The sequence below is a fragment of the Ipomoea nil genome, unplaced genomic scaffold (assembly GCF_001879475.1).
Source record: "Ipomoea nil cultivar Tokyo-kokei standard unplaced genomic scaffold, Asagao_1.1 scaffold3150, whole genome shotgun sequence".
In the NCBI taxonomy this organism is placed as follows: Eukaryota; Viridiplantae; Streptophyta; class Magnoliopsida; order Solanales; family Convolvulaceae; genus Ipomoea; species Ipomoea nil.
In genome coordinates, this window is record NW_017619578.1 from 482,222 (window position 1) to 554,310 (window position 72,089).

At 36.9% G+C, this 72,089-nt stretch overlaps 1 protein-coding gene, 1 long non-coding RNA gene and 1 pseudogene across 3 annotated transcripts; 1 reads left to right on the plus strand and 2 right to left on the minus strand.

Annotated features, from left to right (window-relative positions):
* LOC109167346 overlaps positions 1-6,633 on the minus strand; it is a 10,308-nt pseudogene extending 3,675 nt beyond the window's left edge.
* Positions 6,634-23,076: 16,443 nt separating this feature from the next.
* Positions 23,077-25,863, minus strand: LOC109167383. Of its 2 annotated transcripts, XR_002051835.1 has the most exons (5): positions 25,620-25,863; positions 25,363-25,485; positions 23,940-24,046; positions 23,551-23,706; positions 23,077-23,406 (listed from the first exon to the last, which is right to left on the minus strand). It is a non-coding gene; the product is annotated as an uncharacterized LOC109167383 (long non-coding RNA). The 2 variants fall into 2 exon arrangements; XR_002051834.1 differs by lacking the exon at positions 23,077-23,406 and having other exon boundaries at positions 23,461-23,706.
* A 541-nt stretch (positions 25,864-26,404) lies between these two features.
* Positions 26,405-28,693, plus strand: LOC109167366 (reticulocalbin-2-like). The gene is made up of 6 exons (XM_019316386.1): positions 26,405-26,892; positions 26,981-27,083; positions 27,635-27,700; positions 27,792-27,947; positions 28,043-28,139; positions 28,227-28,693. Exons 1-6 carry the CDS (start codon positions 26,430-26,432, stop codon positions 28,347-28,349), a joined length of 1,008 nt encoding a protein of 335 aa, XP_019171931.1. The 5' UTR covers positions 26,405-26,429; the 3' UTR covers positions 28,350-28,693.
* Positions 28,694-72,089: the final 43,396 nt, after the last annotated feature.

The following is a 72,089-nucleotide window of genomic DNA, read 5'->3' on the forward strand; positions in this document are numbered from 1 at the left end:
AGTGTGGCTAATATTTTACTGATAACTTAGTCTTGGTCCACGATTCACCTTAGGGTGGTAAATACCAAGATTTGTTAGACAGTATATGGTCCTAATTATTTGGCCTTTTACTATTTAAGGTGGGGTATTGTTGAGTTAGAACACATAGACAAACATTGTCTTATTAACTCTTTTGTCCTCTTTTCACTCTGAGAATGTTGTGGATGTTCCTGCTCTGGGTGCATGGAGACGGGGATTGTTGTGTTAACCTTCGGGGGAAACATTATTGTTGTGAGCCTTCACCGGTAGTAGCAAATTCGCTTCTATGGCAGCATGAATATCTAAAGTGAACTATTTGCGAGTAAATGAAATACTCATCACAGTACAGATGTGCCATTATCTGTAAACCTTGATCTAGCAAGCCAAGAAGCAGAATTGTTGAAAAATCTATTGGAAAGATGTGCCATTATATATGGGGGTGTCCAACACCTTCCATGCCTATACATTGTGATTCACAAACTACCGTTTGTGTTTATAAGAATGGTGTCTAATTAGTAAGAGAAGAGACATAAAAGTCAGACATGAGTCTGTATGACAGTTGGTTACTAACGAAGTAATCACAATGGAGATGTGTTTAAACCTAGTGAGGTAAAGAATTCATGATGGGTACCACTCTTGTGGTCAAACGAAATCATGAAAAGGTTTTCACTACTCAATAGCCTTTTAAGGGAGGTCTATATTGGGATAGACTTGAAAGAGTTAAAGGTCTATATTGTGATAGACTTGACAGAGTTAAAGGTCTATATTTGAGATAGACTTGACAAAATTAAAAGTCTATATTGAGATAGACTTGACAAGTCTATATTCAGAGTTGAAAACCTATGATGAGATAGGTGTAACATACCTAAATCACTAAGGGATTTATAAAAAGTCAAGAGTTTGACTTCTATAGAACCTACAAATTAGACTTGATGTATGCGTTGAGTTCAAAATTTGTCTAACCGTTGAGTTCAAGATTCATATCACTCTCGGAAAGAAAATTACTCAGTGTCACTACGTGTCAGTTCAAGTTTAAACACTGACAGTAAGATCAACTCGTTTTTATTGCTCAGACGTTGCCTTTCTAGCATTCTATTTTAAATGTGTGGGGGATTCTAGCATTCTATTTTAAATGTGTGGGGGATTGTTGGAAATACATTCAAAATAGTCATTCTTTCATGCGCCTACTAATTTGGATCAGTTTGTTCACCTTGCCCATGTATGAGGGAGGCCATGGGCACGTGTAACACTCTCAACATCACATCCCTACTCCTACGCTAATCCATGGATGAAAATGGAGCTTGCTTTTATTTTATACACTATATAAGCAGCGTCCAACATAGTGAAAGAAAACCACAATCTCTACATAGCCTTTCTCTCTACTTTTGTCTTCGTCTGAGCAAAGCTAGGTTCACCTACGCAATAGTTGGTGTAAGCTAAGTGTAGCAGGTCTATGTTTCCAGTCGAAAGCGTGCCGGAAAGTCTGACTACACCGTCACCGGAAAATCGCTTTTAAGGAAGTGTTTTATAAACATGCCACAAACATTTTCAAGTTTCTTCTTTCTAATTTTTCAAGCTTGTATTTTTCTGGTCGACATTGTTTTGATTTCCAACATTATCTGGCGTGATTGTTGAGCTATTGTAACTTATATCAACTCTCTGTTCTTGAAAAAAATGAGAAAAGAGTGTAAAACTTGTGGTTTTTTGTCGGGTAGAGTCGATTATCCAAAAAAAAAAAAAAAAAAAAAAAAAAACAGAGAAGAAAAGAGCAAACACTTAACTGAGTTAGAGGCAATGTTGAAGGATGCTTCAATCCTCAACTGTCCACTCAAGAAGTTAAGTCCTCTGGCACTGAACTCTATCACATTAACTGCTTTCCCCTCCATTTGCCATCACAAAATTGTGTAATTCAGTAACTATGAAAATAGTTAACTCAAGCTGCATTTTACCCTATACTTCTAGCTTTGAATCATCTTTAGGTCAAGACTGATTTTAAGCAGATATTAGGGTTTGCATATGTTTCTTCAACTTTGAATTTGTTGAGGGAAATACCAATCCCAGTGTAGGTGAGTGTGAAGGATTGTTGAGGCATACATACCTCAGCAACATTAATATTCTGGAAGAAATCTCCTAGACTGATCAAATCTCTCAATCCCAACTTTGTTTTTCTTGGCCCCAGTATAGTGATGGTACTGTAAACCAGTTTTCAGCTTCCTGCTACCTGCCAAATTTCAAGCAAGATAAGAAACCTTCACAAATGGATCAATCTAACCCGAAAGCTTAGGAACGTTAGTAAGCAGACTATTAATTAATGCAATCGTAAAGCGTCCTAGGCTAGCCCTTCCCCAATCAATGGTCAAACTGAATTCGGATGAGTCTCGTAGGGACACTAAATACCAGATACTAGAAAGAAACAAATCCAATTGGCCAGACAGTTAGCTCGATAAACACAAAGTTTCACATTCGACTCCCCTTGAGAGTCATCTATGGACATTCTTACTTTGCCTTGCTAAGGACCTAGACTTACAAGGCTAGCGGACTTCACCCAGAGTGCATCTTCGAGCAGGCTTTACGACCTAGACTTACGAGGGGGTGAGCTTCACCCAAAGGGCATTTTCGAGTAGCGATAAAGGTGCGGACTTTATCGTAAATCAAAGAAAGAAACAATTACAGCACCTTGTCCAGACAAAGAGTTGGTTCAGGAGTTGGGTTCTGCGATTCCAGCAGCATAACCAGTTGTTCAATTCTGTTCTTCTTCTCATTGGGCACTCCAAATATGCCTCTATTCATCCCTACAAACCAACACATCTTATCTATATATCTCACATTAGAAATGCAGAAAGTGAAGGCCTGAAACAACGTAGCCAATTCAAACCTCGAAACACATCAAAAAGGTCGTCTTTAATCTGGGAAACTGTCGCGAAATCCCCAACACTCTGCTGGGAAGACTTGATTGAACAAATGGCAACTCTCTGCCCAAATCTTGAGCTCTTCTTCTTGGTTCTGCAATGAGTGGGGGAGAATAACTTCTCAAAAAATGTTAAGTGGCGCCAACAATACAGCTGTCGAATTTACTCGGTTTCAAGGTCGGCCTGGGTGCGCCAACATATCATGTTATGTGTCTTCAATTTCTCTCTCTCCCCTCTCTTTCCTCCACCCCACCCGTGACACCCGTAATCCAAAATCGATTAAGGGATTAATTAAGTAATTAATCCTAATTCAATTGGTATCTTAATTCCTAAAAATCCTAAAAATTCAATAGTCAGGGACTAATAATTGACTAGTCAACCCCAAAGTCAAGGTTGTACCTTAAGCTTTGTGAGGAGTTCCCTTGTCCCCTTACACCTCTTCATTTTAGTAAGGGTATTCATGACTTTTCACCTTGTGTTAGTAATGCAAGCTAACCTAGTAGACAATCCTCATTTCTCTCCTTACACTTTCCAAACTTTAGCTCTACCTTCTCTCTAAAAAGGTAGATAGCTTTTCTTCCAAGCCAAGTTGAAGCTTTGTCAAATCTTCAAGAGTTGTCTCTAAGATTCTACCTTTCATACATTTGGGCATCTAGGAGGGTAAGATCTATGTTCATCTTGTGTTTTTAGTGTTTTCTAAGGTGTCTTTTCTTAAAGATAGAATCTTTATGATCTTTTGGTGTGTTCTTGAAGTGGGTTTGGAAGGTGAGCCTTATTAGGAGCTTGGTGAAGTGTTAAGTGAAGGTTTTTGTCTACAAGAGGTAACTCATGCTCTACAAAATCTATTTTGCTTACCTATATGATGATTTATTGGATTCTACATGTATTTTGCTATGAAATGTGAGTGTTTATGCATTGTCTTGTGAAAATGCATATCTAGAGCTTGTGTTTAGGGTTCTTGTATGCCATTGCTTGGCTATTCCTTTGATTCAAGTCATTTTGTTGTATTTGGTGAGATTTGGCATGTTTTGGACTTGAATTTGAGCTTGGAGTTGAAAATCCCCGAAGGGATTATTTTGGTGTACAGGTACGTACCCGCGGGCGGAACGGCGGGTAGGCGGCATCCACCCGCCACCCTACCCGCGGGGTACAAGGGCGGTGGGTAGTGTACCCGCGGGCAGAACCACGGGTAGGGCCTACCCGTGGGTCCACCCGCGGGGAACATGATGTGGTTGGTTGGGGATTCGTTCCCCGTGATTCTTTTGACTCGGTATTTGGTCTTTTGACTTCCCGATGGTCTTTTGTGGAACTATTTGAGCGTCTTCTTGATGTTTCGTATGTCTAGAACTATATGGTAGGAATCCATGTAGGTTTTGGTGTCTTGAATCGTGCTAAGTGTTCAACATTGTGATTCGTTGAACCGTGATGAGTCTTGTGTGTTCTTCGGAACTATGTTTGGTTTACCCGCTTGATAAGCATGCTAGTTCGGTGTTTAAATGCTAGCATGTGTGTTGTTTGTACCTTCCTATTGTTGATGATGACTTGTGTTATTCATCGTTGTTGTTGGACTGTGATCCATTCCTTGATTGAGTGTGGTTTCATATCTTCGTTGTGATCCGTTGATTGATTCCTGTTGAGGTGTGGTGTGTGTGGCTGTACTTGGATTGCACAATTAGTGGTATGGGACACTAGTCACCAAGGTACGGCAGTGGTCCTCGTGGTGGCCATGACGTGATTATGGAGTTTGTGACCTTTGTGTAAGGTTCACATATTTCTTGGGTGGCATGTGTTGCCGTGTGTGTGATCGGTACCCTCGTGTACTATGAAATCGGTGGTTCTGTTGGAGATCTGTCGGAGAGGGAACGACGGTCCTCGGAGGGAAAAGGTTGGACTTGGTGTACAGGGTTCCTGGAGGTAAAGGTTGGAACTAGACATAAGGTTGGGGGTAGCCATAAGGTTGGAACCGGGCATAAGGAAGGCGTATCAATTCGTGATGGGTGATGTCACGAAGGCTTGTGTAGCCGTTGTTGTGAGTTCTCTTCTTGTGACGTGTGTTGTCACAAAGGCATGTGTTGCTATGGGTCGTGTCCTTATTCGTTTGAGTTGTGCATGTCGTGTGTTAATCTATTGTGTGATGATAGATTATACCTTGAGCCGTCCTTGTGAGTCGCCGTTGTATCTCGTGTAGTCTTGGGATGTGTTCCCTTATCTTGTTGTGAGTGCTTTGAGTCTTGTGTTGACCTTTGCTCTTGGTTTTGAACTTTTATATATATATATATATATATATATATATATATATATATATATATATATATATATGTATTCGCAAATGACTTTACAAATGTATATCTTATCTATGTATGATATTTCACATGTATTGGTCGGCTACCAGCATTATTCGCTGACCGGGCGTCGTCCCATCTTTTATTTGTTTCTTTCAGGTGATGTTTAGACGAGTGCGCGGTTTAGTGTCAGCTAGTGTAGCTCCTTTATTGTGTTTTGTGGCCTGTGAGCCAAGTATAGACTTAGTACTTTGAACATGTATGGTTTTAGATGTTGAATTATGCAGATGTTAGCCTGTGCGTTCACCGCTGGGTGAGCGTGGCATAGCACCCCTTTTACTTCCAGTTTATATATTCCTCTTTCAGTCTTCCGCTGTGTTTGATGTTTTGTTTAGATATCTGCATATTTAAGGCTTTAAATAGCTTGGAAATTAGGGGGTGTTACACCACCCATAATTTCTCAAAATTTGGTCCAAAACCCCCTTTTGGGATGCTCTTATACTCGTTAAACAATAAAACTCTGTAGTGTGTTCTTTCGTAAGTAAGGACAGAACATAGCTGAAATTTTGGTCTCACATGTATAGAAAGAGTTTCCTGGGACAAATGTTAAAATGTGTAACATGATTTGCTTAGTAAAATTGGATAGGTTAATCATACACCAATTACATATTAGAACTCATCTTTCTATTTTCCTAATGTGTGTATGCGGGTAGTTGTAACACAATTTGTGATAAGCTACTCATCCATTAGAATTAATGTGATAGACTGACTGGACTTGCAAAATGTAAATGAGATGAGATTAGATTTTTTTTTCTTCTTTAGATTAATCTTCGATTTTTTAGTCGGTTTTCGATTTTCTCTTGAAAAATCAATAATCAATCGAAAAATCGAAATAACCGAATTATTTTAATTGATGTTATATTTCTTACGAAACAAATAAATGTTATATTGTAGCTCTATCTTAAATAACAAGGTTTAATTTAATTTGAATTAAAAATTAGGAAGGGCGGAGGGGGAGGGGTTATTAATTCGTTGCTTGTTCGATAGGTAATAGGTTGGTCGCCTTATTTAAAAATCTGTTTGGAAAAATGGTATGGTTTGAGTAGTGATAGTAAGATTTGAACAGTTTTATCGTTTCGATTCTTATTTTTACCAGTATATATTTAAGTTGTTGGAAAGTCTACTCTTGTAACTACATTTCATCTCAATAACTCTTTGGAAACTTTTGAATATTATTAAAAAAAGAAAAAGAAAAAAGAGTCAAATAAGTCCCTAAACTTTACTTGAAAAGTCATCTAGGTCCTTAAATTTTTAAAAAGTGCAATTACACAATTTAAAATGTCAAATTGAGATCAATGAAATCCAAAAATCGGTAAATGACATGTCATTTTAGTTCATACATCAGTCCGGCGACGGCTCGCCATCTACCAGAGAAGGCGACCTTTCTAGTTGCCTTCTCCGGGGGAAGACAACCAGTTCTGGTCGCCCTCGTTAGAAAAAGGCAACCTTTTAGTTGATGGCAATGTTTTCTGATCAGATTTTTTCGGTTAACGGCAAAAAATATAGTCAACATTGTAATTTTATCGATAACATGTTGGTTACTGATAAATTTGACTTATTTGACCAAAAATAACATGTTTAAGGGTTTACTTATAATTTTTAAAATTTCAGGTGCTTAATTGACTTTTGGTATAAAATTTAGGAGCCTATTTAACCATTTTTCCTAAAGAAAAAAAAAAAGAAAAAAAGAGAAAATGTCTTTACCTGACCAATTCTAGAACAGGCTATACAGCAGCAACATGTTGTGAGCAATAGTGCAGCCTTAGGGTGTGTTTGGTTGGTGGGTTTTGCCCATAGGAATGGGTATGAAATTGATTGTTATTGTTTGGTTGATAGATTTTTAGAACACTACTATAGGTTTCGAATACCCCATCAATTGAAAAACTCATACCCAAATAAAATAAGGGTTTCATTCCCTTATTCATTCTCAAGCACTACTATTAGTAATCATTCTCATTCCACCCTACTACCAAACATGTTAAATACTTTCACAAAAACCCATTATCATTACCAAGTATTTGATACCCATTCCGATTCCGATTCCTATGTGCGAACCAAACACACCCTTAGGGGGCGTTTGGTTCAGGTTATGTTACAAAACCAAGGGAATGTGACATTCCCGAGCTTACATTCCTATGTTTGGTTCATATTCTCTGAGGGAATATAACATTCCCAGGGAATGCAACATTCCCTCCACATAGAATTTTGAAGGGAATGTGGTTCCCTTCATTTTGTTAAGTAATGTAAGATAACCTTCGATATTTATAAATTTTGTCATTTTAATTCTAATTATTTAAAGATATATATTTTATGTTAGCTTATTATTATTATTATTATTATTATTATTATTATTATTATTATTATTATTATTATTATTATTATTATTATTATTATTATTATTATTATATAATTATTTTTGTAATTATATTATATTTTTTTGTTACATTATGTTAGCATATAAAATAATTTTGTTTCTCAAATTCAAGATTTTAGTTAATATTTTAAAATCATGTAATTATATATGATACCGTTATCTTATTTATTTGATTTGATTTTTAAATTTATTAAAACATATGAAAATATGTTAAGAATATATATATATATATATATATATATATATATATATATATATATATATATGTAACCCTAAACCAAACATGATTATATTACATAACTCAATTTTAACCAAACACAGGAATCTAACATTCCCAGCAATCTAACATTTTATAAAGTAATCTAACATTTCCTAAGGTAATCTAACATTCCGTGAACCAAACGCCCCTTAATGTAATCATTTCAATCCGCTACACAAATTCATGCCTTGGTGTCGCAATCTTTCCTTTTTGCATTTCCAAATGTTTGTTGTGTTCCGTTGTTGATCTCCGCAAATCTCTCCTTTCTCTGTCTTCTTGCATTTCAAGAACTTTAATTACATCCTACAAGAAACTGGTGTTGGGTAAGCTGTGTAAATATTATTAACTACAAAAATAAGAGTACAACCTAGTTGTCTACTATTTGTATAAAGAAATATTCCCTTTTGAGAAGATGAGCTGGCCAAGTTTGGTGAGCACTTCCTTACAACAGAGGTAAAGTTTTAAGATCAAATCAGCATGGCATAGTTGGGAAGTTGGGAACCACAATGGCCGTTGGTTTCCACTTCTCATTCCTTCAACCGAGCTATAATATAATGTATCTTTACTGCCCAAAATTTGATTTCCCAAAAAAGACTTGGAAAGAAAAGGTTCCAACTGAAGTAAAAACTTACTAAAGGATGAATCACTTACAAAACAGGAATTCATTACCGACGTGCATAATTGGTTTAGTTAAAATCAACTAAGCATGAAATTCCTTTCTCTCAATTGAATATGGATTTGCATGATATGAGATCAGCATGTGTTTTTGAGAGAAATTTGAGTGACTAAATTATTCCATTATTGAGCGAAAGTAGAGTCCAAGAAACACCGCTGGAGCAGGAGCTGCTGTCACCGGGTTCTGCCCAGTGGAAAATTCCAGATGCGACTCCGAATCAGGCTTGGGGCCGGAAGGAGGTTAACGTCCCCACTAATAGGGATGTCGAGTCGGATGATGAATTGATGGAAGAGGACGATTCGGATCCATGCAACCCGGTGATTCCAATCACGGAGGAGGAAAAGGAAAGAATCAGAAGACCGTGGCGTAGATCTCTGATTTGCAAGGTTCTTGGTCGGAAAGTGAGCTACTCTTATCTACTCCAGAGGCTACAGAAGATGTGGACACCGGAGGCAGTCTTCGAGCTTATTGTGCTAGATCAGGATTACTTTATAGCCAAATTCGAATCGCTTAGGGATTACGAATTCGCCAAATATGAAGGACCGTGGGTGATTCTTGACCACTATTTGGTCGTCCAAGAATGGGAACTAAATTTCGACCCATCGAGCAACAAAACGAAGAAGTTACTGGTGTGGGCAAGGTTCCCTACTCTGCCCATTGAATATTTCGAAGGGAAGTTTGTGAGGAAGATAGCAAGAAGAGTGGGTCGTCCAGTCAGGATAGATTTTTCCACTAGTCTGATCTCCAAGGGCAAATTTGCTCGTGTGTGTGTGGAAATTGACATCTCCAAGCCTCTGCTTTCGAAATTCACGCTTGAAGAGAAGGTCTGGCCAGTTGAGTATGAGGGCATTCACCTCGTGTGTTTCAGTTGCGGACTTTATGGACATTTGAAAGCTCAATGCGGCGACAATGGAGTAGCAGACAATGCTGTACAAGATCAGCCGGCACGCCCACAACATGACTTGATGGCCAAATACGGTTCTTGGATGTTAGTAACAAGAAAGGATAGGAGAGGTCCAAGGAAGGGGGCGACTCGCTAAGTTGTCGGACCTTAGACTTCTTTTCGGGGAGGACAGAGATACCACAGCAAGGACTGGGAGTTCCTTTGCAGTTTTCCACCCTTGCGGGCCTAGACGGGAACGAAAACCTGCCAACAAATGCGCATGGTCTCACGGAGGACGAGGGTCTCATTGAAAGAATGGAAAGCCAGATCGTTAATCTCCCAAGAATAAGGACCACACACCTATTTGATGGCAGTGCCTCTATGCCCCAAATGCCCATTACTAACCGAAGCCCTGAAGTGTTAGCTGGACAGCCACAGCTTCCTCAAGCAGCCCAACGTGGCGTGCAGAGAGGCAGGTATGTGAGAGGGGGTGCTCCAAGAAGGGCTGCAGCTGAAGTGGAACACACAGTAGTTCGCGGCTCTAACCGGGGAGGGCGTATGACCAGCACGGTGGTGTACAGAGTAAATGACCGCCCTGATACGTCTCCAATGGGGGTGTTCGAAGGCGGCGAATCGAGCGCCTAGCCGGCCGCTACAAGACCGATGCCCATTTCAGCGGAGCCTCCAGACGATCCCATGGGTGATGCTTATGGCGGTGTTGGCCAGATTGGCCCTGAGGCACTTGGTGCTGCTTTGCGCTTTTGAGCGCGGTCTTCTTCGTCACTCGATGTTTTCTGGGTTTTTTTTTGCGCTCCTGAACGTCTGTTTTTTGTTTTTTGATTGTTTTCTCCATGATTTGGAATTGCCAAGGGGCGGCTTCAAAGGCCTTTCGCCGTACCCTAAAACAGTTTGTCAGGATCTACAATCCATCCATTGTTTGTCTTCTTGAACCCAAGGTGTCGGGAGACCAGGCGAACGGCATTTGCTCAAGCTTTGGCTTCCCCGAATGGGTTAGAGTGGAGGCGTTCGGTTTTTATGGGGGGGATATGGGTATTCTGGAAAGACAACTTGTCTATAGACATCATCCAAACTCACCCTCAGTACATGGTTTTGCAGGTTAATTAAAGGGGCCCCGAACCTTGGTTTCTTTCAATCGTGTATGGTAGCCCCAATTTGTAATTGTGCAGAAAGCTGTTTACCGACCTGTCTTGTCAGAATTTGAATCTGCAAGGGCCATGGTTGTCAGCAGGCGACTATAATTCGGTGACAAGTCAGAAGGAAGTCAGCAACCCTGACACTTTTAACTCATCCAGATGCTCCGATTTCTCTGAATGGATATTTAGGGAGGGGCTAATTGATCTTGGTTTCACGGGATCACCGTTCACTTGGATGAGAGGTGTCAACACATCAACATTCAGGGGCACCCGTTTAGACAAAGCCTTAGCAAACATAGATTGGAGGCTAAGGTTCCCGGATGCTCAAGTCGAACACCTCCCAATGGTAGCTTCAGACCACTCTCCTTTGCTGATCAACACCAATACTAGTTCATCTTCTCAGTCCTGTATTCGGAAGGGGTTCAAGTTCAATTTTGCATGGACCACACACCCAAAATTTCAGGAGTTTATTAGATAGACGTGGAACACATAAGGGGATTTAGAGTCAAGCAAAGAATTTACAGCAGCAGCTCTGCAAAATTGGAATAAGAATGTCTTCGGGAATATCTTTCAACGGAAAAATCGTATTCTGGCAAGGCTGAAAGGAGTGCAGCGAAGCTTGTGTGCCAAAGAAACCTCTAATCTATTGAGACTTGATAGAAAGCTGCAACTGGAGTTGGAGGAAATTCTCTACCAAGAGGAGCTCCTATGGTTCCAACGCTCAAGGGAAGATTTGATAACATCCAGCGATCGAAACACCCGTTACTATCACACAGCTACCATGGTAAAGAATAGCAGCAGAAAAATCTTTAAGTTGATGGACGAGTCCGAAATATGGATTTCAGAGGACGAATCAATTAGAGAGCACATAAGAAACTACTACATGAAGCCGTACTCTGAGGAACCGGTTTCTCAACCACAGGACTTCTTGAAAGGCCAATTCCCTTCAGTAAGTGAAGCAGATTTGGCCGTGATTAATAAGCCATTCAACATTGAGGAGATTAAAGGTTCATTGTTTGATATGGACCCTTGCAAGGCTCCAGGCCCTGATGGTTTCACCGCCTCATTCTATCAAAACACGTGGAACATAGTAGGCGGTTCTTTAGTCAAGTTTGCATTGGAATTCTTTGAGAAAGGAAAGCTTCCTGAACATTGTAATGATACGGTAATTACTCTTATCCCAAAGGTCCAATCTCTGGAGTCTGTCAAGCAGTTTCGCCCAATCGGCCTCTGTAATGTGTCGTACAAGATCCTAACCAAAACAATGGCATCTAGACTTAAAGACATCTCCAGAAGCCTGATTGGTCCCCACCAAACAAGCTTCGTGCCTGGCCGCCAAATCACAGACAATATTCTGGTCTATCAAGAAATCCTCAACTCGATGAGGGGCAAAAAGGGAGCCTCGGGGTGGATGATAATGAAAATCGACTTAGAAAAGGCCTACGATAGGCTCAAGTGGAGTTTTATTGAAGATACACTAAAAGATATTGGGCTGAGCAGCATTTGGGTTAGGAATATTATGGCTTGTGTGACCACGTCGAGACTAGCAGTTACTTGGAACGGGCATCAATCCAATTGGTTCAAGCCCGAGCGCGGAATTAGACAGGGAGACCCCATATCCCCCCTTTTATTTGTCTTGTGCATAGAAAGGCTGAGCCACCTTATACAGAAATATGTGGCTTCAAGCAACTGGAGAGGTTTTAAAGCCAATAACCTCAGTCCTAATATTTCCCATTTACTTTTTGCAGACGATATGGTGCTAATAGGGGAGGCGACCGTCAATCAAGCTGAAGAGATGAAAGCTTGTCTCGAGAGCTTTTGCAGCAGCTCCGGCTAGCGAGTTAACCTACAGAAGTCCTCCATATACTTCTCGAAGAACACTCCAGTCGACGTTCAACTTGAGATAAGAAGCATTGTAGGTATTCCTAAGGTGACAGATTTGGGCAAGTACCTTGGCGTCCCTTCGATTCATGGAAGGTTGAAAAATGAATCCTTTGCGGGTATGTAGGAGAGAGTTCAAGCTAAGCTAGTAGGATGGAGAACACGAACCCTATCCCTAGCTGGCAGACATGTCCTAGCCAAATCCGTGCTCTCATCAATACCTTATTACACTATGCAGTCAACTCTCCTGCCGGTTGGTGTGACTTCGTCCATCGAGAAGCTAATTTGTAGCTTCCTTTGGGGAGGTACTAAAGAATCAAGGAGCTGCCACCTTGTCAACTGGAATACTGTGACGAGAGACAAATCACAAGGGGGCCTGGGCATACGCAGGTTGGATCAAATGAACACGGCCTTCATGGCGAAACTTGGCTGGAGATTGCTGCAGAACGAGGATAGTATTTGGGTACAGCTGTTTAAAGCCAAATACACAGCATCTTCTTCACATTTCTCAGGTTGGAGCTCTAAGGCGAATATGTCAAATGCATGGAGAGGTATTCTCAAAGCCACCCCGATCCTCAAAAAGGGAGTAAAGAATTTTGTTAGAAATGAGAAAGCAACACATTTCTGGTTAGATAGTTGGGTGGAGGATTGCCCTTTGCAGCAACTTGCTTTGACTCAGATCCCAGGGTGATGTATTCAAATCAGTAGCTCACTACTGGATTCCCCAAGCGGGCTGGAACTGGAGTAAACTGGAGAGGCATCTACCTGAAAGCACCATCTGTAAGATTGCAGCAACATTCATCTGCGAGGATCCATCCCAGAACGACTTTATGGGCTGGGCGAAAGAAGATAATGGGAAATTTTCGGTAAGCTCGGCCTATGCGCTTGAGTTAGACCAGGTTCCTCCATTGCAAGCGGCCAAATGGAACAACATCTGGAAATTGAAGGTCCCCAATCGCATCTGTTTTTTTCTGTGGCTTGTTAAGCACGAAAGGATTATGACTAATAGTAACAGGGTGAGACGTGGCTTCACAACTTGTGACAAGTGTTGGCTTTGCAGCGATGCAACCAAAGACACGGAGCACGTGCTTCGCAAATGTCCTTTGGCGCAAGAAGTTTGGAAATCCATTTCCCCTAATCATCATGAGGGGTCTGATTCGAAATCATTTCCAGATTGGTTGGACTCTGGCATAGCAGGTAGAGGAGCTAACAGAAGTCCTTCTAGCAGTAGTACCTTGTTTGCTGTGACATGCTGGTGGCTGTGGAAATGGCGCAACGAAGCCATATTCAACAACGCGTCTTTTTCTTTAGCTTCCAAGGTGTCTTGGATTAGAACACAGCTCGAGGACATTACTACCGCGTATTCTAAGACCAAAGGCGCCAGGCATCAGCAAGGCGTACCCTCTGGAGAATTCTAAGGTGGGTGAAACCAGCTGAAGGCCGTGTCAAGATCAACGTCGACGGGGCGATAGACTTAGTCACCGGAAAAGCGGGAGGCGGTGGCGTTCTGAGAGACAGTAATGTGTTGTGGCTAGGAGGTTTCACCCTGGGTATTGGCATATGCTCACCATTAGTAGCAGAGGCCTGGGCGCTTTTAAAGGGTATCCAGTTCGGGTTAGCAAGGGGCCTCACATGCCTGGACATTGAGAGCGATTCTAAAGAACTAGTAGCAGGCATCAACGATGGCAGCACGGACAACGTGGTTGTTCAGAACATCCTCAGCGCATGTAGAAGGGAGTTAAGTAGGGTGGGAGAATGGAGCGTGTCTCTTATCTTGCGCGAGCAAAATTGTGTGGCTGACGTGATGGCCTCCATCTCCAGGAGCCTACCAAGAGGTATTCAAATGCTTGAAGCCCCGCCAGAAGAGATCAAAAGACTGCTTGATGACGATGGGTGTGGTTTTCCGGCATGGCGCCAAGTTGTAGCTAGTTGAGTTGTACTCTTTAGTCTTTTGGATATCTCCCTTCCATCTAGATATAAAAAAAAAATGTTAATTTAATTGCAAAAAGAATTTACAAAATTATGATCATATAAAATTGAAATGTTTAACCGCTCGGTCTACATTTTTATCTGTATTAATTTTCATTTGTTACACTGACATTCATTCTCACATGAATTATTGTGCGGATATATCACTCATTGAGTTATATTGAACTTTAATTTTAATAGTTCGATTAGTCTGCCATGAAATTTGGACTAATTTATTTTAAATTTTGTAAAGAAGAGACCAATTAATTAAAAGAAATGAAAATAATTATTCAAATTTTAGTCAAAGTTGGATGGTAGAATGGACAATAATTTGCAGCAGACAGATGACAGCCCCTAACTTTTATAGTTTTGATTAAATGTAATTAGTTAAGAATTAAATAAAGGAAGTACAATTAATTACGAGGTTTATTATATTATCCCTCCATGGCCCCTACACTCACTTTGACGAAAATAGCAAAAGCAAATGCCTTTTCGAAATGGCATCATTAAGTTGGAGCTTCTTAGGCCTCGTTTGGTCAGCTCCAATTGAAAGGGATCATACATTCATACCAACTTCAATTATTTTCAAATTCATTTCTTTATATCTTCTTTTAAAACACTTGGTTAAATATTATATTATTTACTTTATATATATTAGATTGGATTAGATGACTTTGGATACCATGATGCATGTCAATGAGAATGAACAAGTATAGACAGATCACTATTCTCATTCTCGTGAATATCGTGACAATTTTAGATATAATTCTCAATTAATAATTTGATCACGTTTTATCCTTAACTTTGATGATATAGTCTTTCATTATCAGTTTTGTTCCATCTATCTTTGTGATATCTACAAGCAAATAAATTAAAAAGTATATTACTATCTCCTGATTCAATTCACTTCATTTTCAATTATATATATTCTTGCTTTGATTCTATTATGACTCTTTTTAATGCAATTAGTTGATGTGTCTAAAGCTCTGGCTGGGAGCTTCACACTTGATATGTTGGCGCCATTTAACATTTTACTTTGAGAAGGAATAGATACAACAATACATTATACAGCTTATCCAATTAACAATACAGCTTATTCAATATTTCAATTAACAATTAAGAATTTAGAATTCTGGATAAATGGATAATTATTTAATCTGCAAACTAAGCCATAAAAATCCCAATTAAAAATTATCATTCTTAAATAAATTATAGAGCTTTCAAAAATCAGAATTCTACAAATTTCTAATGCAGTGCATTCTACAATTCTACAATTCTACAAATCCCAATTCTTAAATGGCCAAATCATAGACTTTTCAACAATACAGTTAACAATACGGCCTAATTCCTAAATCATAGCTTTCAAAAAAAATCTCAAATCGTAAAAATTAAAATACCTTTGCAAATTACAGTTGTAGACCGGAGTGGTGAAGGCAGCGAACAGAGTCAGGATCGGCTGACCGCAGAGAAGATTTGTTATTTGTGGATTATGAAAGTAGATTGTCGATTCACTCAATTGCCCATTCTTCTCCTCCCAAAATGTTGAATCCCAATCCTAAGGTCGGCCCCCCACACCCCTTAATTACCCATTCTTATTTAGCTTGAAAGGAATTGAACAATTGCTGTGGCGGAGAAGTATTGAATGGTTGCGACTTGTGATGTGCTGATGCCTCTTTTCTTCGATTCTTCCTGAATCTTCCATCTATTCGATTTTCATAAGAATTCATTAAGTCAAAAATAATTACAAGTGTCAAATAGGCCCATCTACTACTGCGAAATGCTCAATTCCTACCACGAACTAAATTAAGTGTCAAATAGGTCAATCTACTAACTAAATTTGTTCAATTAACTTTTTTTACAGGTTACCTATTTATTAATTATTAAAAAATAAATAAATAAAATAAAATAATTAATTTAAGGATACTTTTTTTTTTTTTATAAAATCAGGATAACAAAACTCAGGATAGTTTTTTTTATTATAAAATCTTCCTGACATAAGCTTCCTCATTTTTCTCCATGTGGTGATCACCATTTTCGCTTGCCTCCTCCTGTTATTTTGAGTGACCTCCCACCAAGCAGCGGCTCTTCCGCGTAATTTATGGGCAACATATTTAGCTTGGCGGTCCTCAGGAATATCCAACATGTCAAAGTATTTTTCAACCTCGTAACACCAATCAAGGAAGGCTTCTACATCCAAATTTCCATTAAAACATGGTAAATCAGCCTTTGGCCGATAATGGTTTTGTCTGTGAACTTGGGCACCTTGATTTTGGAGTTCATCTTCAGAGTCACTGCTATTTGTATCGCCAAGAGGTGGGTTTCCCAACGGTAAGACTCCCTGTGCTCTTCCACCCGGAGGTTGGTGCCTGCCTTCTTTGGGGTGAGGCCGCGGGGGCTTCTCCATTTCCATCGAGTCTTAAGCAAAAGTTGGTGAGGATGTTGCGAATTTCTTGAAACTCGCGGTTAACATTCTTTCCTTGTGTTTGAAAAGCTTCCCAAAGGGCATCTAGTCCACAGTCACCGCTCGTGGTCTGATTGTTTCCTCCGTTGTTGCTACCATGTGCCATTATAGGACCAACGAATAGAGAGGAAAATTCGCTATCTCGTTCGTAGCCCAGGAAATTAATGGCTCTGATACCAACTGATGCAGGACAAGGAGAACAGGAAGAACACAAACACTAGAACTCAAACTCAAAGACTTTCAATTATATTCAAACTTAAACATCTCAATACAAAAGTCTGTTTAAATAGACAATTAAGAAAACTGAAGAGTTGCAAATAATAAAAGCATGCATGGGAACTACAAAATAAACATAATGAGAATAATAACATTTAAAGCTAATTCAGATTTTCCGTAAAAAGTAGCCACCAAACTCTATGTCTCTTAGACTTCATGAATGTGACCATTTCTCTACTATTTCCTCAATTCCTATTCCGCATCACCCAGCCTGCTGATTGCTATAATCTGCAAGCGCACAGAGTCAATCACAGTATAAATTCCTGGAGTATTCCAGGGTCGATCCCACGAAGAACACTATTAACTGTTATCTTGAATAATCAAATTGTTGATAAAGAAATTCTCAAATTAATAGAATTAATGTGATTAAAAAGAATATTTATGAATTTAAGGCAAAGAAAATTCCAATTGAGGGAAAACTAGGGATTTGGGGTTCACCTATTAGATAATTAACTAACTCTCCTAAGTATTAATTCTTATGACTATAGTGATGATTGCTTCAAATATATCCTAATACTCCGTCGAGCTACTAGGTTGTATCTAATTAACTGTGATCATCCGTCGATATCTCACCAACATTAATTAAACCCATTAAGCAGCAATCAAATATCACCACAAATACCTAAAGCTATGTCTAGTTTAGGTCAATTGTGTTTATCTTACGAGTTCTAGGTTCATAATTCACCTGTCAGTTCTTCTTATGAACCCTAATATTAGAATTATGCAATGGCCAGGTACACAATCCACAATCAAAATACATAAGATTAATATAATCAAGTTCAATTATTAAACTGAAATTGGAAGAATCAACACATGAAAAATAGTCAATGAATCTAATCTAGGCTAATCCAAATCCCCAATTAAGAGTTCTAGCCAAGAATCATATTTGAATGTGTAGAATGTTCAAGAAATAACATTATGGAAACTTAAACAAAATAAAGTAGGGAAGAAAATCAATTCAAGCCTAAGAGATGATAGCTGTGATTGAAGCTCAAAATTCCTTGCGATGAAGTCTTCTCGCCGAACCCGTTGCTGCGCCCCCCACTATTTCTTTTTATTTTATCTTCTCCCCTGTTTTCTCTGTATTCTGCCGTCCCCAAAAGTCCAAAACCAAAACAAATTCCTTCCACTTATCCCCTTCTTTTCTCTTTTTGCTGCGCCCATCTAATGGGCATATTTTACGCTCATATTTTAGGTACATCTTTATAATATTTTTATATTAATTATTTAATATTATCTAATAATTAGTTCTTTTTATATACATAGTATAATCTATTCTTATACTATATATAATATATATATAATATATAATATATAATTTATAAGAGTACATACTACGTACTTAATACTATATATATATAATATACAATATAATATATAATATAATATATATAATATAGAATGCATTATAGTATACATATAATGCGTACTACATTATAATTACTTTTATATATATATATATATATATATATATATATATATATATTATAAATCTAAACTTTACAATTGATTTTTTCTTTTTTTTTTTTGTACAGGCATGCATCATAATAACATGGCTGGAATTGTGGAAGACTCAGGCATAAGGCAAAATAATAGGAAAAATGAGTGGTAGAAAATGATTGGGAAAATATATAAATAGTTAAGGTTTTCTATTGTAAAATGTTCATTCTTCCCCTCTCGAATATTCTTTAAGGTTGTTATCAATGTCCATTCGTGGCTAATTTCTAATTGGTTTAGTGAATTGAAGCCCCGGAGTTCATTACGCTGTAAGGTTATTTATTTAATTTTGTTATATATATTTTTTATGCATTTGAGTATTAAATATTCTGCTAAATTATTTGAATAGTTGTATCGTTTAATTTCTAGGGAGGCCTACTAGTTATTTATTTGATATAATTATTTGCTATATTAGATAATGTTGTGCTACAAATTACTCTAATATTCAGTAGCAACTGGGTTAATTATTGACGGCTTAGTGATAATTGGACTCGGGTAGAATATTTTCCTAAATTAAATGCAACCGCTTGTGCTTGTGTTATTTAGTTTGTCGGTTTTCCTAGTTCCTATTGCTGCTATTAAATTAAATCTATAGCGCTTGTCTTAGGTTATTTAGTAGTTAGGGGTAATTAAACCGCGTGTGCTTTAGTTACCTACAACTAAGGGAAAACGGAAATGAAATAATTTCACGACAAATATTCAACTGCATATTAATTACTTTATAAATCAATGATCAGTGTTAAACTCCGGTGGTGGATCTTTACTGACCAAGGTTTCTTATTATAAGTGTTTTCGATATATTATTTTCACTGTTTATTCGTTCGATTAAATTTCTCGTTTATTTAATTTCTCTTTTATTTAATATTTATTCTCGATATATTCCAAACCCCCCATTATTTCCTTGAGCACAAAAGTTAAACTAGTTACTCCTCGTGGGATCGATCCTTACTCCCGCTACTACGTTTGTAAGGTTTTAATTTGGGAGCCTACGACAGCTCACCACCATCCCTCAAAAGAAAACAAAACAAAATAATATAAAATAAAATAATTATAAACTAATGACATAATAACTCAATTAAACTTAAATATTAAAACACTTATTAAAAATAGAATGAATAAAACTAACAAATAAATTTAATAAAATAGATAAAATAGAACTCTTCTTTATATATTAATAAAAATGCAACATTAGTCTAATATTTATTAAAACTCATCTAAACTAGTCTAAACTAGTAACATATACTAAATATAATATTTATAATATAATTAACCCTAAAACTTAATTTATTTATGCAAATCACTAGCTAAAATTACTCTAAATAATGTCTAGAAATTAAGTCTATCACCTGCCCATGCCCCAGGGCTAGGCCGGTATATTGTCAACACAACAAATGTTCAAATGAAATGGTTTTCTATAAATTGGAAAGACAAAAGACATTAATTGGAGATAGTCCTAATATATATACTTTTGGTTACAATAGAAACCCACAATCACTACTTATATGTGTGCATTGAGTAAATTCTACTATTGTGTAAAAACTTACAAATCACATAAAAATCAAAATAAATTGCATTAGAAATATCATATGTAACGGATTCTATCGAAATGATAGTACTAATTTCGTTGTCTATATAAACAAGTAAAACAACTTAATCTGATGCCAAATAAAAAAAGATCGATTCAGTTTAAATTGTTCAACGTTCACCTTAGAATTGTGAATTACAAAAATCTAATTTTGATAAATCTGTCACTCAAATGTAATAGAGGGATTTTATCATCAATAAGTTTTGTAAACGAGTGAATGTTGATATGTTATAGTGTGTAATATTATCATTTTTATTAGAAAGAGAAAAATTATTCAAACCATCATTTATTTGATTTTTTTCATCGTCCACAAAATGTGAAATTCTCTCACCCTATAACCTGAAGTCACATTTAAACAACAAAAATGTAAAAATAAGGTTTTAACATATGCTCAATTGGATGTAATACAATTCTTATATTTAAATGAATAAACTGTTATGAGTTTGAATATGGGTCTTGATCTTAACACAATAAAAAAAGTGGATAAGAATTTGTGTCCCAGAAGCACAAGGTTTATCTTTAATCTACCATTACATACTTTTGTTATGTAGAATCATTTGAATTTTTATAGTAATTATTTTTTTAAAAATTCAATGTACCATAATACGTTGAAATCCAACTAAAGTTTATACTCGTATTATTTTAAACTAATCTCGTTATATTGAAATACCAATAAATTTTCAAACGAAAATTCTGTTTTCAAATGTATCTGTATATCATAAAGTTGAGCTACATCAAAAAAAAAAAAAAAAATGTCATAATACAAAGCAGAGTAAAATAAAAATTCTACACATTGTAATTTTTGTATGCAAACCAAACGAGTATTAAGCATAACTATGTTGCATTTCCTTTCCACTTAGTCGAGGAATTGTAGTGTTTTCTTTGACTTGTGGTGTGTTAGAGATTGGTAAAAATGAGAGAAACTAATAAACTTTTAGTTTAGGAACCTAAAGAGTCATTGAGAAATTTTGACAAATTAGTATTGTATAGAGGGGGAGTGTGAAAAAATGAATAGGTGATGGGAACCTGAAAATTAGTAAGGGATTGAACAACTTGAGATTTATGTGTCTCATGAGTCTTGAGGAAACTTGGGTTATAAAAAAATTGGGAGAAATAAAATAGGGTGAACAATGTTACTTTCCAATCTTTCGAAAAAAAAAAAAAAGGAATAATGTTCAATTTCGAGATAGCATAGCTCGCTTTATCAATGGCATCAACAATCCACTCACCGTATGCTCTTCCTTTTACACAATCTGTCGGCTTTCTTTATATTCACCATGTTAGGCCTTCTCTTTATGATTTCAACAGTATCAGAAAGGAGGGTAACCCCAGCCAAAATGACTAAGGATACAAACTTGTAACACAAGGTCACGAGTTCGAATCTCAGCCCTCTTGGTTTGAGCCGGTCAACTATGGACAACCTAGGCTGGTTTACTTACTTTTGGTCATTTGCTGGGATTTACTAGTGCACACTCTCGGGTAGTGGCTACGGGTTTCTCTCGTCACCCCAAAAAAAGGGTATCAGAAAGGATTGTGACTAGGATAACTAGTGTTTGGAAACACTTCCACTGCAAGGATGGTAGGAAGAAACATAACGTAAAATGCGTGAGATTCGATGTAAACGGGGAATGCATAGTTTTATTGATAGCAAGCAGAGACATTGCAAAGGGGGAAAGGCTATACTATGATTACAATGGATATGAGAATGAGTATCCAACTGAGCACTTTGTCTGACCTCACAGGACAATCCAATTTGGGTTGTTCTTCACATTTTGGTAGCTGACTTCTGTAACCCCTCAGGGTCTTCCTCCATTGTTGAAAGCTAATTTATCAATTGAAGCAAGGATAAAATATCCCAGTTTTGTTGTATATCTATTCTTGGCCTTATATTGTACAAGCACATTAATTGAACTAAGGATAAAATATCCCAGTTTTGTTGGATCTCTAATTCTTGGCCTTACATTGTACAAGCACATCAATTGAACTAAGGATAGAATATCCCTGTTTTGTTGTATCTCTATTCTTGACCTTATTCCTTGATTTCTCAATTCAATCCCCATGAAAGTATGAAACTCCCAATCACCTATGTTTCGACACCTTTGTTCTTTTCATATGTTGGATTGATATTGTTCCCAAAAGGTTGAATCTCCAATCTCAGACCCAACAGGGCATCTGGGAGATGTAAATTACTTTGAGAGGTTGCTCTCACACTATCACGGGTAAGACTTGATTCCGAGTTATTGTTCTTAAATTTCACTCATGTGACCAACTGAGTTGTCAATACACGCAATATTTGATTGATATGACCTACATTCATGTAGCTTATTTTTTGTCTCATTTTTTGTCTCGGGATCAGAGGAGAAACAATATACCGAGACCTCTCATTCAAACACACATTTATATAGGACTATAGTCTATAACAAGGTAAGAAGATCCCTCCAATTTTTAAATTATAAATTATACTAATTTAAATGGAAATAAAAAATAATGAGTTATCTAAAGTTGGTTCAGACTGTAGGGAGGAGGTCTCCTAATCCCACTGTTTCATCCACATCATCCACAATGTTCGATGAGATATGTCAAACAAAAACAAAAACATATGATGTGATCTTATTATCGTTACCCGACCGTTAAAATCTAACTGTCACTAATCTATTATAATAAAGCAGAACCCAAAAGTTCCCCCAAGCAAAAGAGTGGGCGGCAGTTCACATCTATAATAAGGGGCAAGTAATTGTAAACGCATGCATTTTACATTTTGTTTTGAAACTGATATTTAAATGTCTTGAAACTTAAAAGGTTGATTGAAGGCTCTTCATATACTTAAACTATTATTACAAGTCATCAATACATGTGTGAATACAAAATGAATTTAATTGGGGATGACTGTTGCAATTTTCAAAACTAATATTAATTTTAAAATGAACTTTCCTATCCTATATATATGTGGAGGAAAGAGTGAAAATGAGCAGCATCCATTGCAACCACGAGGCTGCAGGGGAGAAGAATTGGTAAAGCATCCAATAAGAGGAAGAAGACATTTGGTTGAAGATTAAGGTGTGTGTTGAGGCCTACAATTGAGAATTAACTCCAAAGATGAACCATTTACAGGGGGGAGGTGAGCTGAAAAAATGAAAATCAAATGAGGTATCAAAATCTATCTATCTATCTATATCTATATATCTATATATATTATATAAAAACACAATTGCTAGCTTATTTTATATTTTTATGCTTGGCTTTAGTATAAAAATACCAACAATGCACCTTAGAGTAGTCTAGATTTATAATTTCTACCATTGACTTTTTACAGAAAATTGTATTTGTCTGAATGAAGTTTTGGGGTCTAGCGGGTGCTGGTCGTCCGATATACCTCCCAGAAGGCAAGTGCAACACTGATAGGTAATATAGTATAACCGAAATCTGTGAAAAAAATAAAATAAAATAAAGCAATCCAACTATCATTTTGATTTTCAGTAGGACAAAGGACCAAAATGCATTCAAGCATATGACTATTAGCAAGAGGAATAAACACATACAAGAGACTCAGAGTGAGAAATATGAGTATTTTAGCAATCACAAAAATGCAAATTCAAATGATTAAGTAAAATTTTCCTTGATAAGTAATATTTTATGAAGGTATCATGTAAGTATACCTGATTGCTGTTTTAAACTTATCTTGATGTAATGCCTTACATCTGACTCTAAATTGTTGTTTTGTTATGCATGTCAGCATGTGTGAGTACTTCTCTCATCAACTTCCCTGTTGAAAGAATGGAAAAGAGTCATGTTAACATATAATTCTTTTAGTAATATTGTATTCTTGAATGGACATGAAGTTATATAATTTTATGATATCCAGTGCACTTATATTATTATTGTTTTTTCTGCTACTATTTGGCTTATAATCTTGCACTGAAGTTTTTTACAGAATATTTTATTTGGCTTCTAATCAGTAGTTTTGAAGGGAAGAGTAGTGTATAAACAAGTGGTAATGTGTGCTGATATCTTTCCCCAGAAATCAAACATAAAACACAAGTAAAACAGTTGTTATATTATAGACCGCGGTGCATAATCAATTATGCACCGCGGCCCATATACGGCGCCGTTTCTTTAAGTAAAGAAATGGCCCGCCGTTAGAGTTAACGGAGTCCGTTTGTTTGGTGTATTAAACACCAACTGACACTACAGTATATCCAAACCGACACTGCAGTTATATCAAAATGATACTGTAGTTATAGTGAAATGAAACTGCAGTGTATATAAACTGAAACTGAATAACATTTCACATATTTGAGTGTATATTATACAATGAAGCTGTAATTATATCAAAATGATCATGTAGTTGTGTTTTAATAAAACTATAGTGTATATAAAATAAAATTAAATAACATTTTCACATATTTGAGTCTATAAATATCGAATGAAACTATAGTTATATCGAAATGAAACTGTAGTTGTGTTCAACTGAAACTGCAGTGTATACAAAATGACACTGAATAACAGAGTTACTTTTTGTAAAAGGGTGTGAAACGGCGGAAATAAACACTGTTAATTTTCATTTAAAAAAAAAGACGCGCGGTGCATAATCGATTATGCACCGCGGTGCATAATATAATTTGCCCAAGTAAAACAATGCAAGAAAGAGTATACACAATGAAAAAGGAAACAATTACTTGGTCTCAGTAAAATCCAATCATTTTTAATGTAGTTTCATCACGGGGTCTATTTTAATCTTCTCAAGTAAATTACTTCACATATCACTAAAAAATATGCAGTAAGAATTGACTTCTCAGACAATTAATGTAATACTTGATTTTAAACAAAAAAAAAAAAAAACAAAAAAAAAAAAAAAAAAAAAACAACAACAACAACAACTTCACTTTGGAGTATCTTCTTGCATGTTTAAAAAAATTAAATAAACATGATGAGAATATAAGGATTAATCCGGTTTGCATTGGAAAAGAATACAGTTAGAATAAAGTGGCAGACAGAAAATAAAAGTGGAGATTACACTGCAGAAAAATGGTTGATTTCAAGAACCAATTTACACATAGATGAAAAAAGGGGATTGTATACCTGGTAGGAAGAATGAATTGATTCTCAAACGAGACTTTTGAGTCGATGGTGGAGTGCATGCCGGAGAGCAATCCGGAGATGCCAATGGCGGAGTGCGGGCTGGAGAAGCCGATGGCCGAGATTCTGAGAATGAAGGAAACGAAGAGAGGTTATCGATAGATGTAGTATTTTAGGGAGAAGCTGCTCAATAATGGATTAGGGTTATGGGTTTGCAGATTATATTTATACACAAAAACTGACATACTGTCCTAAACTACCTGTACACTAGAGAACCACTTCGGCTGTAACCACAGTTCCACAAGCCCCACCACCAACCACCGGACTACCACCATTGATGGACTCACACTATGATTAACCTACAAACTGCCAAAGCAGAGAACTGAAGACCAGAACGGAAGAAAGACGCTAATCTGGGTATAATCTGATAAAGTTTAGCGGATCACAGGTAGGACGGAGATGCAAACCCTAAGCTACGGAAGAAGCTAGAGACGGAGAGCTGCGATAAATGCTTGGAGTGGAAAATGAAGAAGGCGAAGCGTTTTGCGTATTTTAAAATTAGACATACGGGCTGAGCTTTAATTCAGGTTTTGTTGGGCTTTAAAATATGTTGGGCCTAATATAAAATTTAAATTATGTACCTATTTTGGGTTGGATCAAAATATAAAATGTTAAGAGGCTAGAAAGTGTATATTAATTTGTGTTGTTTGTATAATGACTTTAATAATACAAATAAATAAGTTTATATATATATATATATATATATATATATATATATATATATAATTTATTTATTTATTTACTTATCTTATTTATCAATGTGTATGTTTATTATTTGAAATATGTATTAATTGTAGTTTGTGTATTGTATTTTTTTTTAAGTATTACATGTTATATCCAACCTGCAAGAAGTGATAGTTGTCATTCATCATCAAATGGTAATAAATAAAAATACTTCTTTATCTATTATAACATTACAAATAAATCTTTAATATTTAACAATACTAAGTATGGTTTTAAAGAAAGAAATGTAAACAACAAAACAAATTAGCATCAAAAGTCACAAGGCAATGGCCGGAAAAATGACGAAGGTGGTGGCTTACACCGTAGCCGCCGCCTTCGTCATCCTCCTACTCTCACAAGATCATAATAAGCTATTTCGCAAAGATTACAGCCCACGCGGGCTGAGCCGCCGTCTCCGCACCCAGGGGCCGGCTCCCCCCATTTTCGACCCCATCGTTGCCCGGAGGAAAGGATTGGCGAATCCTGAGAAATCCGAGGACGATGATCGTTACTTTAATTATAAAGGCAGGTTGGACACTGGGCTAAGGTTGATGGTCTTGTTCCCCATTTTAGACAGAGATCCCTGCGACGGATTCGTGGATGTTAAGGAACTCGAATACTGGAACACCCAACAGGCCATTAGCCGCCTGAATTATAGGACGCATAGAGAATTGTTGTTGCGCGACAAGGATGGCGATGGATCCATTTCGTTCTATGAATACTTCCCTCAATTCACAGATGAAGATATAGGTACATACTTATTACGTGATTTCATTTTTTTCTTTTTTCAAGAATTCATGTTCTCTTATGATGTTTAACAAGATCCGATTTCAAACAGAGAGAAACGAAACTGGGCATGGAGACGCCGGATGGTGGATGATACAGTTCAAGAACGCTGATGTTGATCGGAATGGAACTCTCAACCTTTACGAATTCAGAGAGTAATGTCACCATTAGACCCTTTTTGCCCTGCCTCGTAGTATTTGTGGAGGTAGTAAATTAGGGTGATTTAATTACCCTCATTACTCATTAGATGGGAAGACTGATGTCCCGTGCCCACTAGGAACGAACGCACCACATTAGATGTGTCTCTCACGTCGGTTATCAGGTTCAGGCTGGATCCGTATCCTTATCCATAATTTGTTACGAAGTACTTAAAGAACCAATTGAACTATCTGTGCAGATTCCTTTTACCCTCTATCATTTTGTCCACAAAAGGCGAAATCCCCCCACCACACTCCTGCTCGACAGGATTTGTGGAGGTAATAAATAATAAATCAATATGATTTAGTGACCCATTATGTGGGAGGACTCACACACTAGAACTTCGAAACTTGATCATGTGTTTTTACCCACAATTTGCTATATAGGAACTAACTAAGCTACTCGGACTAACTCTCTTTACCCTTTACCTTTTTGCTTATGTTAAATGCCAATATGCCATGCATGCTGTTTAATCCATTATTGGGATTGGATCCAAATTGCTTTGCAGTTTTCTGCATCCAGAAGACAGCAGAAACGACAACATCAGGAGATGGTTGTTGACGGAGAAGTTAAGGTCAGTTTGGTTTCTCCAATGTTGTTGTATTGTCCAGTAGGTAACGTCATTATAATGGATCAAAATTCTGATACAATAATAATCATAACAGGCAGATGGATGTTAACAAAGATCAGAAGCTCTGTCTGCTGGAATTTGAGAGAGGAGCTTATGAAACCTACAAGACTTACAAGGAATTCGAAACCGGTGGCATAGATGTGCCCTCAGTCGAAGAAACATTCACACTCCTCGATGCTGACAAGGACAGGTATAAGAATTATGAGACTGAACACATCATTCAATTTCCTGTCTGTCTATCTTTCTATCTATGTCCTGATCATTTGCTCATGTTTCTGTTCCCAGTTTTTTGAGAGTGGAAGAACTGAAACCCATATTTCATTACTTGGACCCCGGAGAGTTGTCATATGCTAGATATTACACCACTTATCTCATCCGGGAGGTAAGCCAATTAAAGCTCCCCCGATATCATGATTTAGAGCGTATTATGTTGCAACTTTACAATGTACGTGTGCACAACAACTTGCAGGCCGCTGACAACAATGATGGAAAGCTAACGCTAGACGAGATGATGAATCATGATACCTTGTTCTATGATACCATCTATGACAATGGGAAGGATGAGGACGATATATACCATGATGAGCTTTGATCTTCATTGGAGAATACAATCTCAATCTTGTGCTCGTACGTCCTTCCTAGTTGTTCAGACAGGCTACTGCAGGCAGGCCAAACAGGATCTATCGGAGGAGGAAATGTTGTTTCTTTCTGCATGCATATGTTCTTGGTGCTTGTATTGTCTAATAGCAAGTATACTAAAACCATACTGATAGGATAGGAGAGAAGGGTGGAAGCAGAGGGCTTGTACAGGGACAGTGGAGAGGGATGGGACCTGCTGGGTTACGTTGTTGGGTTGAAGAAAGAAATCCTCAACAAACTTCAGTTTTTCTTGTTTATATTACTTTTAGAATTTAATTTTGTCAGGACCAAATTGTAGAGGGAGCATGCTTTAGTTTTTTTTGTTTGTTTTTACTTGCTTTTTTTACTTACTATTAAATTTGTTAATTTGCAAGATGTGAATAGATGGTTCAATTGTTAGCCTCTAATAGAGACATAGCTTGAATCTACTGATCAAGTATTAGATTTGTTGAAAGCGATCACCACCTGTCAGTTGGGTTGGCGGGTGATGAAAGCCAACAAATTTAGACAACAACATGTGATACTCTTTAGTTTTCTTTTTCTTTTTCTTTTTTTATTTTAAAAAAAAAATGAAATTGCAACGATTTTGTTGTTGATGAATGATATTTTTATTGAGTTGGGGAGTTCAATTAGGAAAATCATTAGATAGGAGAAAAACATGTATGAATCAAATGGGAATTGTTCTATGTGTACCCTAAGAATAGTGCTGGGATTTCAAAAGGGGGAAAATTGAGGTAGTTTACTTGAGAAGGAAAAACTACTTGGAGCAACGCCTATTCTATTTTCCTATTTTTCAACAACATGCCCAAGGAGATGGCGTTTTTGGTTCCTTTTATTTAACTAAAAATCACATTTTGTGTATTCTTTTCGTATTTGTACAAGAGTTTATAATAAATAAAAAAAAATAACATTATTAAGTAATGATTGCGGAGGCGTTATTGGTTCTTTGTGTTTCACTAGGTTGAGAAAGTATATGAACAGATACTACAATGTAATAGAGCCAGTAGCTTTCAAAAAAAAAAAAAAAAAGTAATGATTGCAGTAATCTTAACTATAATAAACTAATAAAGCGGTATGGTCGGGTGAAAAGAGAAGGAAAAATAAATGGGTTGCATTTAATTTCGTCCAAGCATTGGTTCTGCCAATGCTATTAAATTATCGTCCAAAATTAATTTAAAAAATGGTAGTATTGAGATATTTTACGCCACTGCTTATGTGAAAGGGAAGAGTATTAATTGCAGCCCTATATTAATTGCCGCAAGTCCGCAACACGTTTGTTTAATCTAGGGCTGCTGTTTAAAAATTCGAATCGATCGTATAGAATCGAAACACCGTTTAATATTCTAGGAATTAATGTACCTAAAGAACTCTTACACCATCTACCAAGTAATGCCTATATAATATAGAGCTAATTAGCGAAAACAAACAATAGCAACTACAGAAATTCCTTTGAAGTTCAGAATTCTCTTCCAGATTGGGTTTGTACTTTCTTGCTCGTGATTTGTCAAACCTTCAAAAACAAGAGCTGGAAAGGAAAGGTTTCTCTAATAGTCCTCTTCTATGAGGAAGAGGTACATGTCATTACCTACATTATTCTGCATAAATATTGTTTTTAAAGGTCAGTATATACAAAAATTAATAATGTAGGATATGTAAACTGCTTATCAATATGGCACTATTATACATGCTCCTTCTTTGGTTTAACTTTTAGAAAAGCCCGTTTGGTTCACGGAATAGGCTGGGAATGGCATAGCATTCCCAGTAATAGGCCTATTCCTTTGTTTGGTAACCATTTCTATTACCAGGAATAGTATTCCTGGTAATAGCCTATTACCTCAAATAAGGTAATAGCTATTACTAGGGCCCCTCTGGTATTAGCCTATTACTGAACGCTCGGGAATAGATTTTAGAATCTATTTTCTTTTTTACCCCTTTCTTTAACCTAATTTTTTTATCCTACATATAAATTTATCCTATTTCACCACCGTCGTTGCCACCACCACCACCACCGCCACCACCACTGCCGCCGGCACCGCCGCCGCTGCCGCCCCCACCACTGCCACCGCCACCACCGCTGCCACCACCGCCGCCGCCACCGCCACCAGAACCACCACCCAGCAGCACCACCGCCACCACCACCACAACTGTCGCCGCCCCCACCACTGCCACCGCCACCGCTACCGCCACCACCACCACTACCACCCCAGCACCACCGCCGCCGCCGCCACCACCACCACCCAGCAGCACCACTGCCACAACCGTCGCCGCCCCCACCACCACTACTACAACCGTCACTGTCACCACCACCACCGTCGCCCCCACCACTGCCACCACCACCACCACCACCCCAGCACCACCACCACCCCAGCACCACCACCACCACCATCACCACTACCACCACCACCATCGCCACCACCACCACCACCACCGCCACCGCCACCATCACATATTTATATAAGGGTATTTATGTCTTTTAAAACATATTTCATTTCTATTCCTTAAATCAACCAAACACTGTAATATAATTCCTAAAGTCTATTCCTTCCGCGAACCAAACAATAGAATACAATTCATATTCTATTCCTTGCATATTCCATTCCTTATGGAATAGCATTCCTATTACCTCAAAATTCATTCCGTGAACCAAACGTGCTGTTAGAGAAATAATAAGCCTCCATCAGAGATCATGGCATTGGTTGGGATGCCTATGCTATTCAGAATTGCAGCAAGGAAGGAGCAGTTCGTGAACCTTCATAATGCATTCCCTGTACAAGAATACAGAATGACCAGAACTTGGTGGCTCAACATAGCCCATAACTCCTAAATGCCCAGGACAAGCACTTGACTTCTGAAGTGCAGCCAAATGAGGGAGATGATGACTTTGATGAGGTAAAATTTTAGCAACCAACATTTTTGTGTGATAAAATCATGGTTTTAATGAAAAATCAATATGTAGTTACATGGGTGGTTTTCAATTTAGGGTTTTCTAAGTGTGAAGCTGACAGTCTAATAACTACTCCTAAATTGACCAAATCTTTAGGGGTTACTGATTGACATGTGAAGAGGTTCCTGCGTAGGAGTCCAAGAAAGTGAAAGAGACTGGATCGAAAATAGGAAAACTATATTAGTATGGGCTGTGTGATGAAAAAGGATTTTGGCACCTCTTCTCCTATTTAAACTCTAGAAACTTTGTATGTTATATTGTCACTTCGATCATGAGCTTTTAGTGGCATGATTAACTTTGGGTATTCCTTAAAAAACAGAAAACTATATTAGTATGGGTTGTGTGATGAAAAAGGATTTTGGCACCTCTTCTCCTATTTAAACTCTAGAAACTTTGTATGTTATATTGTCACTTCGATCATGAGCTTTTAGTGGCATGATTAACTTTGGGTATTCCTTAAAAAACAAACCTAAACAATGAAGAAATCAAGCTGGACAAATTTAAGGATTTCTTATATATTAACTTTTGTATTTTTTTTCTGGATTAACCGCAATTCTTTTTTTAAGATGAAGCTTAGGGACCTATCGGCTTAATAGGTTCTTTTAAGGATGTAGAAGAGATTGTTACTATAGTTGTCACCCGTTGTCTTTTAGATGTGTTTTCCTCATCTAAGAAGTCTTCTAAGAAAGTGAATAATCTACTTTTTACTGTTCATTCTCTATTTTTTTTCCTATTTATTGATATTTTTCAATCACCCTAGCCTCAGCCAATTGTTAGCAGCTTCAAATGTTAAAAGGTTTGCTAAATTGTCTAATAACTGGAGTTTTTTCAAAGTATTAACTATTATCTTTTAAATTGATTTTTTTCAAGTTCAAGGTCTGGAAAGCTAATTCTCATTATGGAAATTAAACATAAGTTATGAAGGTACAGAGCATCTTTGCATAAAGATGCTATGCAGAGATGGTCTGGAAAGCTAATTCTCATTATGGAAAACTATATCTTTGCATAGCATCTTTAGAATCTGTAATTCAATTTAATTTCCAATACACTGTAATTTCTAAGTTGTATTTAAGTTTTAACTACTTCAATTTTAGCATCTTTAGAATATGTAATTCTATTCTATTTTTTGGCAAATATAAACAAGCAAGCAAAGAACATGGAAACAAATGCAAAAAACCAGCAATCAAACATATAGCTCAATTAAAAACATCAATTTAGACATAAAAATAAAAATAATTATCCTAAATTACAACTAACATACATTAGACGTCAAAAACAAATATCTCACATATATAATATATTTTAAAAAAAAAAGTCAGAATTAAAAATTAAAAAAAAAAAAAAAAAAGAATACCAACCTTCCAATAAATATTTAAAGGGCCATTGCCATACTATTGCATTTCCACCCGTCCAGATTAGAGAATGTCCAGAGTTATGATTCCTGTAATAAATACAGTTAATGATAATAATTTGACATCCAATTAAACACATGGAAATCTAATGACTTACAAACTACTAATATACTCACCTCTAATGTTACAATTTGCATTATGTTATAAATATATTCAATGGACATTTATTTGTAACGGACATAACGGATGATTTTATGGCTCATTATGTTTATTTATGTCCTTTTGTATTAGTTATATATGGAAGTGTATTTTCATGTATCAGACAGCAGATGATGAACACACAGATGAATGAAGAGACTATCCTCCTTTCTCCCTCATGTCTCTATTCTCTATTCTTTTCCTACTTTAACACGTTATCAGCACATTGATGTTCTAACCATCCTAGGTGAACCAATTACGATAATGTTTTTGGCTTCAAACCCAAATCCTAAACCGCCCCAGACTCGTCGCCATCATCAGGGTAACAATCGGAGCCATCCAATTGAGCTCCGTCGATCATCCGTCGTGCGTACGTCACAATGGTTCTGTCAAGGACTGCCGTCGCGACTGTCGCATCCGTCCACTCCACGTTCGCCTCCGGATATGTCAGGATGTCGCTTCCCCGAAGGAGGCGGCGTACCAGATCATATACGATGAGCATCCAGATGAATTTCAAGAACTGTTCTCGCAAGTCGGTGATGCGGACAAATTGTTGAAGAAGGATTATTTCCGACAAAAGGTCGTTGGAGCCCAAGTACGAGAAGAACAACGACGTGTTCACCAAAATGGGAAACGGCAGGCCACGGCTCCAAGGCCATCGGATGCGTTCTCCGCAATCGCGACTATCGCAACTTCGTCGGAGGCGATCCGGCTGCCTCTTGTTGGTGGTGGACGATCGGCTTTGACTGGATGATCCTCCGTCTCAGTGGCTTTCCAACGGGACCAACAGCATGACGATCGGGGACCTTGTGAGACTTCGCAAGTTGCGACTGCCCCGGCGTCTCTTTCTGCTTCGACGATGATGATTGGACAGCCGGATGATCGAGGGCTCCTTCTACGGATCAGTGCCAGAAGCCGCCATCCTGGCGAACTGGTTTGGTGGATGACGGTGAAGCAGGCTGTTCATGGCATCCGCGAAATCCTGGCGGCGGTCTCTTACATCCTTTGCTCTACATTCTCTATCTGAAAATAACGCCAAGATGCTCGTATGATGTTAAGTTCAGCATCTACTCGATCAATCACATGCTGGCGCAAATGGTCACCTTTTTCGGAGATCTGTTCGGCTCAAAGGCTCCGCCTTATTGAGACGATCATGGAATGGGATCGATCGCCTTCAGGCTCTGCCGAGACCAGACCGACCGACCAGAGGAGGCTCCGCAACCGGACTTCGCAGTTCGGTGACCAGATCGGTCGCGTCGCAGCGGGTGGACCTACCTGCGACGGGAACGGCAGCAGGCTTGCGGTGGTTCTCCTCCGATCTCCGGATGCCTCATGCTGATTCTCAGAGCAACAAACATATTCTGCAAAAGTCTCCCTGCTCTAATGGTTGTAGACAGCAACCGCACCGCGACGACCAACCGTTTTTTCACTCTGCGCTAATCCCGTCTTTCACCGATCGCGCCATCCACCGTCGCATCTCTCCAGCACCAGCAACCTCGGATCTCTTATCCTACGATGGTAAGGGAGTTGGAGAACATAACTGGAAGGGAGGCTCTAGAGAGAAGCAGCAGAGGCAGCTCCGTCGTTGAAAACGAAGGAGGTGTCATTTGCCAGGGTACCAGGAAGCAGAGATAATGGTGACCAACAGAGAACGAAGGGATTCTTGAAGCTGGTAATTGAGAGGGTTTTTGTTGTCCCTCTGGAAAGCACAAGCAAAGTTGAGATTGTGGAAATGTAGAAAATGATGCAGTAGCCCAAACTGGAAACAGACAGCCTATATGCACTCAAGGTGTTTGTGAAAGTGTCACAATGTCAAAACCTGAAAACAGGCTCAACGTTGATTTTGGATGAAAGTGAGATAAGTGCTTCTATCCCTTTTAATACATACATATATATGATCGAGTTTAATTTTGCAGATAAAAGCATATATATGTATTCATTTTCAATTGTTGAAGATGATGCCAATACATTATCTATTATTATTGTTATTGGTAATTGGCCTTAATTACATATACATAGTATGTATATACTGTATGCATGCATGTCTCTATGTGTGTTTCTTTATATGCACAAATCTATTCATAAGAGATTAGTCTAGAGAAACCGGTATTATTGGTTTAATTCAATATGTCAACTTGTTTGGCTTTAGAATTGTCATATGCTTGATACTGCTTGTAATTGCAGTTTGGAGGCTTTCATGGTTAATTGATCGGCAGCTTAATGATTAAACCATTGTTATTCTCATTTTAGCTCTCTTCATATTTGATGATAAAGATTTTTCTTAAATCTTAATGGGAACTTGCATAAATGCATGTAATATTTGCCTAGAAATGAAGCACTTATTATATGATATGATTGTCCCTGAAGGATCGTCTTGATCAAAATTCTAAACATAGCATTGCCCAGAAGGCAACAAGTCATGGCACAAATTAAAAATAACAGTACTAGTGCGGTTTCCCCAATGTAAAATTGGCTTTGTATTGTTTTAAAAGTTAATTGATGGTGCTAATTTGTTATACAAATTATTTCACATGAGTCTTTGGCATTGAAATAGATCTCAAATCTAAGTATTTAAACGAAATGATAATACCTAATTTTTTTAATATGGTTTTGCCCAGAAGGTAAACCAAAAGCACTAATTTATCTGTCACTCGTTATCTTGCCCGTCAGTTATGATTGTCACATTGTACTCCAGTAGTAGTACATGACAAAATTATGCTAAGTGTTTGGTCATTGGGCTATTTTTTTTTAATAAGGTCTGGAAGACCCTGAATGTGGATTGATCTTTAAAGTGACTAATGACTCATGAATGAAGTTTGAAACTTCTATTTCTAATGCTATATGCTACTCTCCGAAAGTCAAAATTGACTCACATCATGCTGGTTTGCCTGAAGCAAACAAATTGTGAATATTTTTTTACACATAGTAATCACTGCCTGAAAATTCTGATGGCGCAGTTTGAAAATTAAATTCGTGAAAAATACTTGTTGAACTCCTTTTGGCATAAATTTTTTTCTGGAGAACCTAGACTCGTGATATTTGATGTCTGTGAAAATATTTTGTTAAAAATATGCTTTGGTTATTCCAGAAAAAATTGTAAAGTTTTGGCAGTGTGCTGCCAATTATTTTTCTGCCTGAAGCAATGTTGTGAAAAATTTCAGAAAAAATACTTCCACACCTTGGATTGACATGAAAATTTTTATGTACGTTCTAGACTTACTGAACTACATATCTGCCAAATTTTGTGTCAAAATGTGCTACCGTTTTCCCCAAGAAAATTCTGCAATCCAGGTCAAAATTCTGAAAATTTTCTGCCGTTTTCAGCTTGTATATCTTGCTATTTTGTGATGTTTTCATGCTAATATGAAACTATGAAATAAAATGAGAACTTGCTTGGAAAAGTTCTATTTTTGACTCCCCGAAATAGGAATGAATGGGCCCGGCAGCGAACATGTGCTCATTATTCTTCGGCGAACGGTACTTCTCTCTTTTTTCTAATTTATGAATTAAGAAACAATATCTCTTGTCATGTCATGCCTTGTGTGTACCAAACATAATACTCTTTATTTAATGGATGTGCATGACTCAATTGAGAGTTTGGTGTCCAAGACATAAGGGACAATTATATCACATGTTGCATGTGCTTATCTTTAATTGACAACATTTAGCATATAATCTCTTGATTATGTTCACATAAGAGATTTTGTTATTTATCTTGTTGGCAATTTATGATTTGCTATAGGCCATAGCTATTGAAATTCATCACACAACTTATAAGTGAGGCAATATCATGAATTCTCAATATGGTTAGGTTGCACCTATCATTGCTAAACCTTAGCTTGCATGTGATAATAGTTAAAGGCTATGACTTGTTTACAATGCTAGTTTCTGCTATAGAAACTCTTTGACATGAGATTTGGGCATATGATATTTAAATTTATAGCCCTCATTATTTTGTATATTTATTTGCCCAGAAGGTAGATTAAGGATTTTAATTCTCTAAGTCATCCCCATTCTTTTAGGATGAACCTTTTAGGATGAATCGTGACAATGAATTCTTGACCAAAAATGGTCAACCTATCCCATCAATCCCCGAAGGATTGCTTGACGTTACTATGAGTCAAGTTTTTTTTACTAAGTCTAACATACTGCAGATCACAAATCAATCCCTCAAGGATTGCTATACCCCCTTTTTCACCTAGTACGTGGTTTCAAAAGTAACATTTCCCTATCTGCGTTATTTTATTTGCGCAGTCTATTTTATATCACCACCACAACGTACCTCTAAAAGGGCTATCAAAGAAACCTCCGTCTATTGATTAAATACCGAAAGCCCATGATAGGGTATCAATACATATAATTAGGTACGTTGACTGCATTCCTAATGAAGATTGTTTCTCGGCATTAGGGGGAGATAATATACTACTCCGTAGCTTTTGGAATGCCAAGAAATTTCATAAGAATAAAAACATCTTCACTATTTAAATCCATGTACTAGTTAGATTGAACTGGAAGTTCAAAAGATAATCTATTTGCGATTTTAGCAAATAATCTGCCAAAAACATACCTATTGATCATAATGATCATAAAAGAAGTGACTAGGTCCTATTTCCTTGGACCAAACATATCTATCGATACTCCTTGACACCAGAAGTGTAGGAGATCTATCGGTGAAAGAAATATGGATCGTAATACTAGATCTAGTAAAGAAATATTGTCACTCTTGAAATAGCTTGAATAATTATGTCCTGCAGACATTCGTCCAGATGACGAAAAACCCTAGTAAGACTTATAGGTGCACCAAACAAACGTAATACTAGGGATGCGGAACGACCAGATCAAAATATCTTTGGGAAATGTCTAGAATCTGGTTGTTTTAGAAATTGCCATTACTTTTACAAATATGGGAGTTTTACAAAAATGTTATAGTTGTCGACAACACAATTGCCATTGCTCGTTATATGATAATCTGGATCCAGAGTTAGGCACCAGAAGTGCCATGACTATTTAATATATAAAGGAGCAATTAAGGCATAGCTCGACTCGCTAAAATGGATAAATTCTCTTTATAACAATACACCATTTGAGCGTTAACCCTGAAGGTTACAAATAAGTGTGTGCATGAAAGAGAAATAAGAATAATGAGGTGATGAAGCGAGTTTGTAGCCTATGGGTTCACGCAGAGACCCTTAATTGTTTTTAATCAAATATACTCTCCCACGGTAAATGGCATTAAGTTCCGCTACATAATACAATTGGCAGAATAATAAATTTAGATATGCAGTTAAATTTATTTTGAGAAATCCCTGATGGATTTATAATTCCCGAAATGAGAATTTATGTGTCATTATTTACTCTTTAAAGGGTTGCGAATGGAGTTAATATCCTCATTGAAGGAATAATATGTACCATTGTGTGCTCGATAAAGGGTTGATAATGAACTTATTTATTATTTATTATCTCAGTCAAGATTGATGGTGTAAACATCAATGAAATATATAAAGAGCTTGATAATGTCAGTTCATGTTTAAAGACTGAGACTTTTTGAAATAAAAAGCTTGTGAAAGCTATAAGTATTATCTCGACTTGAAGATCGAGTTTTTCTTTGAAGATTTTTTTATATATACCAGTCAGCCTACATCTAAAAATGTTTTTTCACATGTCTATATGCATATAAGTGTCACGTTTTTATCAAACTAAAGGTTGCCTAATAATCTCTTGAAGTAGATAAGGAACCTTTTTGGACTCGAAATCCCTTACTTCATTATCGTTGGAGCACCATTATAGAACCAGAAGTTCTATAATCGCAACATATTTGCGATGAAATTGCTAGCAAAATCTAGTGCTCCCCCTACAAATGAAGTACTTGAATAATGATTAACATATCCTCCGGTATCTTTGAGATACAAAGACATGACATTTATGTAAGAAACCATGATACGGTTTTAATAGGCTACTTGGGTACTGGCTGTTTTGTTTGATCCCCGCAATGCCAAGTCCAAACTGGTTATACAATGAATTTCTCTAAATGTTCAAAATGAGGACAATAACACTTGTGTTGCACAAATGTTATATGAGCTCTAGAAGAGCCATGAGATTATTGTACACTACTCTAGTGACAATCCAGAAGATTTGTCCAATCCATCCCTTCAAATTTTGAAATATATGTAGAACTTGAAGATTGTTATCTTCAGGGGGAGACGGGAAGTACATTTACTTGAATCAATCCGGAAGATTGAACGTAAAATTCTGAAGATTAAGTCATAAAAGACTAACGATTGCGCATTATTTGCAACACATAAATGCATAAATATCATGTACTCTTTTCCTCACTAGTTTTCTCCCATTGGGTTTTCTAGTGTGGTTTTTAATGAGGCATGAGTATGATATTAATGATGTAAATGGGAAAATATTGCAAAATAAGTGCTTAAATGGACAAACCCAGAATCCTGAAGATTATGCAGTTTGCGCCCTGAAGGCTTATGGTTGTACTCTTTTTTCCTTAACTAAGTTTTTCCCACAGGGTTTTCTTAAGTTAAGGTTTTTAATGAGGCGACCAAATACAATATATGTTTTTACATATATCATGTACTCTTTTCTTCAACTAGGTTTTTCCCACGTGGTTTTCCTAGTGAAGTTTTTAATGAGGCATGAATATATATTTTATTGTACTCTTTTCTTGTCTAGGTTTTTCCCACAGGGTTTTCCTAGCAAGTTTTTAACGAGGCAAGATCATGGTCAAATAATGTCCAAGGGGGAGTGTTATAAATATATTCAATGGACATTTATTTGTAACGGACATAACGGATGATTTTATGGCTCATTATGTTTATTTATGTCCTTTTGTATTAGTTATATATGGAAGTGTATTTTCATGTATCAGACAGCAAATGATGAACACACAGATGAATGAAGAGACTATCCTCCTTTCTCCCTCATGTCTCTATTCTCTATTCTTTTCCTACTTTAACACATTATTCATTAAATTTGCAATTTAGAAACAGTGTGATCCAATTCCATCTTTATTACCTGTTAAATAAATTAGATTACAAAATATAAATACAGAATGGAATTAGTCATTCGATTAGAAAATCTGCAGAAATTAGAAATTAGAAATCAAGAAATTTAAAATCGGTTCAATATTCATCCTAAATTCTTATCGGAAATCACTAAATAAAAAATCATAAACCACACTTACCTTTTCGTAGATCTTCCACACTTCACTCTGTATGCGTTCTGAGGAGAACGAAGCAGTAGTCCAAACACCCAGATCTGTACTTAGATCAGACATGCATGTCTTCCAACTTACAGATACATACACTTTATGAATTGTAGATGTGTGTATAGCGAAATTGAAGTCAAAATAAAGAAAATCTACCAAACAGTGAAGCTAGGTTCAAACAGCTAGGATCACGCAATTTCGAAATTAAAAAAAAAAAAAAAGGAAATGAACAACGATCGATATTCAAAATCGGATAAATGGATTACATATCTGTGCGGGATATAGCTTCAAATCGGAAATCTCCGACCCATAAATGTGTCAGAGAAGTCAACTGTGAAGGAAGTAGAAATGTGTAATGCCTACTGAGGAAGCTAAAGGAATTGGGTAGAGGCCAAAACGGCATCGTATGACATAAGGAGGAGAAGGCAGTTGGCAGGTTGTTGCGAAGGGCTTAAACGGTGTAGTTTGGATAAGTGGCGGTTGGTGACAGTTATGAAGAGGCTCCAACGGTGTCGTTTTAATAATACCAATTAATTAGCTATGTATATGGAGTGAATAATCTGTTGTAATGGCTATGCTATGAAAATTCAGATTCAGTTTCCCATCTCATCTCTCTCTTTTCTCTCTCTCTCTCTCTCTGCTCTCTTCTCTACCCTCTTCTTCTCTCATCATCTTCAACCCTAAGGCCCGTTAGATCTGGTATCAGAGCCCATGGAGGCACGAATGAAGCACCTGGAAACCATGATGGCTGACTTGAGCAGCCAGATGGAAGAACACAAAAAAGGATCTCATGAGATGATTGAACGGCTGGTAGCTCAGATGGATCTCCGGATGAGATCAATGAGACTCTTCGTCTCAATCGACCAGCTCCACCATTGATGAGTCCTGGCCCTGGAGGATCATCAGTGAACGGGGTAGGGCAAATACCTCCTGCTAGCTGCCAGCAGGAGCACCATCCCTCAGGAAGAAGGTCAGGCAAGGCACCTGCAACTACATTACAGATTGCAGGATTTGACAAGGAGGGAATGGATGAAGAGGACTCTGACAGTGAGGTTGGACTGGAAGTCAATACAGTTGGATCACTGAGAAGGAACCAACCAATCAGGCAAGGCATGGATCATTCCTTAATGAGATATAGGTATGATTTTCCTCCATTCGATTATGATCACCCTAGACTCTGGATCAGTAGGTGTGAGAGATTTCTCTTAATGACTCATATTCCTAAGGTGGAAATTATGCATGTGTTGTATGTCAACTTGACTGGGAAAGTAAGTCTCTGGTTTGAGGGGTACCTAACAGGATTAGTGAGGCCATTCCAGTGGGCTCATTTTGCAGATGCTATTTGTAGGAGATTTGGGGGTGATAGTGGTGTGGTGATGGAGGAATTTGCCAGTTTGAGGCAAAGTGGGGAAGTCCTTGAGTTCACAGATAAATTTGAAGAGTTCAAAAGCCTATTGCTACAAAAACACCCAACCTTGACAGATTCATATTTTTTGGAAGCTTACATGGCTAGACTGAAACCGAATCCAGGTGTTTTGTAAAAACTACACAACCTAAGTCCTTGGCTGATGCTGTTTGGTTTGCCAAACAATTTGAAAGAGGATTCAGAACCAGTGAGCCATTCAAAACCTTTTCCAACAATCCCAGTAAAAACACACAGATAAATGGCCCCAACCACTCCCAAACATACAGGCCGTATAACCCCAAAACTCCATATAACCCTAAACCTTCCAACAGCATGACTAATTCACTGGGAACATCAGCTTTCAACACTATGAGCAACACTGTTAAGGGTCCTGAAGGATCCAGGAACAAATCTCAGTTAAGGGAGCAAAATAAGTGATTCAAATGCTTTGAAGCCTGGCAACCTGGGCATAGGTGTAAGGGATATACTATGTACACTGTGGAGGATGGTGAATTTCAAGATGCATCTGAGGAATTAAGTCCAGAGGGACAAGACCAGGGAAGTAGTGAAAATCATGTTGATAGTCAAGCTGAAGTATCCTTCTATGCCATGATGGGGGGGGGGGGGGGGATTTAATACTATCAAGCTGATAGGATCAGTTCACAAACAACGAATAGTAATCCTAGTTGATAGTGGGAGTACCCACAGCTTCTTAGATCCCAAGCTGTTTAATCAGTTCAGGATTGAACCAGAAAAGGCTCAACCACTCTGTGTTACTGTGGCTAATGGAGAACAGTTGGTATGTGAGTCTGTGTGCAAAAGGCTGAGATGGCAAGTACAAGGAGAAGAGTTTGAAAAAGATTTCAGACTGATCAGGTTGGGGGGTTGTGATATGGTCCTTAGGATGGATTGGATAGATCAATTCACCCCTATTCAACTCCATACCAGGCCTCCTGGTATATCCTTTTACAAAGATGGCCAGAAAGTTATGTTGAGAGGGCTATCTAAGAAAGGGTGCAAGCTGCAATCAGTAACCAAGAAGGACCTTAAGAAGTGGCAGAGTTTTGGGGTCCAAGGGTTCTTGGTACAATGTGAAGAGCTAATCAAAGAAGTCTCAGAACAACAGTGTTTTGCTATTACTGTCCAGACAGAATTCTTGGAGTTGAGAGCTTTGATTCAGGAATTCCAGGATGTATTTGAGGAACCAAAAACATTACCCCCAAGGAGGACTTATGACCATTCCATACCATTAATACCAGGGGCACAACCAGTTAATAGCAGACCTTATAGGTATTCTTTTGATCAAAAGAACACCATAGAAGAAATGGTAGAAGAGATGCTTAAGGCAAGAGTCATCACAGAGAGTGTGTCACCATTTGCCTCACCTGTCTTGCTAGTGCCAAAGACGGATAACACTTTGAGGTTTTGCATTGATTTCAGGGCTCTAAACAACATTACTATTAAAAATAAGTTCCCCATACCTCTAGTGGAGGACTTGTTCTCTGAATTAGCTGGATCCAAGCACTTCACTAAGCTGGACTTGAGGGCAGGTTATCATCAAGTTAGAATGAAGGAGGGAGGGGAGTATAAGACTGCATTCAGGACCCATCAAGGCCTTTATGAGTTTAGAGTCATGCCTTTTGGCTTAACCAATGCACCATCCACTTTTCAGGCCCTAATGAACTGTGTATTCAAGCCTTTACTGAGGAGGTTTGTTCTGGTTTTTTTTTATGATATATTAATATACAGCCCTAACTTAGAGGAACACTGGGAGCACCTGAGAGAAGTTCTGATGATCATGAGGAAACACAAGTTGTTTGCTAAGCTCAGTAAGTGTTCCTTTGCAACGCATGAAGTGGAGTATCTGGGACACATCATATCTGAAGGGGAGTTACACACTGATCCTTCAAAGTTGCAGGCAGTGGCTGAGTGGCCCAAACCAGTATCTGTCAAGGGATTAAGAGGGTTCCTTGGCCTAACAGCCTGACTTCCAGAAACCCTTCATTATAGAAGCTGATGCCTGCCACAAAGGGATGGGGGCAGTCTTGATTCAAGAGGGGAAACCTATTGCATATTATAGTAAAGCCTTTGGAAATAAGCACCTAGGGCTGTCAATTTATGAGAAGGAATACATGTCTATTATCAATGCTGTGGAAAAATGGAGAGCATACTTAATGGGAAGACACTTCACTATAAGAACAGATCACCACAGCCTTAAATTCTTATTAGAGCAAAAGTTCATTACTGCTGTGCAACAAAGGGGGCTGTCTAAGCTATTGGGTGTAGAAAACTGTGTGGCAGATGCCCTTTCAAGAAGGGAAACCAATCAGGAGCCTGTAATGAACTCTATCATCAGTATTAGGCCACAGTGGATTGAAGAAGTCATTGACAGCTATGAAGGGGATGATTGGGCTCAGGACAGCTTGACAACTGCCCTAATACAACCCAATAGTGATCCTAATGTGACAGTGGTGGAAGGATTGATCAGGTATAAGGATAAAATTTACATTGGCAGCAAGGGGGATCTGAGAAACAAGTTGGTCCTGCAGTTGCATGATTCACCATTGGGTGGTCACTCTGGTCAGCAAGGGACATACCAAAGACTTAAATCATTGGGGAGGTGGAAGAACTAGTTAGGAAATGTGACATTTGTCAGAGATGTAAGGCTGAGAACATACCTTCCCCTGGATTACTACATCCTTTAGCCATTCCTAACCAAGCTTGGAAAAGAATCTCTATGGACTTTATAGAAGGATTGCCCAAGTCCCAAGGGAAGGAGGTGATCCTAGTTGTGGTAGACAGGCTCACCAAGTATAGCCACTTCATTGCCTTAGCTCATCCTTATACTGCTGAGGTGGTGGCTTTGGCATTTATGGAAAATGTTTATAAACTACATGAGTTACCTGAAGATATTGTATCTGACAGGGACAAGGTCTTCCTCAGTAGATTCTGGCAGTCAATCTTTAAGCAATTGCAGATCCAACTAAGCATGTCAACAGCTTATCACCCCCAGTCAGATGGGCAGACTGAGAGGGTAAATAGATGTTTGGAAACATATCTAAGGTGTATGGTATTCAATAGACCAAAGAGCTGGGCCAGTTGGTTGCACATGGCTGAGTATTGGTACAACACCAATTTCCATTCTTCCTTGCAATGTACACCATTCCAAGCCCTGTATGGATACCACCCTCCTATGCTGGCTTTGGGGGCTGGGCAAAGAAAGGAAGAAGGCTGGTTGGCTGAAAGAGAGGCTTTCTTGGCAGTGCTTAAAGACAATTTGAAACTGGCACAGCAGAGGATGAAACAACAAGCAGATAGGAAAAGAAGTGAGAGGGTTCTGCAAGTAGGTGATTGGGTTTATCTGAAAATCCAACCCTACAGGTAGGTTTCAGTAGCCATACGAGCTAATGTTAAACTTTCCTCCAAGTATTATGGTCCTTATCAAGTTATTGGAAAGGTGGGATCAGTGGCTTATCGTTTGGCATTACCAGCAGGAACACAGATTCATCCGGTATTTCATGTCTCTCAACTGAAAAAGAAGGTGGGAGATCAAGCCGTACCTCAACTGGAGCCTCCCCTTATTGGCCAAGGAGGTGAGGTACTAGCTCAACCAGTAGCAGTTCTGGGCAAACGCTTAATCAAGAGAAACAACAAGGTTGTCACAGAGATACTTGTGCAATGGGCTAACTTACCTGAGGAAGTTGCTACTTGGGAAGACTACTATCACATCATTAAGCAGTTTCCCACATTCGATCCTTGGGGACAAGGATCATTGGGAGGAGGGAATAATGTAATGCCCACTGAGGAAGCTAAAGGAATTGGGTAGAGGCCAAAACAACATCGTATGACATAAGGAGGAGAAGGCAGTTGGCAGGTTGTTGCGAAGGGCTTAAACGGTGTAGTTTGGATAAGTGGCGGTTGGTGACAGTTATGAAGAAGCTCCAATGGTGTCGTTTTAATAATACCAATTAATTAGCTATGTATATGGAGTGAATAATCTGTTGTAATGGCTATGCTATGAAAATTCAGATTCAGTTTCCCATCTCATCTCTCTCTTTTCTCTCTCTCTCTCTGCTCTCTTCTCTACCCTCTTCTTCTCTCCTCATCTTCAACCCTAAGGCCCGTTACAAAATGCTATCACGAAGATATGCATACAAAGATGAATAAATGCTTGAATTTTATTTTTTTTTGTTTGGTGAGATTGCATTGTTCGAACAAAGATCCCCAAAATGTGAGAAGTGAAGAAAACCTAGCTAAGAGATGAGAGCAGAGAGGTAGTTGTGACTTGTGAGTGGAGTGGAGATGTCAGTGTGTCTTAGTGAGTATATAGAGGTGGGCCGGGTCAACTGCGTGGACTCTCAATTTGGATTGAAATATGGGCCTTTATATTTGATAATGTTGGACTCATTAATTGCTCCAAATAACCGAGCCCAATATAGTTATATCCAATAATTATTGATGGTCAACACAAGTTGTATGAACCATATTTTGTATACTGTAAAATAATGTACATTCAGTATAAAAATAATGTATATTGTATTCAGAAGATGTACATTATTTTTGTACTGAGTGTACATTATATTGTATAATGTACATACAGTACAAAAATAATGTACATTTAGTATATTAAAAATGTACTTTTTGTTATGGTTCACATAACATTGTGTGGACCATGGTTCACACAATAATTTGCCCGTTATATATCTATTATCTATATGTACGTCCATACATATCCATATATGGTATTAAAATTATGAGTGTATATTGAAGAACAAAGAGCTAATATCGCCTCCACTGAAGTTCAATACCACAACCTCCCTTATAAGGGAGCAACTTAGTGTCATTGGACTACCAGGTATATATTTATTATGCTTTTTATGCTATTTTTATGCTTTATATATTTATTGAGTATGTTTTAGTATTTATAGTATATCCCCAATAAATTAGTTATTTCATAACATAACAAACATAACTTAAATACTTATAAAATTTTTTACCGTGCATCGCACGGGTAAGTTACTAGTAATTATAATAATTGAACTCAATATCAAGTTTTAGATTTTGATTGAATTCAGTAGATAGATTATTGATTCCGAATATTTTTAGTTGATGGATATATTGAAAATATATGGCCCAATAATAGGGACCCGAGTCTAGGAGTCCAAGGCCCGAGCGCCCGAGGCCCAGAATGATGGGCCTTGACCTAGTCTCACGGGCCCACTAGGAGGGCTCGACTTAGTCTTGTGGCCTACCATGACTTTAGGGGAGTTTGTTGGCTCATGTCCTGTATAAATATTGCGTTGTCTTGGCATTACAAATCATGTTCTACCTTTTGTCCTAAACTACTACTTGTAACAACATTACACCTTTGTAATAGCACTTCATACACAATTAATACAATATTAGTCCCCGTGACTATGTTCGTATCCCTATTATTGTTTAATTATATACTTGTTACATTTATTTGGGTTAATTAATCCGGACCCCCGGTTTAATTAATTCCATCATTGGTGTTCTTGTTGAGAGTGGCTGTACAAGCTCGAGTGTGCTCTCAACTTTTTGTCTAACATTACTCTACCACGATAAACTATTTTCTAATCGCAAAACATGGATCAAATCACCCTGTCCAAGAACTTGTTACTCCAGCGCAATGCGCACTATCCATGCCTATATTCTTCCGCAGCGTCTGAGTTGCATGGCCATTTTCCACTACCAGCTGTTATATTTTCCAACATGCAGAAATCAAAACTATGATCAAAGCTAATTTCCAAATAAGATCTAGGCTGACGATAGGCTTCGGGTTGCCCCAATTGCTCTTCCTCTCCTTGATATGCTTCGTTGCCGCCTCGCGCAACCGCATCGATGGTCCTCGCATCATCCTCCGATCTCTGGCTCGCCGCGGCCGGCACCAAGCCACCCGTTGTAGGCCCGAAGAATGGCGCATGATAGCATGAATCGCCGGCCATCGAAGATCTGGTCCTTAAGCAATGGCATCGTGTCCACTCCATGCCTGCCGCCAAAACTCTGCAAATCTTCAATAGGTAATACACAACCGATTTCCTGGTCTCGGCGGAAAGCTCTTCAATGACGGGGTCATGGCTTCTTCATCAGCATCTGAGCATTTTGGAACTTGTTGTTTCCTGATGGGAACATTTTGGGTCTCATTATTAATTCCCTGCTGAATCAATTCGAAAATTTGACACAATCCCCATCAGAACAACAAATTAAGGATCTCCCTCGATCTTCTTCGCGTAGTCCATGGTGACCTTGATGGCTTTTCCACGATGCGTCCGAGAGACCATCTGCCGCCCAATTTCTTGTCCTTCGCGGTATGACAGTGCTTGCTCGGATCATAAACCACAACAGCGCGGCGCTGCCTGCCTTCTGTGAGCGTGAAGCCATGGTGATTGGCTCAACTCTAAGGAGCCTCTTCGTGTCCACGCGAGCGGAAGCCGAGCCAGGTGATAAGCCGAGCGCAGCGACTTCACAGGCGCGCACCACATGTTGTCCTCAGCTCGGGCTTCGCTGCTGCAGTTTGGATCCAGCTTGACATCGGCGACCGGAAACAGCCCCAGGGGCGCTAATGGCTCAAATCCAAGATCGCGATGGGGGCGACGACGCTTCAGACCTTAACCTCAATAAACTTCTCTTATGAAGAAATTGTTGTTGTTGACGATGAGTGTGGCGAACAAACCGGAACTTCCGCCCCTTTTCCCGGGCAGTTGCGGGAGTTTCGGGTCGCATGAAGGAGGTGCGAAGTGGAGCGCTTCGATCTCTCTATCACGTATCTGCAATTATGTTACTTCAAACACAGTGTCCACGGCTTGGGAAGAATGTTGGATGAAGCATTATCATTATTCATATCACAATGCCACCGCCGGAAGTGGAGCCATCTACATCGCTCTTCGAAAGCGGCACAGCGAAGATGGCGAGACTCTTTTTGATCTGCGACAGTGCCCGCAGAGGGGGGAGGCAGTTAGACTGAAGCGGGGTTCTCTAAGGAAGCCCCGGCGTAATCGCAGCTGCAAGTTGGAATAAATCAGAATAGCAGCAATGTCTGCCATTGTGACAAATACAACTGTAGAGATTGTGTTTCTTAACAATGTTATTGGGTCTGTTTATGGGAGAATGGCAGCAATTTGGAATGCATGTGAGAGATTTCCGGGGCAAAGGCGATGATGCGTGAGGCACATCCGGCATGGAATAGTGGAACTAGTGACCGGAATATTGTGATCTCTTTGAACTCTTGATGAAACTCTAACCGCTTAGAGCCTGCTTCAAGCATTTTTTGGATCACCGTGATAACTCCCTGGCAGTTTTTAACCTCACTATGAACCCGTTTTATCATGCTCAAAGTGACGTAGCAGCAACAAAACACCTCCACCAGAAAGTATATTGGAGATGGATATTGGACCGGAGCATCGCCACCCCTTTGCGATTCGGAGAAATGCCAATTAAGATAAGTCTAAATGTATATGTGGTGATGCATCATTTGCAAGGCTCAAATTAATGACTGCGATCACCAAAGATTTATGATTTTTCTTGTAATTACACACCTTATCTCATAGCAGGCTCCACAGTTTTCTGCATCACTGAAGAATATTAGGCTCAGAGCCGCCATGCATGGGGAATAAATTCAGTTAGCTTGTATTCCTCAAACCTACAAGCTCTGCTAATGATGCCCTCAAGGGAACCATGAAGGAGGCATGAACCTCTATGTCATGGCAACATGATGTGGACCAAGCTAAGCTCAAACTGCTTTTGAAATCATGAAGAAAGAATCAAAGGAATCTGCTTATGCAGTGAGGGGAAACACAACGTGGTTTATTATTATTATTATTATTATTATTATTATTATTATTGGTTCGTCCTAGTGACGTTATGAGGTCCGACCTCGCCTAGGCAAAGTAATCAATATATCCATGGTCACGGACGTGTGCGTCGGCCCTGACCTTGGCATTTCCTAACGGTGGTACGGGGTCCGCCCTCGCTCATTACTGGATGGAAGAGCCTATTATTGGCCTATTCCATGAATGTTGGTTTGACTAACAATTTGTTTTATTATAATAAAACAATTGTTCGATTGCAAAATTACTCCGAGTTCGTCAAATTTTACCCTTCTGAGGGGGTAGTCTGAGCCACGGGCCAATTCCGGTTGTTAAAAAAAAACATATATATTGCTCGCTCAATACATTCCCTAGGGACCAGCACGGGATCCGTACCCGCTAACTATCCGACGAAAGAACCTTTCTGTGGTCAAGCCCTCGGCTCGGGCACGGAAACATTAACATCACCCTAAGGGGGCACGAGGTCCGACCTCGCGTACCAACCCCGACGGAAGAGCCTAACGGCCCGGTGTCAAATGACTTGGGTCGAAGAGCTATCACCCTAAGGGGGCACGAGGTCCGACCTCGCGTACCAACCCCAACGGAAGAGTTTTTGGACCAAGAGTATCCTTGACCAAATAACTACATACTACGTAAAAAAAAAAAAGAAAAAAACAAAAAACAAAAAACAAAAAACAAAAAAAAAAACAAAACTATGCGAGCAAAAATCAAATAAGCGACCCTGCGTCGTCCGGACAACCCGCTATCGAGCAACGAAGACTCGGATCACAAAGCTAAAAGCCTAGAAGGTGTTGGAATAAGCGAAATATTTATCAAGTTGACCCTGAAGCATTCATCCAAGCTTGGAGCCTCGAGCGGTTTCAATTAGGCCACACGTTTACTCTCTCTCGTTGTCGACTTCTCGCAACTTAGAGAGTGGGGGACTGATGATGGATATATTGGAAATATATGGCCCAATAATAGGGACCCGGGTCTAGGAGTCCATAGCTCGAGCGCCCGAGGCCCAAAATGATGGGCCTTGACCTAGTCTCACGGGCTCACTAAGGGAGCTCGACTTAGTCTTGTGGCCTACCATGACTTTAGGGGAGTTTGTTCACTTTGTTGGCTCATGTCCTGTATAAATATTGCGTTGTCTTGGCATTACAAATCATGTTCTACCTTTTGTCCTAAACTACTACTTGTAACAACATTACACCTTTGTAATAGCACTTCATACACAATTAATACAATATTAGTCCCTGTGACTATGTTCGTACCCCTATAATTGTTTAATTATATACTTGTTACATTTATTCGGGTTAATTAATCCGGACCCCCCGGTTTAATTAATTCCATCATTAGTTATGTTATATCATAATAAAAATTTGGTCTGGATATCAGATATTGAAATTTCACATATATTAATATTCAAAGTAAAAATTATATATTTATATACATGTCATTCAAATGAAAATATCCAAAAAATCTATTACTAAAATTATAGGTTTTTTACATCAGTTAATTTTTTTTTTTTTACTTTTTACGTACATGGATTATTAAAGTGACGTAAAATATAAAATTATAGAAGTTGGTTCACTAACCAACGTCTTAAAGTACCATAATTATGTTGGTTATGTCCAAAATGATGTATGTAAATTCATTTTTTTTAAATAATAAATACCTTCGGCGTTGATTTTATAAAAGAACAGACGGTTCTCTATTAAACCGACGTATTATGTGTTTTTTTTTAAATGACCTTGGTTCGTAATTTAAATCGACGTTGTTTAATTTATTATAGTTAAAAGTAAAAATTATATTTATTCATTTTAAATCAAACATATCAACAACAATTAAAATATAAGGTCTAAAAGTCACTCGAAATTAAATGTGTTATTTTATAACCAGTTTCCGTTATAAGTAGACGACCCTTCATGTTTCTTCTTTTCTCACAACAACAAATAGTGGAGGACTACACAATGAGAAGATAAAATGGTGAGTTTGGATGAGAGTGTCGTTTGAGAGAGAAGGGAATGAAAGAGCTCTTTGAGAGAGAGATTATGTGGTGTAAAATGATACTCCGAAAAAGTTTTAGAGTTTAGGTTTTTAATACCAGTCAAAGTATAAAATAATCCATGTATACGTATAACAATATTTCTAAACTTCAATCCATTTTTTTTTAATAAAAAATACAAAAATAATAAACACGCCTCATGTCGAGGCGTGTTAGAGACCAAAAAAATAAAGAACACACCTTAGGCCAACTAGTTTTTCCCTATCTTATACCCCATTCATATCCTTCCTCCAATTGGATCACGTGCACTGTCAACTATTCATCGGAAAATGCGTTCAAGTATGAGAGTCCCCTCATTTAGGTGAAGAAGAGTAATCCATGACTAACGTTTGGTGGCCTTAAAAGGAAGATAGAATAATGATTATATTGTCTAGTTTGGTATTGTGAGAACCGTATCAATTATTGTGAGAAGTCACTGAGGCTTTTGATCCAATAAAATGAAGAGAATAATGATTATATTATTTTTTAATTAGCATGAGGTGGCATGCACTCAAACCACAAAGACTAGACAACAATATTTAGACCAACGAAAATGAATTGATCTGAGATGGTAATCCAATAGTAAAACAAGCTCAAATGGCATGGAGCCCCAATAATGAACATTATTAATATGTCTCAACTCTCAAACATGGAGAACACATGTAGAATAGGATTAGCATTTGTCATAAAAGAAACATTGTGTACCATTCTCTTGTCTCCTAATATGTCTTGAATTAGATTTACTTTACATCTATTTATATAAGTAAGGATTTTATTCCATAGCTTTCTAAGGCAAGATCCCTCAACCTTTGAGATAGTTAACCAACAATTTTTACAAGGCGTTTGGTTGGAGAGGGGAAATTACGTGGGAAAGGAATTGCAATTCCATAGGAGATGAATTACTAGGAATAAAGTGGAATTTAAATTCCAGTGTTTGGTTTACAGGAATAGAATTACTGGGAATTTCAATTCCAATGTTTGGTATACATGAGAATTGAAAGGGAATAAGTAGTATAAAGTCAAAAATGTTCATTGTTGTTATTAGGCATTAATTTTAAGTTAACAAAGGGAAGGGTAATTTTGACTCATCACTATCTTTTTTTCTTCTTAAAATCCCAGGAATTAAAATATCAAGGGGGACATGGGATTTTAATTCCATGAAAATGGAGAAATTGCAATTCCATGAAATTGCAATTCCTTTCAACCAAACAAGAGAATTTTGTGTCCTTTGAAATTAGGTGAGAATTAAGTGGGAAGGGAATTTAAATTCCCTTCAACTAAACGCCCTGTTATAGTTGAAAACTCAAGTTTTACCAAGTACATAATTACTATATTAATATTAATACTCTTTATTAATTTCAAACATAATAATAAATTAATTATAGTAAATATTATATGCTAATATTTATTAAAAGCAATATATATAAGATATTACTTGAGTATAGTTACATTAGTTTTATAGTATTAAAAACGTATTATACATATTACTATAAATGGTTTTTTTAAATCAGTTATAGTCATTATTGAGATTGTAATTTAACTTAGAATAAAAAATAAAGGTAAGTAGCTTGTAGTATCAATGAGGTATATGTGTACGATTTTGGTGTATTTATCTGATTCTTTATTTAGATGCATTGGGCCTCCCGAACGGCTTGATCTCCCGCGAAGAGCTTTGATGTTTGTTTTTTGTTGAAGAGCCTCCAGATTCAAATGACTTGACCTTCAATTGAAGTTTGAATCAATATGTTTGGTATAAGCTTTGGATCAATATATTTGGTATAAATTTAGAGTGTTTCTATGATGATCTCTAGGATGAATGAAAGCTTCTATTTATAATTGAAATACAAAGAATTTTAATAAGTTTAATTTTTTAGTATTGTCTAATTAAACAAATAATAGATTTAACCACTGGTCTGGCATCCAAAGGGAAATTCGCCCGAGTTTGTGTTCAACTTGATATTACCAAACCACTTTTGTCTAACTTTGTAATCAATGGTACAGAATGACCTATAGAATATGAAGGGATTCACCAGATATGCTTCAAATGTGGAATTTTCGGCCATCGCATGGAATCTTGTGGTCTAGGCGTCCCCATACCAGATGCTTCTGTGGATGGCTCTGCAGGTACTAACTCGGCGAACGTGACTGATGCTCCACCATCCAAACCCAAGGAGAAATATGGAGCTTGGATGTTGGTAACCAGGAGGGATCGGAGAAACCAGAATCGAGCTACACCACACCCCGGTCCTTCTTTGGACGCCTCGAGAAATCAGCAGACATCGGTAAATCCTGCTCACACGACCGTGGGTACACCCACCCACTCTCGCTTTACGCCACTTGCAGATTTGAATGAAGTAGAGGACACCATTTGCCCGGAATCCCAAACAGAGTTGCCAGAAGCCCAAGGTCCTCCAGCTAATCTTCCCAGGATCAGAACAAACTATCGGGGAGTACATCATCGTAACATCTCAAGGGTGCCAGTTAACATTTCTAGGCCACAAGCACCATCTGGACCTCCTGTCAATACCCAACCGGCTATTCGCAGTTCTGTCAGAGGCAGAGGTGGCAGAGGATACTATCCAAATAGAGCTGCGGCCGAACATGAACATATGGTGGTCAGGGGCTCAGACAAAGGAAAAAGCATCGTCTCCTTCTCTGTATCTCATTCGGATGACTTCCACTCTGTTCCTGTCGTTGCCGATTTTGAAAACACATTCAAAGAAGTCCCGCCCGACATAAGGACTGAGCTGGCCTCGGCATCAACTAGCTCAGAACCTCGGCAAGTTGAACCGGAGGTCCCGCAATCAGAAGCCATGCAAGAGGATACTGGTCAATTTGACCACGCAGATACTATCTTGGAGTTTCCCTCGCGTCAATAGACGCTTTTTTTGCTCCTTTTCTATCTTCGTTTATGTTTATGCTCTCTTGGAATTGCCAGGGTGTTGCCTCACCTTCGTTTAGGCGCGCCCTTAAATATTTCCTGCGTCTCCATAAGCCCTCTTTGATTTGTCTTCTCGAACCAAAGATTTCAGGAGCTATGGCTAATGAAATATGCTGTAGTTTAGGTTTTGATGAATGGGTTAGAGTAGAAGCTGTGGGTTATTCGGGGGGGATCTGGTTGTTTTGGTCTGCTTCAGTTAACATTGAGATTCTATACACTCATCCTCAGTTTATTGCTTTTCAGGTTTGTGATAATGTCTCTGCGCCTTGGCTTATGTCCGTGGTGTATGGAAGCCCAAATATGGCCCTAAGAAGAAATCTATTTGCGGACCTTTCAGGTTTTTTCTTTGATCCACAAGGCCCTTGGCTGACGGTGGGAGACTTCAACTCTGTTACTTGTCAAAGCGAAGTCAGTAATAAGGAAACCTTCTCCATGTCAAGGTGCTCCGATTTCAACAATTGGATTTTTAGGGAGGGGCTAATAGACTTAGGTTTTTCGGGCTCCCCTTACACTTGGAAAAGAGGTCTTGATACGCCTTCCTTCAAAGGTGCTCGCTTAGATCGGGCATTGAGCAATGTGGAATGGAGTCTACGATTCCCGGACGCTAAAGTTACTCACCTCCCAATGGTGGGTTCTGATCATTCGCCTCTACTTATTTCCTTAATTGCTTATCCTCAACAGTTAGGATCGTCCAGGTTCAAGTTTAACATGGCTTGGACCACGCACTATAGTTTCCAAGCTTGTGTTCAGTCGGTTTGGAAAAGCAACTTGGATCTGTCAACCAATAAGGCTGCAATGACCGAGGCTCTCTCAGCTTGGAGTAGAGACTCTTTTGGCAATATATCACAGAGAAAGAAACGTCTCCTTGCTAGACTTGAAGGTGTGCAGCGGAGTATCTCGATCGGTAGTAGATCTGACCTAGTTAGACTAGAACGAAGGCTAAGGAAAGAGCTGGATGAGACACTTTACCAAGAAGAACTTATTTGGTTTCAGCGGTCAAGGGAGGAATGGATCAAGTCGGGAGACCGTAACACCCGTTTTTATCAAGTGGCGACTGCGGTCAGAAGAAATCAATCTAAAGTCAGTAAGCTAGTGGATACTGAGGGTAATCTAATTCATAATGATGGTCTACTACTCAAGCATGTTTATGACTATTTCTTGGGTCTTTTCACAACGGAGATTGATGTCATCCGTGGCAATTTCCGAAATGGCTGCTTCCCTATTCTCTCAGAAGAGGACTGGGATTCTGTTAACGCCCCTTTCACATCAGAAGACATTAAAACAGCCCTCTTTGATATGGCCCCGTGCAAAGCCCCGGGCCCTGACGGATTTACAGCTGGTTTCTTCCAGAAAACTTGGCCAACGGTGGGATCAAACTTGATTAATTTTGTTTGCAATTTCTTCCAGGATGGTGTCCTTCCAGCGGGTTACAATGACACCATTCTATCCTTAATCCCCAAAGTTAAAAATCCGGAGCGTATCTCTCAATTCCGACCAATAGGACTCTGTAATGTTGTATATAAATTGATCACGAAAGTAATGACGATTCGTCTCAAGGATATAGTCAGAAAACTTGTAGGGCCCCACCAATCAAGTTTTGTTCATGGTAGACAGATAATTGACAACACTCTGGCTTACCAGGAGATCTTGAATGCTTTCAGAACTAAAAAAGGTAGAGGTGGTTGGATGATCTTGAAAGTCGACCTTGAAAAAGCTTACGACAGACTCTCTTGGTGCTTCATTGAGGAAACTCTCCGAGACATTGGATTTAACCACACCTGGATCAGGAATATTATGAATTGTGTCACTTCACCTCGTCTAGCAGCTCACTGGAATGGACAGCTTACTGATTGGATCTCACCAAAAAAAGGACTTAGACAGGGAGACCCCATTTCCCCCCTTTTATTTGTGTTATGTGTCGAGAGATTGAGCCATTTGGTTGATTCCTCTATCAGGAATGGAACCTGGAAAGGGATTAAAATTACTCGTACAGCTCCTAATATGTCTCACCTATTTTTTGCAGATGATCTAGTCTTTTTCGGAGAAGCCAATTCCGCCCAAGTCTTGGAAATGAAGAGTTGTCTCGATCTTTTCTGCTCACACTCTGGACAGAAGGTTAACCTGCAGAAGTCATCACTCTTCTTCTCCAAGAATACTGACCTCGGCTCTCAACAAAATATAGCAACAACTTTAGGTGTTCCCATTGTGTTGGACATGGGCAAGCATTTGGGTCTGCCATCGATCCATGGAAGGTTGAAGAAGGAATCCTTCAACGATATCTTGGAAAGGATTAAAGCACGCCTTTCTGGCTGGAGTTCTAAGACGCTCTCTCTAGCTGGACGACATGTCATGGTCCAATCTGTTTTATCAACAATCCCGTACTACTCTATGCAGTCCACGCTTTTACCTTCCGGTGTAATCGACGCTATCGAGAGGTTGATTCGCAGTTTCCTTTGGGGTAGCAAAGAGGGAGTGAACAAGTGTCACCTGGTGAATTGGGGTACGGTCACTAACAGTACAGCTAATGGGGGATTGGGCATCAAAAGCCTAAAGCATATGAACCTAGCTTTCTTGGCAAAGCTAGCTTGGAGACTCTCTCAAGACGAAATCTGCCTTTGGACCGAGCTCTTTAAAGCTAAATACGATTTTGATCCATCTGTTTGGTCATCATGGCAGCTTAAGAGGAATAGTTCGAACGCTTGGAAAGGGATTCTTCAAGCCCTCTATATTTTCCATAACGGTTGCAAATGGCATGTCAGAACTGGAAGAGCCACTCGTTTCTGGTTGGATAGCTGGCTTCTGGATAAACCATTATTCAAAGAAGCCTCTGCTCCCGTAGCACCTTCCTCCCTTAATAATCTGGTAGTAGATTACTGGACCCCTAATGAAGGTTGGAATTGGGATCTGCTGGACCGTATTCTTCCGGAGCATATTTTGAACAAACTCTCTACCTTTGTTCTCCAGGAAGATTCATCCTTGGGCGATTGTCTAATTTGGTCGAAGGAACCCAATGGCCTCTTCTCGGTTAGATCAGCCTATGACTTAGCTTTAGAATCACAGGAGGGGGCCGAATCGCACAAGTGGAAAGCAATCTGGAAACTGAAACTTCCAAGGCGAATCTGCATGTTTCTCTGGCTGGCCAGACATGATAGAATTCTCACCAACCAGAATCGAATGAGACGAAGACTTTCTGATAATGAATATTGCTGGTTCTGTGGAAATATTATCGAAGATACGAATCATGTCTTACGGTTTTGTCCACTTGCTGATGAAGTCTGGAGATCTATTCTGCCACAATTCCATGCAAGCTCATTCCACCTACCTCTTGTGCACTGGCTGGACAAAGGATTAGCTGCTAATAATCACGGAAGGAATCCAGCCAGCATCAATACTACATTTGCCGTGACAGTATGGTGGCTCTGGAAATGGCGTAACGAAGCCATATTCAGAAGTTCGATCAAACCCCTATCGGTTAAGCGGTCTCTCATAACCTCTCAGATAGACCAAATCAACTTGGCTTTCGCAAGATCAAAAGGCCCTGTATTGAATGAGAACCTCTCGAGTTGGAAACTGGTTGTCTGGAACAAACCCCCTCCAGGTGTATTCAAAATGAACTTAGATGGAGCCGTTCCTATGCACTCCTCCCATGCAGGCTGCGGCGGAGTAATCAGAGACTCGTCTGGTTCATGGAAGGGTGGATTCATAGCAAAATTGGGATGTTGCACTCCCTTGGAAGCCGAATCCTGGGCAATTTTGAAAGGCATCCAACTAGCGAAGGCTCGTGGCTTTAATGAGGTGATTTTTGAAAGTGACTCAAGCGAAGCTGTGGAATTCCTGAACAGTATGCGAATCCCCTGCCTAGCTGCTCACAATGTCCTTGTGGCATGTAAAAAGGAGCTTCGTGCCTTTAACTTTTGGCAGATTTCAGCTGTTAATCGCGAGCAGAACCGAGTGGCTGATGCACTAGCAAAAATGGCTCTTGATCATGACTATGGCCTTCTGTCCCTCACTGACCCGCCGGATGAGGTTGGCGTACTTCTTGAAGATGATATTGCAGGTCTTCCTTCATGGAGATTTACACATAGTCTGTAGTAGCTTATATTACTTTCCTTTCCTTCTCTTTTTGGGTCTCCCCCTTCGCTCTCTCAAAAAAATAATATCAATATTATCTAAAATATATTTAAATATTTTAATATTAAAAAAATATTCATTATTAACAAAATTTTAGTCTCAGCCAGATAACCATTGCATTGTAGTACAAAAAAATTGTAAAAATAAAGGGAAAAAACAAAAGAAGAGTTTGCGCGTGTTTAGGCATTCAATGTTGGGGCCCACCCCACAAGATTAACGGTCCTGATTTAGAACAAAGGTGGTCAGTGTAGCAGGAGATCATTCTAGCAATAAAAATGTTATCAGAAAAATAACTAGTATTTGCGCCCGTGCGATGCACGGAATAGATTTGTTGTAATATATTAATAATATTTGGATTGATATATAATTCTTTAAATTAGAACATCAAATATTATATAGTGCAATTGAAAATGTGATTTGAATCATTTATGTGTTTTGATGTTATCATTGCTTGAATTTGAGCAAATAATTGCTTAAATTAATAGCTAATATGTAGATGTACGCATGCGATGTTGTAACTTTGGAGATTTTATTTATCACCGTTTAGTATTTTTTTTATAAATTAGGCAAATGTGCTCGTTCTCTAGCAACTCAGTTATAACAATGAATTGCTATCTTAATTCATTTGTATATATGGAAGATATATATTTTTTTGTCTAGATATATAGCAATTTTGTCATTTAAAAAAACATAATATCACCGATTGTATTTACATATTATTGAAACCTCTTTGTAGACGACATTGGTAGTGCCAACACAATTTTGTCCATCCTCGTCTAGAGCTAACACCTTCCGTCCATCAGGACAGGTTACTCGGGTGAAAATATATAATGGTAGGATATCACTGAATTAGTGATCCTTTTATATTTTTAGTCAATTAGTAATATCATATTCATTTCAGTCAATTATTCTTTTTTATTTTCAGTCAATTAGAATATCAAATGCAGTGATATTTTTACCTAATTTTCGTTCCATTTTTAATTGATGATGTAGATATTATTATTGAAATATTTCCGTTCCATTTTTAATTTACCTTTAGTATTGTTTAAAATATGCATTTAATATTGATGATGTGGAATATTATTATTAAAATATTTTCATCTAATTTTTTATTTTTGTTTCATTTTTAATTATAATGCAATGATCTGGCCATTTGCATTTTTTATTTTAGTCAATTATGGATCATTAATATCAATTTCCTTTTATATTTTCACTCAATTAGTCAATTAGAATATTGATGTAGTGATATTTTTACCTAATTTCCGTGCTATTTTTATTTGATGATGTAGAATATTATTGTTCAAATATTTCTGTTTTATTTTTAATTTTCTTTCCATTTTTAATTTACCTTTACTATTTTTTAAAATATAATTTTACTATTGATGATGTAGAATATTATTATTGAAATATTTCTTTACCATTTTTAATTTTCATTTTTAGATAATAAATTTAAAAATAAAATTATAAAAAAAATTAATATTGATCGTGTACATTTATTTGATTATAAGATTAGTGCCAAAGTATCACTCAATTAATTGAATAATATATGACTCGTTTGTTTGCAATTATCTTTAAAATATCGATATATAATATGATTTATGTAATTATATTATTATTAAAATAAATATGGAAAAATGAGAAATAATTTAATTGTAATTATTATAAAAATAAATTCAACAACTTAATTATCATAATAATTATTAGAAAATTATTATTAGTCAATTATACTAATATATATACAATAATACAATTATGCTTTTATACCTTAACTATGCTTTCATTTTCACCATAGCACATTTAGTTTTTTCCTCGCCCACCATATCTTGAATGAATTAATTGTAATTATTATAAAAATTCAACAACTGTTTAATTGTAATTATACTAATATCCGTGTAATTATTAACTTAATTAACATAATAATTATTAATCAATTATACTAATATATGTGTAATTAATTTTTTAAGTACCATAATAATTATTAAGTAATTATACTAATATTGTGCAATTATACTTTTATACCATGTTTAATTGTAATTATACTAATATTCATATAATTATTAGCTTAATAAGCATATATAATTTTTTGGATGAAAGCTTAATCAGCATAATAGTTATTAGATTTTATATAGTAATAGTTTTATAATTTATAATAATATTCATGTAATTTATAATTGCATTTTATACTGAAGAAAATAGGTGTGTATAGTAGGGTATTGGAAAACGAAATTTGCTCACTATTCAATCTTGGATTAACTGGATAAAATGTTGAAGAACCAACACTTGATTGTAATACCGACTCATTTTCAAAAAAAAAAAAAAAATATCAATGTTTAAATGATTCTCATAGAATGACTTGTACTTTAAAGACACAACTATGGATGCATCTCGTAATATAAATTAAATATTATATATTAATTGGATTATATTACTTTGGTTGCTAACAACTTCAATATTTTTAGAAAATAATAAAAATAAATAAATACATAATAAACACATTAACTTAAATAAATCAATAATTTAAATTAAAGCAACAAATAAATCAAAATTTGTATATAATAAAATGTAAATGTTATTATAAATAATTTCAATGTGAGTTGTATTACCATTTGTAGGCATGTTAATACTTAATAGGTGTTCTTGGAGAGCAAATCATAAATCCACTGTACAATGCTTCACTACCGACCACTGCAATTATTTATAGCAAGGGAGAAAATATAAAAATGCTTTAGTAAAATAGTTAGGTAGGCTATTGATATAACAAATTTGCTTATCATTCACTCTGGGATTAACTGGACTAAATGCTGGTGAACTAACAGTTGATTCTAACAACGGCTGAGCATTATCAAAAAAACATATTCGATCGAAACAAATGTATTTTTCTTATTACAAAATGGCCCGTTTCCTAAAAAAAATAAATTGACAGAGTTAAAATGATTGTTAAGGAATGACTCGTGATGTAACTAAATAACGATGAATTCATTTAGTAAAAAAAATTAAATTTTATATGTTAATTGGATATTTATTTCTTAATCAATTTTATTTTACAATTTTTAATTAAATATTGTATTCAAAATGATATAACCCATGCCAACACTTTCCAAAATCAATCATTATGGTCCACGCAAATTGTGTGGACCATATTTTGTATATTGTAAAATAATGTATATTCAATAAAAAATAATAATGTAGATTCAGTACAAAAATAATGTACATTTAGTATATTAAAATGTACTTTTTTTTATGGTCCACATAATACTGTGTGGACCATCAATCCAAAATTGTCTAACGAAAAAAAAAAAAAAAAAAAAAAAAGCCTTAGCCCATTTTTATTCATTTGGTCCAATTCCACCTTTACGACCACCGATCCCCTCTATCAGCCTTCCAAAATTGTCTAACAAAAGCATTTTCATTTCTATCTAGCCCTCAGTAGGGGTGTAATCGGTTTACCGAAACGTTTGAACTGAAATTTTTAAAGTTTTAACCGTTAACTGAACCGAAGTTTGTATTACCGTTCGGTTAACGGATTAATCGAAGATTTTTAAACTAAAGTTTTAAAATATAAAATAATACATATAATTAAAATAATACCTATAATAATAAGTGCATAACAAAAAATGCAAACACAATACCATAACAAAATTACAATCATAAAAGCAGGAATTATAAAATCCAAACATCTATATATATATGTATCATTATTTATATATATATATATATATATATATATATATATATATATCATTTAAATTTTGGTTAATCGTTTCGTTAATTCGGTTAACCAATAGTTTCGAACTAAATTAATCGTTAACTGGAATTTTACAAATCCTTTAACCATTAATTGAACCGAAGTTTTTCGGTTAAAGAACGGTTAACCGGAATGTTTTGGTTCGACCAGTTAGTCGAACTTTCATTGAAGTTTGCACACCCCTAAATCTCATTGTCTAAAAAGTAGTCATCCCAAAATTACGTCGTATTTGTATTTACAGTAACATATATATACAAATCTTTCTTTATATTTCCAGTAACTTTACATTTTATAAAATATATAATCGAGATTAATATTCTTTCCATCTCGGTTAAACTTTATAATTACACAATCTTTTATATTCTTAGTATAAAATAACATTTGGTGTAAAAATTATTAATTTCCATCTCGATTAATATTATTTCCATCTCAGCTAAACCTTATATTTTCATTTCGTATTGCAAAACTTTTTCCATTTTTAATTACACAATTTTCCTTATAAATTGTGGATACTAAACAATTGTATTCAATTTTTTTATTTTTAAATATATATCTTTACATAACTATATTTTCAGTAATATATATATATATATATATATATATATATATATATATATAGAGAGAGAGAGAGACTAAGGATCAACGAGGATGCTTTCTCCCATGAGGATTGTGGATTAATCTTGGACGTTAGTTAAGGTTGATGTGTGGATTTGATTTGGTCTTTTTTCTTGTTATGAAATCTCACGTGATGGGGGATTGGGGGTTTTTAGTCTTTTGTTTAATTTTCCATGTATGGTTATTATTATTTTGGGATATTTTTTTAGGATTAGTAATAGTAATTAAGGTAAGGTTTGATTTTAACCATAACTCCACATCGGTCATTTTTTGCTGCGGTAACTTTTGTTTCTCCACGTCCGGGAAAGAGTTTTTGCTACGGCAACTTTTGTTTCGGCATGTCTAAATTTTTTGTGTTGTTGTATTACGGTCTGTAGGATGGCGTCACCAGGTAACGTATTCTTTATGACCATAATGGATACTACTCTGATTAAATAGAGGACATATCACTATGATTCGTGTGTTTTGTTCTTTGATGAAGGTTGTGCTGGTACTTGCACCAAGTGGGAGAATATAAGATTTTCCCTAATAATATATATTGTATATTATATATTAGGGCATTAATTAAGTGGTGCAAGTTGACTAGGCTTATTAAGTGGTCTGGTTGGACTTAATAACTAGTAGTTGTTAGTCAACCAAACTCTGTGCCTAATATAACCTGGATTGATGGGATACAGGATTATGGATTAGATAGCACATTCAGTTACGGTACTCAGACCGCTCAGTAGATACCAATACACCATCTAGGGTTCTGAGTCAGGTCTGAGGCAAAACATGGCTAACGGTCTACCGTTAAGAGGCAATACTACAGGAACATCAACTATGGCTGGAGATCTACATGGCTACGCTTCCGCTGTCATACGAGGTCAGGTTTCTCGTATACTATGGTTTATTATAGTTAGACTATTGTATATCTAACATGTCTAACTTTTTTGTGTCCGCTGTCATACGAGGTCAGGTTTCTCGTATACTATGGTTTATTATAGTTAGACTATTGTATATCTAACATGTCTAACTTTTTTGTGTTGTTGTATTACGGTCTGTAGGATGGCGTCACCAGGTAACGTATTCTTTATCATCCTCCTTATTCATATTGTCCTTTTTCTACAAGTGTTTCTTTTTCAGTTTAGAGGTTGTTTCTTTTTTGTTCTCATTATTTCTTAATAACGGGTTACAATTGCTCTTTGTAGTTCATATGTCGAACATTGTTAAGAATAAGGTTATGCTAATGGTCGGTGTTTTTGTGGTTGTTCTTGTACATTGTGTGTGTATTGGGTGGGGGAGGGGGTTTCGAGGTTTAATGTTTGGTGGGATGGGTTGAGTTTTTTTTTTTTTTTTTTTTTTTTTGCATCAGTGATGCCAGTGTGCATCCTCAATTATTATGTTTGTGCATCGAAGCTGTGTTGGTTGTTTCATGTCGGCTCCTGCACTTGGTTTTTTTTTTTTTTTTTTTTTTTTTAAATAATGTTTTGAAAATAGGGGTCCTTTGTTTGTTAATTAATTTTTTGTTTTTAAATTTCATTTGGTGGTGTGTGGCGTGTGTTGTTCTGTGTCTCTATCAAATTCATTTAATCTGTCGTATCTCTTATTTTGGTTGTGTGTGTTTTTGTTTCATGTTGTTATGGTGTATGTTAGCCCTAAGTGTCATTGAAAATTCTTAGTGTTAAACACATTCGGCGGCTGTACTTTTTGGTTTTTTGTTATATATATATATTTTTTTGTTTTTTTTACCGTTATTCTATTTCTATGGTTGTCGTTTTTGTGTTAGTGCATTTGGTGGTATTTGCCTTGTGTGTTTCGGTATGTTTATATGATTGTCTTTACATTCTTTATTCTTGCATAATGGAAAATGACTTGGTTGCACAAATGTGGACACGTGGATTATGAAGCATTGCTCCCATTTTTACTTAGTAATTGCCTTGTGTGTTATGGACGTGTCCTGGATGGGACGAAGTATTGGAATCCTTCTTGGGACAAGGCTATTAGGCCTTTTGAGGGCTAGTGTTTTCTCTCTCTTGGTCATGATATTGCTTTTTATCGGCATTATTATGCGTCCGTTGTTGGTTTAACATATGTTGTAGTACGGTGCCTAAAAATAGGGAGGGTGTTGTGAGTTTAAATTATTTGGTTTGTTTCCGTGAGCATAATGTACTTGTTACTGTTCTGCATGTCTAAGCATAATGTAGCATCGAAATTTTAATTTTATTTTGGTTTTATCAAATTTATGCACTTGCTACTGTTCTGCATGTTGGATTGGTATTAAAATAATGGAATGTCTTTTGTTGTTTTAAAAATTTTCGTTGCTTTGATTTAGATAAGCACAATCTCAATTCCTAGCGTTGCACATCATTCCTGGTCACTTCAACACACTTGCACATTGTACTACTCGGATGCACAACTCCTAATTTGTGATTAGCCAATGAAAATAACACTTTAAGATTATTTTCTGTCTGTTAGGTGATCCTAAAAAATATATTCATTCCCTTCAATTCGTACTACCAATACGCAATTCTCACGAATGCACAATCCGTCACACGCGTAATCTTAGAAATAAAACTCTTCCTACAGACTACTATTTTGCGTTTTACCACACTTGGGACATCCGCGGATGCACAACCATGCTCCATTGTGTCATAAGTAAATCTCCTAACCACTGTACGTGATGCTGCTTTCTCGCACATTATTCAAATATACGCATGCACAATTGCAGCCATTTGCAATACAAAACTCTTCACGTCTTTTTCATGAATCTTGCAATTTCAAATAAATAAACCAAATTCATGTCTACAATCTTAGATTAAAACCTAAGGTCAATTTAAATATTCAAACATAGCAAACTTTTAGTCGTTTTACACCTCAAAAATTAATTAGTCACATGGTCATGTACCTACTTCGTGGCGGTGGTTACAAACATTAACATTCATCAAAAACAAAAAAAAAAAAAACAACTACTACAACTACTTCATTCTTACCCACGTCATCAAATCATTCATGTTCAGTACTTTGTTGTCATAACCTACATCTCCTGTGTGAATATGCCAGGCTGATTGAATAGGGGTGAGCTTGCTAGGTTTTGTGCATGGTGGTCATTACACTCACAGAGTAGTATGTCACTCATGTACTTCATTCTCAAGGCTTCCAGTATTGATTTGTCTCCTTTGTTGAGCCCACACTCGCAAGTTGTAGCACACTCTCCTATGAAGGTCTCCTTGTGCCGCATTGCAAACACCCCACTATCCAAATTGTCCGTCGTATCCCTCCATCGCATTTGCATTCTTTTTGGATCCAGCATAAACATTTTCGCTGCCCTCTCATGGTCTTTGGTATCATCTAAAAAAGTACCTAGTATGTCTTTCTGCTTACCTAACATATTTACAATTAGTAATTGAAGTCCATTATGCATACTGGACTATCATGACCAATCCAAGAAATCCAATTTATCTATACAATGCACACTTAACATGCTAATGCACAGTTAAAAGTTAACCACTGCCATTACTCATTAAACCACCCAGTACAGTCTTTTCTATTCAACATCCATAATCTCTATTTTAAACAACCCATTTCAAACTAGCTTGCACTCTTAAAACAAACTATTTTCTATAAAAGTAAATCACAGTAGTGCACATTTAATTATCTGTATGTAAACATCAGAATTCAATGAATTTCATAAGCATGTAATGTGTTATGCTTATCAAATCTTCATGGATTTTCCTATATTTTTTAGATTTTTCCAATTTGTACATCCATTCATTAATGTGTCTTTATTTTCCTTTTCCCGATTCTAAACACCATCCAAGATACTGTTTACGGTTTTTAAAACTCTTGGCATTCCATTATTTCATTTCAATGCGCAGTCAGCAGTTAGAGAATTTATTTTCTCTGCTTTAATATTCATCCATTGGACCTGTATAAACTACCAGCACCCTAACCTATTGCACATCTTCGTCTCTACCGTATTGCACACATCATTATTGCTCCCCTAACCCATTTTCACCACACATACACATGGCTAATACCCTACCCATCACCGGCGTCTCTTTTTAAAAACCATTACAAATCTATATATAAAAAAATAATAATAATAAAAAAAAAAAAAACAGACTCATCGCCATTCAGAAACCCTTCGCCGTCTCCACCCTGTAGTACTCGCCGTCAATTTTCCGGCCTCCCACCCCCACCCCACCCCCACTCCCACAGTGTGTCATTCAGTCGACACCACCCACACCAAGATGTGCTGTGTCTTATTTATATAAAAATAAATAAATCAATCAAACAACTTCATAAAAACAAATTTGAATTCTAGTTTGCCTTAATTGAATATTACATGCATAGGGATTTACAAAATTTTTTTAAAAAAAATTACACTGGGTCTCAGATTCTTACGGATTCTAGTCGACGCCTCTATGGATGCACACCGTTGAATTCTTCGAGGTGTTGCCTCCGCCATAGCTTCTGATGGTGTTCGTCCAACCCTAATCGTCACTTCTTTGTGTATTTGTGTCGAAGATGTCTTGACTTGAATGTGCAATGCCGACACCTCAGCTTCACTCTCGGTGTTTTAACCCTAAACGAAGACAAACGGGTTTTTCGCTCCTTCCTTTCATGTCAATGTACAGTCAGTTCCACAATTACACTTTTACCCCAGGCTTAATTACTTCTACCGTTACTACCATATTTAGTGTCTTATTAATCTCCCCTATTGTGCAATATTAGCCCTTCGATTTGTTTATCCTACGGATCAAAATAATCCACATTCCACACCTAAGGCCCTATCCTCACTTGATCTCCACCATATATATATATATATATATATATATATATATATATATATATATATATATATATATATATATATATATATATATATATTTATTTATTTATTTATTTATTTATATATTTACAGTATCTTTCCATGTACTGAGTCAGTTTGGAAGCATTTTACGTTTTCAATTAATTATTAATAGTCATTTCTTATTTCAATTGGCCTAAATTCTATGTCATTTTTATTTTTAATCAATTATTTATTTTAATAAATATTAATTAATTATTAATAACAGATTTTTTTTTTATATTTTCAGTAACTTTACATTTTATAAAATATATAACCGAGAAAATATTCTTTCCTGAAATGTAAACTTCATTTTAGATTTTTATGAATACATTTTATAGCTATAAATTTTATTTTCAATAACTTATTAATATTCAAGTATTAATATTCATTTGCTTTTCCAATTGGCTTATATTAATATTCATTTGCTTTTCTAATTGGCTTAATTTCTATGAAATTTTTATGTTTCCAGTAACTTATTAATATTCATTTCATTTACGTTGGAAGCTTACAACTTTACGTTTTTTTTTAGGCGAAAGTGAAAAAAATTTAGAAAGTAAACTTTTTCTTTTACCTTGACATTAAGTAAGTCTAAAGTCATATTGAATTTACATTAACCTAGCCCATATCTAAACTATAATAAAGCTATATGGTTTGGGAAATAATTAATGTTACAATTAATGTTACTTCCCAAACCATATAGTTAAGATTAATGTTACAATTAATTACCAACATTATTATTATTACTAGCTAATAAATATAAAATAGCCACAACATCCTTTACTATAAAAAAAATTTAAAAAAAAAAAAAAAAAAAAAAAAAAAAAAGCACAACATTTGAAAAATAAAATAGCAATTTTTTTCTCGCCCATAACAAAGGATTAGGTTTATTGAATTAATGGAGTTATTAAATGTTATGATATTAGGATTAAGGATTCTGATTCCCGATTAATAGAAAATATGAAAAGATGCAATATCAATTAAATCTCTGGCTTTACAATGAAAGTTTATTTGATATGCTTTTGTTATTTATGGTGCTTCTTGGGATTACAATATTAATTAAATTTTCGATGAAAGCCTATTCGATATCTGAAACAGTGCAAGTAATGCAAGCCTCTACATATAATTTTTATCCCTCTCAAATGCTTCAAAGAAGCGGGAAGGGATGAAGAAAGCAAATGCTGCGGGCCGTGGGTCAATTATTGGACATCAGAATAAAAAAAATCATTTGAGCCATAAATAAAAATTTAAATATATATAAATGTATATATCGTATGGGTCTTTAATGTTTTTCTGGATTTCTATACTTAGGACTTTTAAAAGAAAAAATATACATTTGAATTATCTCCACAAAAAGTGGTATTGGACTTATAGAATGACATTTGGGTTTATGGAATGACATGTGCATAAAGAATATATTATATAATCATATAAAAAATTGTGTTCAATTAGATTTTAAATTTACTCATACAAAATTTAAAATTTGCTTTCTAAATGTAATTATCTTAGTTATTATTTGTATTGTGAAAATTATAATATAGATGAAATATAATTAAGAATAAATCAATGTAATTATGTAAATTTTCTCTATAAGTTTATTTAAATATGCACATAATTAGAGATTATATTAATCATACAAAATTTTAATTTTAATTTTAATTTAAATTGTAATTTTGTATTCTAAAAAAATAATAAATACTTGACCAATGGAAGCTCAAAAATATTATTATATTAAACAATTTAAAATAATTTTATTTTTCCTATTTTTTATTTATATTTATAATAACATGATTTTTTTCCCGTGCATCGCGCGGGTGATAATTATTAAATAACATAAATTTTATATATGAATAAACATCATATAGGGTATATTTTTATAACATATTCGTGCATCGCACGGGACAAATACTAGTTAGATATTATAAGGTGAATTGATTTAAAGCTAACTCAAATGTTTCATATCTAATATTGAATAGGTTAAGTAGAGATATTAAACAAATATTCCTAAAGAAAGTACATGTTAAAGGAACAATCAAACCTTATGTTCATATAACCACCATAAAATAAAGGATTCCTAAATTTCGTAGTTTATCTTTTTAGTGTTTAATGACACAAATCAATTGATGGATTGAGGATGTTTGTGTGATGATCATATTTCCTCCCCATTAACTTGCACAAATAAAAAAAAAAAATCAATCATTATAATGATTTGAGAACAATATCATTTCAGTATATGTACAAACTATGCAAGTTCTGAAGATCCATTATTGTTAAATTAATCTTGCAATCACCTACATTAAAATAGTAGATGATTGAAAAGTCAAATCTTAAAAATTTAAAATTCATGGAATTTCAAATAAAAACTAAAATGTCATACAGACACAATTGTTCTTGGAACAACAAACAATCAACACAAATGTTTTCACAACACATTCCTCTTCACTGTTGCACAGTCATTCCCACTAACACAATTGCTTGCAACCACAACTCCAACAATTGCTTGGAGCCACAACTCCAACAATTGCTTGGAGCCACAACTCCAACCGAGCACTCAAGCTCAGTTTCATCACTTCACACAAAGCCCTAAAAGCTAATAAAAAACAAAAATAAATGCCAATTGACCAAAAATTAACTAAAAAACCATGATTAGCTAGATGAGAAACTTATACCTCATAAAAAATATCATCTTTGAGGTATTCCAGTTTTGAACTCAGGTTCTTATCTTGACGTAACTTTCTAACCGTTCTGAGAATGAGTCCCTAATAATTTTCAATTGTGCACCAAACTCTTATTACAAACCACATATTGTAAAAAAGCATAGCATTATAACAATTGTGTGCCCAACTCATATTACAATCCCCATACGGTAAAAAAAACACATCATTATAACAAAAATAAGTAGAATAGAACTGATTTAAATTGCCTTTACTTGTGAATACATGAAGTAGATTATTTGTCTATTTAAATATAATTGAATTATAATATTATATTTTTTTAATAATGTTTATGTTTATTATAACACATAGTAACTCTGAAACACTTGACAAATGATATGTTAACATCTAATGCTATATATTTTGTGGTACACAGATTTAGAAGAGTAATATAGATGCCTCTCTAAGTTCATAGATTCGTGAAATGGTACACAGATTTCATATGAAGGACTGTCATTGAAAAATCATGGGAAAAATAATTTGAAAAACTAATAAATCAACATACCTCTTGAATCTTGACCATGGAAAATTACTACTTCACATTTGATGGCTTCACTCCCTTTTTGTTGTGGGATCTCGTATGTACAAATAACACGAACCTTGATTGCTTGCACTTCTGTATTCAACAGAGATGTCACTGCCAACAATGCATAGGAGATACATTACTACTGTAATGTGTATTTTGAAGTTGTATTCAAATCAAACTTATCTGATATATTATTATAGTCGTAGTGTTTGTATGTGAAACAAAGTCATGTATTTATAAGTAGGTTTAGCCGTTTAGGGATTATTTGTATATGAATCGCTAAGAATTATTTATCACCAATTATATTATATATCATATATAATATTACTAATTATGCAATATTATCAATTAATAGATTTTAATTAATTTCTATTTTACATTTGCTTATCAAATAAACTTTATTAATTATTTAATTAATAAAATATTTAATTAATTGACTATAAAAGTTTGAGCGGGAAAATAAGATAAGAGGATTTTACTTTCATATATATACTATACTAATAAGAGACCAAGAGAGTTAGGCCTATAATGGGTAAAAAAAATGGTGGTCAAATTTTTTAATCAAATGAATGACTCAGATTGATCAGATTTTAATTTTTCCTTGAGGGGGGACACGCTCGCAGAGAGGAAGAAATGGGCACGGAGCCTCTACGTGGGCGAGGTCGTATGACCACCGCACGAGAAGAGGCCCAGGAGGGAGCCCATCACCTTCACCGACGACGACCTCCCAGACGGCCCCCTCCCTCACCGGGACGCCTTAGTGGTCAAGATGGAGATCAACGAGGTGGTCGTGCACAGAGTATTGGTGGACACAGGCAGCTCGGTGAACGTGATGTACCATGACACATTCACCCAGTTGGGGCTATCGAGGAAGCAGCTGGGGCAAGTGAGAACCCCTTTGTCCGGGTTCACAGGGGATTCCATAGAGATAGAAGGGTCAATCAACCTCGAGGTCGAGATAGGCGCCCCGCCACACACCAAGAGGTTGGAGGTAGAATTCGTGGTGGTCAGAATCAGCTGCGCTCACAATGTAATCCTAGGCCGACCCGCCCTGGAGGACCTGAGGTGTATAATTTCTATGGAACACCTATGCCTCAAGTTCCCCACGCCAACCGGGGTCGGGGTCGCCCGGGGAGACCAAAGGATCAGCCGGAGTTGCTACCTTCGGGCATGCCGACAGATAGGCAAGCGGG

What these genes read in the sequence shown, in the direction of transcription:
- LOC109167366 (XM_019316386.1), top strand. Translation starts at nt 26,430, where the DNA reads ATGGCCGGAAAAATGACGAAGGTGGTGGCTTACACCGTAGCCGCCGCC. An exon ending in AACCTTTACGAATTCAGAGA is followed by an intron (nt 27,084 to 27,634) that starts GTAATGTCACCA and finishes ATTGCTTTGCAG; the next exon opens with TTTTCTGCATCCAGAAGACA. An exon ending in CTCGATGCTGACAAGGACAG is followed by an intron (nt 27,948 to 28,042) that starts GTATAAGAATTA and finishes TTCTGTTCCCAG; the next exon opens with TTTTTTGAGAGTGGAAGAAC.